Below are 72089 nucleotides of genomic sequence, written 5' to 3'. Positions count from 1 at the left end.
CAACATACTTTATCATTGCTTTTGATTCTTTCAATCTTTTCCTTATGCAAAGGATATGCAAGTTTGGAAGCGGCCAGAAGAGCGGAGAGTGCAATTTGAGACGGCATAAAATCAACAAAAGTGTGCTCTGCAGAATAAGAAATCATATTATATTGTTATATGTTATGTGAGTTTTTTTTTATATGTTATGTGAGATTTTCTTACCTCCTTGAGCTTGAACTATGATCTCATTAATGCTACGGCGATTAAAACCACCGAAATCTTTGAAGCAAGGGTAATAGGAGTTTAGAAAACAGTCGGGAGTCACGGGTTTCATTCTCCATTTAAGTGCTTGGAGAATGACAAGCTCCGTTTTCATAACCATAACACTCTTTATTCCAAGATTTTTCATGACCCTCTGTGCAACAAATAAGTACATTTTGTGAATTTAAAAACTAGAAAATTGACATTATTAAATAGTTATACAAATATTATCAACATTTAGCCTTCTGCTTAGGGATTAAAAACACTTTAATTTTATGAAAAAAAAATGACACTCACTTGAAGAAACCAACAACAGTATTCAAACGAGTCTACTCTCATCTTGGCAGATATGGTGAAACAAGATATAGCAATCAGATTAACTTTTTCTGTCATGGTCTGGCCTTCCACGTACTAGTAAAAATCAAAGAATTTTTAGTTTCAACAGAAAAGCATTCAAATAAAATGAAACTTAACAAAGCGATCAAAGTAGTTACCTTCATGCCGAAATGGGACACGAAGCGATCAAAGTAGTTCATTGCAATATACGGAACATAAGCATCCGGATCAAACCAGTCCATGAATTCCTTAGTTGTGAGCTGAGTTTAAGTTGAGCATGAATAAGTTTTCACAGTGAGATGCAAAACAATTCGGAAAGTAAATTGAAATTGAACTAATTAATGAAGCTAACCAATGAAAGAGGTTAAGAATCGATCATCAATTTTATTTTTCATATAGTGAAGAATCCAACGAAGCTTGAAATAACGACTTACCTTGGCGATCATCGAAACAGCATTTCTTCGAATTAGAATGTTTTGATCGTCATTGTAGAAGTTTGCTTTTGGCATAAACTCAACTTCGGCGTCTAAGTAGCATTTTATGACTTCAAAATCCTTCGCAGTAGGATAAGGAAATTCTCTATAGAAATCCATTGATGAACAATGGTTGAAGTGAAATGAGAAAATGAGAGAAATAGATGGAAAGTTTGAGAAGAAGAAGAAGAAGTGATTTGGTGGTTATTTGACGGTTATTTGAAACGGAGGGAAAACCCGCGAGTTTTTTAACTTTGCTTTAAATTACTAAACGACGCCGTTTCAAGGACACGGATCTGCATATATCACAGCCCTTAAATCAATCTAATGGCTAAAGTTATACTGGTTAGAAAAAACAACAAAAACAGTATAGCTTGCTTATTTCGCATGTGCATGACATCATTATTTCTAAAGAATTACTATTATAATAATTTTATTTTGGCTTAATTGCATATTTTAGTTTTTAGTTTTTATTTTTATTTTAAATTTTAAGTTGGTCATCTATGTTTTAAAAATTTCAATTTGATTTTTTATGTTATTGATTTTCACATAAGTTTGTTTTTTTTTTATTAAATTTTGTGTTAATTTTTTATAACTTATGTTAAATTTTGAGTTAATTTCATCTAAAACTTCAATGTGACATCCCCAAATAAATTAACTGTTAACTCCAACAATCTTATGAATACGTCACTATTCAATGTGCGACAAACATTCATATATCCATTAGTAGTACTCTTAAACAAAGATGAATTAATTGTTGTCCAAAAAATATTCTCAACGTCATACATAAGTTTCCCCAAAATATATTTTCCATACACAAATCAAAATCTCATAGATATATTAAAAGCACAAATACTTTAAAACTACAAACACAATGCTAACTAAAATATTCTAACAAACTAATTATGAACACTAGTTAAGGAACCAAAAATGGTAATATAATCTGAAAAATAGTACATGAAATTTTTATAAAGAATCTTTGCCTTGGAGGCACCGTATAGTATGACCCTTAAGAAAATTAACTAACTATCTGGTAGTATTAAAACAGGTGCGACTAGAGCAAAACAAGGGCGGTCCTTAGAAATTTGAATTCCAAAAACAATTTTTTTTCGAGCACAAACGATTTTGAGTAGTATACCCCTCGGAAATTTACAGATTCAACAGTTGTACATTTGAGTTGTTAACTCGTCGGAAATGACAATGTTTCTCTGTTGAAGAAGGTTCAGGATTTGTGAAAGTTTCTCTTCAAGCTTATCAACCTTCTCAGCACTCTGCAACAGCCTTTCATATTTTGCTTTGGTCAGAATGACCACTTCATCGTCATTAGGTGCAGAAGAAGTTGAGGCTCCATCAGCCTGTTTCGTCTTGATGACTGCTCCATCTGTTTCTCGGTTGACCTCATTTGCCAAACTCTTCTGATGTTTCTGCAACACAACCTGGTTTAAGTTGTTTCTTGTGGCCTTCTTATATTCAAACTCTCTCAGCTTCTGATAATACTCAGAGTCTTCATCCTTTATCAACCAATTCATCAGTCTGCAGACCTTTGTCCTCTTGGCTTCAAATGTACATTGATAACTGCCGTTATGAATGTTCATCTCATTATTCTCTTTCACATTTCTTTCTGTCGAGAAAGCTGTTGAACTTCCATTCTGCTGATGACTAATTGGATCACAAACATTTTTGTTGGAATCTGGAAAGCTAGAAGATAGAGAGAATCCTAGTTTATCTGATCCTTTACCTCCTGAAGAATTCTCAACGATGCGCCTTTCCTCTGCCTTGGCACAGGCAGTCAATCTCCTCCTTTTAATCGGAACAGCTACATGGTTAGAATGACCTGTTCTTACCCTCCGATTGAAATGATATTTTATGATCCTTTTCAGTCGGTTATCGTCTAACACGTTGACTTGTTGACATTTCTTGATTTCAACCTTCTTGTTTGCATAATTTCTAGATACACTCCTGCAACCATCAGTTCCACTGATTTTCTTTTTGCTACATCTCAGCATCTTAGCTTCCACCATCCTTGGCAAATCATCAGTTGAAAATCCACTCTTACACTCTCTCAGAAGATCAGAGGCCTTCGTAGAAGCATCTCCAAATTCAACGGGCGGATATCTCAGTTGTTTAACGCTCCTAGACGTATCCTTGCTATGCCCTACTTTCCTCGTATATATTTTCCCTTTATATCTTTTACCATCAGCATATACCTCAAGTTTCGACACTGAATTAGGCACAGATTCCAACTCCCTTAGATTAGATAGCTTTCCGCCATGCACCAAACTGGTATCAATAACCATGAATTTGGTATGATTTTTTTTGTAAGGAGAAGATCGGGGCTTGAGGTAACATTGACGATGATCATCAGATAAATCACCTTCATTTGATCCCTTCTCTTCATTAAAGCTACCATCTTTAGCTTCTTCGTCTTCAAGCTCAAGAATATTTGGTTCAGCTACTACTTTGCTCAAGACATCACTAACTGAATCAAAGTAATGATCCCCTTTAACAAGTTTTCTCGTCGAGAACTTCTCAACACCGGGAATAAGAAAAACCAGATAATCTTCCGAAGTAACATAGCCTCGATTCTTCGGTTTTTCGCAGTGCCAACCTCTTGCCAGTAAGCGGGGCCAAACAGCTTCCCAGAAGAGTTCAGTACTTTTGGTTTTGCTAAGCTGATATCCTCCTGTTAAAGACTGTATTATATCACTCGGTCTAAGAGAAGACAAAGCTTTTCTGGTTGGAGCTGAAGACGCTCGACTGTTCTTCCCATGTTCCACGCCAAGCCTAGTAAGGTCTCTCTTCTCATTGCCAATACCTACTGCTTCAACAAGAACACCAATTCCAACCATAGACTTCAAAGAAGATATGTATTCTTCTAGAGAAATTATTCCCTCCACATATGACTTAGAAACCTGAGTATAAATATAAGCAAAGTGAGGACTGTTACAAACGATATATATAAAAAGGTAATGGTATGGGCATAGAGGTTCAAATTACCATGGCACATCACAGTAAAATAATATTTCGCTCGGCTATTCAATCATAATTGTCATTTTATCAAATGCACAGCATGTAATACTTTCATGGAGATGAGATGACAAAGTTGAATACCTGTAACAAAGCAACTTGAGATTCTGTACCGACACGACAAATCAAGCGAGATAACAGTTCGCGTTGCCTTGGTCCAGTAAACAGTCTCTGTCCTATGATGCAGTTTCTCCCTTTTATCTTCCTGCACTCTGACCATCTACGATATCCATCACTTTTGTAAAACTTTCCATAGTAAAATGAAAGTATTTCCCCCATCCCTTTATTGTCTAAAAATCTTCTGATCTGAACGAAGTTCTTCCCGAAAATAAACAAACCAATTAGAAAACTTTTTGTATCAGCATCACTCCATGCAACTTAGATGGGCAAACCAATTTCAAGGGAACATGATTTATCATGCACAGATTCTGAATTAGCAGGATTCATTCGAAGTTGCTCTGATTTCTTAATCACAAAAGAAATTTCCGCCTGGTACTCAGGACCTATTCGATGACTCAAATCATGGACTCCATAAGATGCATCCTCCATGATAATATCATTATCATTCTCCTCAAAGGACCCCATCTGCGAGAAATATAGGAAAACAAACCTGATAATTATATACTCAAATCAAGGTTTAAGAAGAAAGTTCAACATAAATACACCATACAATGACCAATGGATAAAATCATATAAAATAAAACTCTTCATATAAAGATAAAGAATTTTGATTACCAAGAAACTATATAATCAGCCCCTGATCCACTTGTATGCTAGTTCACAATCTACACTGATCCAGATTAATACATGATAACAAAACCAATTAGAATGTGCAATCGATGAAGAGTAAAATAAAAACCAGATGATACCAAACAAGTACATTGATTAACAACAAGAAGATTGAGTACACCAACATTACAATCAAATATTGTAAACAATTAATCAAAATATTAAATACCGGAAAATGTTCCAAGTATCTTTCTCCCTGTGTTATCAGACACATAACAGTAGCATGAGCACAAACGGTGAACACATTAAATGTTAAAGCTTTCTGTCAGTGACTTAGTTTTTATTCTTTATTTCCTTTGACATATTAAGAAATCCTCCTTGTATTCCAAAGCATGTTTTGCTATTCTTTAATCAAAGAGGTGTGTTAGGAGTCTCGCATCGGATGAGATATGGGATGAACATGTGTTTATAACCGTTTTGTAAGGGTTAAGTTGGGGGGCCAGCCCAATTCTAAGAAATTTATTCTAGATGTTGGTTCATCAACCAGCACCTCCCAACCCTTACAAAACTATAATATAATTGGACAATTTTAGACCTCTCCCGCGCTTACTCATGACCAGTGTTGTCAATCCTGGATTGCAGAAAACAGCTGTTCATTCAAATTTCGCTGTGCAACAGTGTTATAGTGCCGCTATAGCCGTTATTTGACAGCATTTTGTACTAAACAACGTATAATGGAACAATAGCAATTTGTTCAAATTCCGCCATATTAATAACTATAACAGTGATGCTGAAGACATAAATCAGCTGTTGTAGAAGCACCCTCTAATTCAACTGACGGACATTTCAATGGTTTCACTTTCAGCTTCAATAGTTTTCCTTCGGAAAGTCTATTGGTATCAATAACTGTCAACTTTGTCGAATTTTGTATTATGCTTTTAGAGGTATCCTTGCTACGGTTTACTTTCCTCATATATTTTTGTCCTTTATAATTTTTACCAGCAGCATCTACCTCAACTTTACCCACTGCATTGACAGGAACAGGTTTCAATTTCCTTAAATCAGATGGTTTTCCGCCATGCACCAAAATGGTATCAATAGCCATGAATTTGATATGATCTTTTTTGTAAGTAGAAGATCGGGGCTTGAGGTAACATTGACGATGATCATCGGATAAATCATCTTCATTTGATCCCTTTTCTGTGTCTTCCTCATTGAAGCTACCAACATTAGCTGCTGCTTCTTCTTCTTCAAGCTCAAGAATATTCGGTTCAGCTACTACTTTGCTCAAGACATCGCTAACAGAATCAAAGTAATGATCACCTTTCACAAGTTTTCTCCTCGAAAACTTCTCAACTCCCGGAACAAGAAAAACCAGATAATCTTTGGAGGTCACATAGCCTCGATACTTTGGTTGCTCAGAGTGCCAACCTCTTGCCAGTAAGCGGGGCCAAACAGCTTCCCAAAAGAGTTCAGTACTTTTGGTTTTGCTAAGCCGATATCCTCCTGTTAAAGACTGTATTATATCACTCGGTCCAAGAGAAGACAAAGCTTTGCTGGTTGGAGCTGAAGACGCCCGACTGTTCTTCCCATGTTCCACGCCAAGCCTAGTAAGGTCTCCCTTCTCATTGCCAATACCTACTACTTCAACAAAAACACCAATTCCAACCATAGACTTCAAAGAAGATATGTATTCTTCTAGAGAAGTTGTGCCCTCCACATATGACTTAGAAACCTAAGTATAAACATAAGCAAAATGAGACTGAAACAAATGATATATTTTACTGTAGTAATTTAAAGTAAACATGTACTGGTATGGACATAATAACATAGAGGCTCAGATAATCATGATATGTCGCGATAAAATTTTAATCGACTCAGCTATTCAATCGCAATTACCATTGTATGTAAAGCACATAGCATGTAATATTAAAGAAATAGGATGCTCCATAAATTAGTGAAGCTTTAACTTTGTAACAGCAAATGGACTAGGATAAACAATCTAAGCATTGTTGTTTGAAGCTCATGAATAAAAGGTACTTCCAAAAGATATGGAGTCCATTAAGCAAATAAGATGCTCCATAAATTAGTGAAGCCACCATTTTGCAACATCAAATTTACTAGAAGAAACAATCTAAGCATCGTTTGAAGCTCATGCATAAATAGTTATTTCCAATTGATACAAAGTCCTTATTCCTAAGTTCCTAACAACTTCTATTCTTCTACATGGTTAGTGAATCTATAAAATAGGGATAGATAGCCATTAAGCATGTAGTGCACCATGAGGCATGAACAATACCTGTAACAAAGTATCTTGAGATTCTTCCGAGACATGAGGAATCAAGCGGGACAACAGTTCATGCTGCCTCGGACCAGTAAAAAGTTTATGGCCTATCATACATTTTCTCCCTTTTTTCTTCCTGCACTCTGACCATCTACGATATCCATCAGTTTTGTAAAACTTTCCATAGTAAAATGAAAGTATTTCTCCCATCTCTTTGTTGTCTAAGAATCTTTTGATCTGAACAAAGTTCTTCCCGAAAATAAACAAACCAAGTAGAAAACTTTTTGTATCAGCATCACTCCAGGAGCTACTCAATATGCCAGGAGCCAATTGACATGAGTTGATGTCTCCATGATATCGCAACTCTTCATGTCCACTATCCTCCGTTTCATTGTGTATCCATGTGACTGGGATGGGCAAACCAATTGCAAAGGAAAGTGATTTATCATGCACAGCTAATGAATCAGCAAGATTCATTCGAAGTGAACACCGCTCTGATTTCTTAATAACGGAAGGAATTTTCGCCTGGTATTCAGGACCTATACGAGAACTCGAATCAAGGCCTTCATGAGACGCATGCTCCATGAAAATATCATTATCATTCTCCTGAAAAAGTACCATCTGTCGAGAAATATAGAAAAACAAAACCTCATAAGTATAAACTCAAACCATGCCTTAAGAATAAATGTCATAAAGAAAATATAGATTAGATAACATCATCAAGAAACGTACTTCAAACATCGATTGTAAATGTAACTAGGCATAAAAGTAATATACAGTGTTGTTGCTCATCACCCATTCATATCTACCAGGCCACTGGTTTTTCGATCACAACATGATAGTTATTGAAGGAATTCAGATTTCATAAACACTTTTAACATATTAGTTACTGTATCTAACAAAATGTTTTCACTTTAATAACTATCAATGAACTCATGATCATAATAGAATACAAGTAACATGAGCAACTTTCATTACCAAAAATCACTTTAATAAAGCATATTTTTTTCTGTACCAAAAATAAAACAAAGCTAAGACTAAAACATTTCCAATACAATGTAAACATTAGATGTGAGATAGCCTGAACATGAGTTTATAAGTAGAGACAATCTTCACCTTACAGACCAGTTTTGTAGGGTTGAGTTAAGCTCGACTTCTAATTCTAAGATTTTCTTATGAATAAACCAAAATTTGTCAACTTATTTTTCTTCTTAAATACGCATTTCTCGACACAACTTCAAAATGAATACACCATATAGAGAATGACCAAAGGAAAACATATAAAACAAAAACCCTTTATATAAAGGTGAAGAATTTTGATTGACTAGAAACATGACAATGAACCCCAGAAAGAACAGATCCACTTGTATGTATGCAAGTTCACAATCAAACACAAACAATCAAAACTGTTGCACATTAATACACAATAATAAAATAAAGTAAAACAAACAAATCATGAAAACCAAAAGATAACAAACAAACACATTGATGAACAACAACACGAAGATTGAACACACAGCTACATTACAACAAACTATTAATCGAAAAATACATATGTTATTATCACACACATAACATAATAACATAACATAAAAGAAACACGATGAAGAAGTTAAGGATTGTTGATAAGATAGAAAATGAATGAATATTTGTTTGTTAAGCTTTGAGAAGCTAGCAAGTATTTATTATCAAAGGGTAAGCAAAAGCATATTCAAGACTCAAGAGCAAGTATACACATAATCAAATAAATGGGTGATCGAAGATATATATATATATATTTGAAGATGATGATTATACATTAACATAGAACTGTAGAAGGAGAAGAAAGGGAAAAGAAAAAGAACCTTTGTTGGTTTTGTTGAAAGAGGTGAATTTGCGAGGAATGAACAAAGCAACATAATCAACTCATTTTTGTACTTACTTTTAAAAACGGGCCGAGTTAGAACGTGACTCGGCTGAGTTCGTCACACTCGAGTTAAGTTGACGTCGTGTTTTTTTTCATTTTTTTTATTTAAGAAAATAAGTCCTTGTTTCCAAAAATAAAAATAAAAAATAAAAGCAAGTTGAAACTTCAAAATGATATTTTTTTATTATTAAGTCTTATTCTTATTAAGGGAAATGATTTGATAATCTAAAGTTCAATGGTGAAGTAAGTAAATTATGATAAGAATTATTTTCAGAAATGAAATTGAGTTTTTTTAAACAATTCATTAACTTATTAACTATTTGAGTCCAATATATTGGTTAATGAGTTTTTCTTTTACGCAATGTCGTTAATGAGTTGTAAATATGTAGTTAATTTCGTTTACTAAAGAATTAATGAACTGCAAATTATTTTTTATTGAATTAATTAATTTTTTTTGGTGATATATTTTTTAACAACTTGCTAAAAAATTACATGGTAAATGACAGTAAAGCTTACCCCATCACTTATAATTTAGGGGTATTTATCTAAAATATTAGTACACTTTTTAATTATTTTACTCTATTTTAAATCATATTGTACCAATCTCAATCCATATTTTTCAATTATTGTCTATTTTGAATTTTGCGTATAAATCTCACGGTTTTGTCTTTAAAAAAATTATCTCGATGGATTAAAGAATGCGAGTGTTGTTTAAGAATCACCCTTAACATTGTTTCACAAGCAACATGAAAATAAATATTAGAATATAAAACTCACCGAACAAGAAAAAATCATAAAAAAAAAAGAGATTGACACTCGCTACTCTAAGTAGCGAGTGTTAATATTTTATCCTCGGATGCAAACTGATGAATGAAAAAATCATGAGAAAAAAAAAAAAGAGTTGATGCGAATTGAGTTCGCATTCTAGGATGCGAACTCTTTTTTTTCATGATTTTTTCATTTATGGGGGTGCCGGCGTTCAATTTGAGTATAAAATATTAACACTCGCTACTTAGGGTGCGAACGGAGACATAGTTCGCTACTTAGAGAGCGAAAAAAAATTGATCGAAGATGAGAGAAGGGTGTAGAGGCCAAAAAAAAAAAATTATAAGGTTCGCCCCAATTTTTGCTATTTACACACTCGCATCCTAAGTAGCGAGGGGATAAATTGGATATGTCAGGGGTGCGTGTGAGACTTGGGGGTGCAAAAAGAAACTCTCTGATTACTTTATATAGGGTCACTGGGCCCATAAAAAGGTGTCATTTGGCATAACATTTTTTAAAATACAATTTCAATCGCTGTATCAAATTCATCTCGAAGCATTGAGAAAGAGATTCACATCGTGATTGGTGGGTCAATCACTTATTTGACCCCATCATAAATTGTCTGATTGTTAGGTTAGCGTGTTCCGACTATATATTGGATGTACTATCGCAATAAAGTTCATTCTGTTTGGGTCTTGGTTTAGTCTGAAACAGTTGTCCTTCAAGTCTTTAGGTCATGATGACGAGATGATGGCTTGTGAAACATGGGAATATTGTCGAGGTAGTTTGTTGAAGATGATAAAATTTACGATCTAATCTGGAATACTCCATTTGAGGACCTCAAAATTAGGTATGTTTTATTTATTGTCAACTTGTTTTTTAGTACACCGAATAAAATAATCTAAATTTATTTCCGTTGTTAGGGTCTAGGGCTTGTTTAGTATTGTTTAAGTTTATAGGCTGAGATCAAATCTTGTTGTTGTTGTTGTATCCCTTTTAGATTTGTCGAGATCTCGAAGATAGATTTTCTTTGATAATATGCCTCATTGTTGAGGACCGTAGGAGACATTTTGAATTTCGAAATTGACAGGTTGTTTTGGGATGGAACGCTAATAACACTATTATTCAGTATATGTGATGTAAGGTGACTTTTCAATTCTCCATTAAGTAGTACGTGTGGTCTACACAATAGCATAGAGGGCCGTAACCCGAAAGGGAAAATTACATTGAAATTAAACAAGAGATCGTTATCCTCATTATATCAACTAGACACCATGCCCGTGCATTCGCACGGGTCACATAATAATTTACATATATGTGACATATGGTTAATATAAAAAACTTCTTTATAAACAACATTTTCAGTTTCATCCGTATCTTTTTTTTTTGCCGGTTATTAACATTTTCAAGTCTTTCCTTGAAGTTACTCTTGACATTACAACATATAGTTGACCATGAGAGAAAATTTAATGTGGAAGATATACCTCAACATGTTTAAGTGACTGACTCTGACTCTTGTTGATCGTCATAGCAAAGGAAACAACCACTGGAAACTGTCTACGTTGAAATTTGAATGGAATTCTTTTATCTGAAGAAGTCAATGATAACCTAGAAATAAAAGCTTTTTCACCAATATTGCTGTCAGATATCACTTTACCTTCAATGACATATGTTCCCAATTTTGCAACTATCTGATAAGTGCCTAAAAGTAGTAATTCTTGTAATATATTAACGCATTTATTAACTTGTTTTGTAAGAAATCTTTGTGAAAACCCCAAAATCATGTAAATATATGCTTTTTAGTTAAATTTACTTAGTTTGTCTAAATCCCAACCATTTTGTAGGAAATTCAGGCCAAAGACAGGATTGGAACAAAGAAACAAAGAGTTGAAATTTCAAAAGCTCGCCCAAGCTCGCCCGGCGAGACCTGGCGAATCAACATCCAGCAGGAAATGAAAAAGTGGGCGAGGTCTGGCGAAGGTCAGCGAGCTAGGCTCGCCCAAGCTCGCCCGGCGAGGTCCAGCGACCTGAGGCGGTCAAAGAGGTCAGTGGGACACGTGTCAGCAAACCCACAGAGGAAGTAATGTAGTTCGCCCGGCGAAGGGTAGCTCGCCCGGCGAGTTTAGCAGAACCTGAATGTTATAAATAGAAATTTAGATCAGAAAAATGAGATATCTCTTTGGTTCTTTTTCTGTAACACCCATAACCAACCCTAAAGCTAGTTTTAAGAGTTCTTGAAGGTGGATTGTGCAAGTTTGTTGAGGAATCAACTCATTATGTTGGATCACTTCAATTCTCTTCATCTTTGTAAGAATATGATGGGTAACTAAACATCTTATTTGTTGGGATTAGATGTAGATTACTCTATTAATATGTATTTCTCTTGATCTTGATCCTATATATGGTTTTGGTGATTTAATCAATCTTGATATTATTCTTGCTTTCTTTGTTTATCCTTTTGATTTGAAATAGTATAGGAATATATGTTTTGAATCATTGAACTAGAATAATATCTATTAAATCTAAATTCTAGGGATAGATTTGGGTTTACTATTCACATAAGTATTAGGTTTTAAAGGATATTGTATTGATTAATTACCCGAGGGATCGGGGATTAATAGGTGCAATAGTTTCTCGTCGTTATTTGGGAACGAAAACGTACGAAGAGTAATACGTGATAAAGTTGATTGTTGATGTTTTGGGTGTTGGCTTAATTTTTGTGAAAACAAACTTAAGACAAATGTTGGACCACGATGTTACAACATGTGGGCACAACATCCTGCACCCTGTAACGTGCGTCTGCAAGTTATTCATTTGTGCATAATCTTTGATTAAAAGATTTGATTAAAGAATATATTGCACCGACTTGCATCTGGAAGGCGTACGATGTGTGAAGAATCTTCAGGAAGCTACTGGAAGCTAGGTTACTTGATTCACAAGGAGATTAAAATATTTTATAATCAAAAAGTTTTGATTTTAAAATATAGAATCAAAAGATTTGATTTTAGAATATAACCACTGAAGATTAATTGGAGCGGAAGATTATTATTAAAAATATATTTAGGAACAACAAATATATTTTTATAATCTTGGAAGAAAGATTTGATGGAAAAATATATTCAAGAAGGAAGATTTGATAAAAATATATATTTGTGAAGAATATATTCTTCTGGAAGTTTGCTCATCAAGTCAGCCCTTGCCTATATAAAGGAAGGCTCAGACTTTGTTCTACTCACCGAAACCGGAATCAAATACCAAATATCAAAGATGTAGTCTTTTAGGGTTTTCGTGTCTATGTACGCCGTTCTTGTTATCGATTTGATAATAGAATTGGTGTGTGTTACCTGGGTAGTACTCTTAAAGCTTTTAAGCACAAGAGCTAGGCTAGGGTTATTGTTTTGGAGAGTGTCTCCGTTTTTGGGTATTGTTGAATGTGTTAAACAACACAGGGGCTGTGTTGTCAAATCCTTGCAGTGGTTGTAAGGTTGAGGGGAAGTGAGCGGAGGTTCTCATATCTAGGAGTTCCTAGGTAGAATTAGCACGGGTAGTGATTAAGTGAGAGGTTGTAAACGGGCGAGTTTAGCTTTGAATTGATACTACCATAGTGGATTCCTTCCTGGATTGGTATCCCCCAGAGTAGGGCAAGTTTGCGCCGAACTGGGTTAACAATTCCCTGTGTTCTTTACCTTCTGCTGTTTATTGTTGTTTTTATCCTTCTTATGTTTCAGTAACCAGATGTTGTAACATTGCACTTCAACATCATACGATTCTAAGTGCTATAGCATTTGGGTTCAACATCTGACTACTGTGTGCCAGGAATTTCATTGATTAATAGCTAAAACCTGTATAACTGATTAAAGAAATATATATATGAATGAGTAGTTGAAAACTAATCCCAGCAATTTCATTTCTCTGATAATTTCAATCATCTTTTATCGCAATTTCGTCTTTACATGTTCGATAGTTTTCGTAACAAAACAATCTTGAAATCCTTACTTAAAATCATGGTTATTGTTGAATGGTCTCTAATATCACACTAGTCCCTGAGGAGACGATAATTCTAAACTTACTTTTGTACTGTAACAAAATGGCGCCGTTGCCGGGGACTGGCGTTTGATATTAGTTGCATTTTTACAATTTCTATTGTTTTAAGCATTTTTGCACCTTTAAATTTTGTTTTACTTTATTCCCATCGTGCACGCTAACTTGTGTGGTTAGGTTGTTAAGTTTTTTTATGCGAAGACAGGTTTCGGCTGAACAATTACTTTTTGATCCTGAGATTGAAAGAACAGCTCGAAAAAATAATAGTCAGAGAAAGAAAAGGAAGCAACTAGCCAAACAAAAGAAGCAGCAAGAGGGAACTTCTGTTTCTATTTCTTCAACATCTTCTATTGCCGAAGAAACAATGGCAGAACCTCCACCACCTACTCCGGGGCCGTGCCATAATAGCCCAAGACGCTTGGCTCATTTGGCAAGACCACAAGCTGGAGCCAGACAGACTGAGCTGAAAACAGGATACCTCCAATTGTTATATGCTAACCCTTTTTCAGGTTTACCTCATGAGGATCCTTATAATCACCTTGTCAAGTTCTATGAGATCGCTGGTTCGCTTGGAACTACTGCAGCAGAGGAAGAAGCGGCATTCTTAAGAGGGTTTCCACATTCATTGATCGGCAAAGCTAAGGAATGGTACTTAGACCAGCCTACTGAAGTCATGACTAATTGGAACACTCTTGAAGAAAAATTTCTTGAAAGGTTCTTTCCTCACCACAAGTTCATGGAGGCCAAAACATCTATTGCTGTGTTTTCTCAAGGTTCTAATGAGACACTCTGTGAAGCTTGGGAGAGATACAAGTCTATGTTAAGGAAATGTCCTAGTCATGGTTTTGATGAACTTACTCAGATTCATATCTTCCGCAACGGACTGCTTCAACAATCAAAACTCTTGCTAGATGCTACAGCTGGTGGATCCTTATTGTCACTTAGTGCCGCCGATGCAACCGCAATTATTGAAAAAATGGCACTTAGTGATCATCAAGGTGAATATAGCAGGAATCCGTCTCAAAGGAAACCAGGAGTTATTGAGCTTGGTACAGGTGATGCAGTGTTGGCTCAAAACAAATTGATCTCACAATCTTTAGAAGAAATCACAAAGCAATTATCAAAGCTCCCACAACAAATGAAGGAGATGCAGGAAGGATCAAGCAAACCAAAGCAAGTTGCGTATTGTCAGCTTTGTACGGGAGACCATCCAACTGGTCATTGTCCTCCAGCGGATGAAGAGGTGAATTACATGGGTAACCAACAAAGACAAGCACCGTATCAGAACAACTCAGGTTATCAAAGAGGTGGTAACTCAAACCATGGTCAAGGTTGGAGACAGGATGTTGGCACATCAAACAGGCAAAAACAATATGAAAGCTACAATCAGCCACCTCCTCAGCAAAATCAAAACTCAAACCTGGAAGAGACAATGAATAAGTTCATGGAAATGACTATGAAACAAAACCAGCAAATGCAGCAACAATTGCAACAATACCAGCAGCAACAACAACAACATCAGCAAGAAAACCAAGTTTATCAAAGAAGCAATGATGCAGTGTTAAGAAACTTGGAAACTTAGATTGGTCAGATAGCGAAGCAAATGACAAGCAACAATAATCAAGGAGGATCTTTCACCGCAAACACTGAACCAAATCCGAAAGAACACTGCAAGTCCATCAAAACTAGAAGTGGAATAGAGATTGGCAAAGGTATTGGTGACAATCTTGAGGTGGAAAGGACTGTTGTTGAAGCAAGAGAAAAAGAAGAAGAGAAGATTGAAGGAAGTGAGAAAGAGGCAGAAGCAAAAAATAAAGAGGGAGTGTTAGTTGAAAATGAAAAAAATCAAAAAAATAGAACAAACAATGAAGAAAAGCTTGAGGGAGAGGTGAGTAATGAGAGGAAGACCAAGAATCAAAAGGTGAGAGATGAAAAGCATATTCAGAAAAGTCCTCCAGCTCAACACTTGCCATATCCACATGCTCAATCGAAGAAAGACAAAGAAAGGCAATACGCTAGGTTTCTGGATATTTTCAAGAGATTACAGATCAATATTCCGTTCTCTGAAGCCTTGGAACAGATGCCTACATATGCAAAGTTCATGAAAGAAATTCTAACCAAGAAGAGAAAATTCAACGATGATGAAGTCATTCAGTTAGATGCGAGTTGTAGTGCAATCATTCAGAGAACCTTACCAACAAAGGAGAAAGACCCTGGAAGAGTTACACTGCCTGTCACCATAGGGAATGTAAATGTCGGAAAGGCGCTCATTGATTTGGGTTCAAGCATCAATCTTATTCCTTTGTCAATTATCGAAAGGATTGGTGGTCTTGATATCACACGCACAAGGATGACATTACAATTGGCTGATAAATCCATCACACGTCCTTCGGGGATGGCTGAAGATGTTTTGGTTAAAGTCGACAAGTTCATGTTTCCAATCGACTTTGTGGTGATGGATATCGAAGAGGATGATGATGTGCCATTAATTCTAGGAAGACCTTTTATGAAGACGGCACGAATGATGATTGATATAGATGATGGGATCATGAAAGTTAGAGTTCAAGATGAAGAGGTTAGCTTTAATTTGTGGGAAGCAATGAAGCATCCCAAAGACACAGGTGCTTGTTTTAAATTAGATGCCACTGAAGAAGCTATCATTGATGTAAGAAAGCAACTACACAGACCTTCATCTCTTGAACAGGTTCTAACAGATGCATTCAATGAACTTGATCCTGACAAAGAACAAGAAATTGAAGATTTTTTGAAAAAACTTGATGAGTTAGAAGAAGTGTCTCCTCTTGAATCAAATGTTGAAGAGTTGAAAGATAAGTCGAAGCCGATTGAGCCAAAACCTGAGTTAAAAACATTGCCCCCACATTTGAAATATGCTTTCCTGGAAGAAGGTGATAACAAGCCGGTTATAATAAGCAGTTCATTGTCAATTCATGAGGAGAATAGCCTTATTCAAGTTCTGAAAGCAAACAAAGGAGCGATAGGATGGACGTTATCCGATTTGAAAGGTATTAGTCCATCTTATTGTATGCATCATATCATGATGGAAGATGAATACAAGCCTGTAGCACAGCCTCAACGTCGGTTAAATCCTACAATGAAAGAGGTAGTGAGGAAAGAAGTGGTGAAGTTGTTAGAAGCAGGTATGATTTATCCGATCTCAGACAGTTCCTGGGTGAGTCCAGTCCAGGTGGTTCCAAAGAAAGGAGGAATGACGGTTATCACAAATGACAAGAATGAGTTAATTCCGTCAAGGACAGTTACGGGATGGAGAATGTGCATTGATTACCGGAGACTCAACAAAGCCACCAGAAAAGATCATTTTCCATTACCATTCATGGATCAGATGCTCGAGAGGTTATCAGGACAAGAATTCTATTGCTTTTTGGATGGTTATTCGGGATACAATCAGATTACAGTCAATCCCGAAGACCATGAGAAAACCGCATTCACATGTCCTTTTGGTGTCTTTGCTTATAGACGGATGCCATTTGGATTATGTAATGCGCCAGCAACTTTTCAGCGGTGTATGCAAGCTATTTTCTCGGATTTGATTGAGAAGTGCATTGAAGTGTTCATGGATGATTTCTCGGTATTTGGCTCTTCTTTTGATTGTTGTCTGGCAAATTTGGACACCGTACTGAAGCGGTGTGTTGAAACTAATCTGGTTCTGAATTGGGAGAAGTGTCATTTCATGGTGACGGAAGGCATAGTACTTGGTCACAAGATCTCTTCCAAAGGCATTGAGGTTGATAAGGCCAAGGTTGAAGTCATTGAAAAACTTCCACCTCCAATAAATATCAAAGGAATCAGAAGCTTTCTTGGTCATGCAGGATTCTATAGGAGATTCATTAAAGATTTCTCCAAAATCGCCAAGCCGTTAAGCAACCTGCTTAACAAAGATAAGCCATTTAATTTTGATAAGTCTTGTTTGATTGCCTTTAATGATTTGAAAGAAAGATTGACAACTGCACCCATAATCACAGCACCTGATTGGTCACTTGATTTTGAACTCATGTGTGATGCTAGTGATTATGCGGTTGGTGCAGTTCTTGGACAAAGAAAGAACAAATTTTTTCATGCAATACACTATGCGAGCAAAGTATTGAATGATGCTCAAATCAATTATGCAACAACTGAAAAAGAGTTGCTTGCCATAGTGTATGCACTTGAAAAATTTCGTTCTTATTTGATTGGTTCAAAGATTATTGTTTATACTGACCATGCAGCTATCAAGTACTTGATAACAAAGTCTGATTCAAAGCAAAGACTCATTAGATGGATGCTCTTGTTACAAGAGTTTGATCTTGAAATCAAAGACAAAAAAGGAACAGAAAATTTGGTAGCTGATCACTTGTCCAGATTGGTGAATAAAGGGGTGACTGAACAAGAGCGGGAAGTTCTTGAGGAATTTCCTGATGAGAAGTTGCTTATGGTGCAAGAAAGGCCATGGTTTGCTGACATGGCTAATTACAAAGCATCTGGATTAATACCAGATGATTTCAACTGGCACCAGAAAAAGAGGTTTCTCCGTATAGCAAATCAGTTTGTGTGGGATGATCCTTATTTGTTCAAACTTGGAGCAGATAATCTGTTGAGAAGATGTGTTACAAAGGAGGAGGCCACAAGCATACTATGGCACTGTCACAACTCGCCATATGGTGGTCATTACAACGGAGAAAGAACTGCGGCAAAGATTCTTCAAGCTGGATTTTTCTGCCCAACCGTGTTCAAAGACTCTTATGAATATGTACAAAGCTGTGACAATTGTCAAAGAACCGGGGGAATTTCCAGGCGTAATGAGATGCCTCTACAAAGCATACTTGAAGTTGAAGTTTTTGACTGTTGGGGAATAGATTTTGTTGGACCATTTCCATCATCACTTTCAAATGAGTACATTTTGGTTGCAGTTGATTATGTGTCCAAGTGGGTGGAAGCTATTGCATCACCAAAGGCTGACGGCAAAACGGTGATCAAATTCTTAAAGAGAAATATTTTCACTCGCTTTGGAACTCCAAGGGTGCTTATAAGTGATGGGGGGTCACATTTTTGCAATTCACAATTAGCAAAGGCCCTAGAGCATTATGGAGTTAAACACAAGATTGCATCGCCATACCATCCACAGACCAATGGACAAGCTGAGGTTTCGAATAGAGAAATAAAGAAGATTCTTGAGAAAACCGTGTCCACATCACGGAAAGATTGGTCTTTGAAATTAGATGAGGCTCTGTGGGCGTATCGGACAGCTTTTAAATCACCAATTGGTCTCACACCTTTTCAAATGATATATGGTAAGGCATGTCATCTTCCGGTGGAGCTGGAACATAAGGCATTTTGGGCCTTAAAGTTCTTGAACTTTGATGAAAATCAAGCAGGAGAGAAAAGGAAGTTTCAATTACATGAGTTAGAAGAAATGCGGTTTCATGCCTACGAATCTTCCAAGCTCTACAAGCAAAAAGTCAAGAGCTATCATGATAAGCAGATTGTCAAACGAGATTTTCAACCGGGGAAAAAAGTTTTATTGTTCAATTCAAGGCTAAAGCTATTTCCCGGAAAATTAAAATCCAAGTGGTCCGGTCCGTTCATAATCAAAGAGGTCAAACCCTATGGTGCAGTAGAAATTGAAGATGTGGAAATGAGTCGCAGCTGGACCGTGAATGGCCAAAGGTTAAAACCCTACTTTGGTGGCGAGATTGATCGGCTTGCCACAAAGGTTTCACTTTCCGATCCTTAAATTCAAAGAAAAGGCGTCGAGCTAATGACGTTAAACAAGCGCTTGTTGGGAGGCAACCCAATTTTGTAAGTATTTTCTGTTATTTTAATGTTCATCATGCATTTCTGAATTGGGAAGAAAGGATAGAGGTTGGACCAGCTGTGCAGAACCAGTTCTGCAGAGAAATTTGTTTTTTCTGGTTTTCTCGCCCGGCGAGCCCCTACTCGCCCGGCGAGGTCTGCGAATTCTGCAGTCATTGGTCAAAATTACAGCTGTCCCCAATTAATCAAAAATTAATTACTTTCACCTACCCACCCGATCCAACCTCGTTTTAACCCAGTCAAACCCTAAAACACCCTAAAAAAGAAAACAAAAGGCACTCTTTTTCTTCTTTCATCCTCTCTCTCTCAAAACAATTCATACCCACCTCACCCATCTCTCTCAAAGTGCAAACTAGGACCAAATTCAAGCAATTCATCCACTTTTTCATCACAATTTCGTGCATCCAACTTGTCAAAGGTATGCAATTCTAACTTTAACATGCTTTGAGTAAGTGTGAAATTGAAATCCTTCAAGTGTTGAATTTTGAGTTCTATTTGTGTTCATGTGAAAATTTCTTTTTCTTTCAAGTAAACAAAATCACTTGTATTTAATTTATTGAGAATCCAATGCATATTCATTCAATTTTGTTCTTCTTTTTAGGTTTTTGCCAACTTTGTAAAATATTGTAAATAAAAATAAAACATGTTTTGTGTAAGAAAAAAATTGAATGAATGTGTATTTGATGTTGTTTAGTGATTACATGCCAAGCTTGAACAAAATTTCGAAATGGGTATGAGTTAAAATTGGAAAATTATGTTGTTGCACTGTACTCTGTTTTCTCAACCCTGAGCCCGTGCAGCTCGCCGGCTCTCGCTGGCACTCGCCCAGGCGAGCTGAGCTCGCCAGCACTCACCAAGGCTGGCCGGGCGAAAATTGAAAATTTTTGCTTGTTTATTTGGGTTCTGTGCTGCACATATCTGGTTTAATTTGGTTTATACTGATGCTAATTATCAAATTGAGTGTTAATTGCAGACATGGCACCAAAGAAAGCAACGGGATCAAAAAAGCAAAAAACGGGCTCAAGTGCAAGTGCACCCGTGGATGTTCCACCCAATGTGGAAGGTCGATTCGTAGGACCTCCACAATTTGCCAAATTTCAGGAGCTGCAATTAAGGAAGTTGTGGTATGAAAAAGAGTTCCCTATTTCACCAACCGGACCGCACCGAAGCTTCATTGAAGCAATTCAGGCTTTAGGATGGGGAAAATTACTTGAACCTGAGATTTATATCAATGATGAAGTGGTGAGGGAGTTTTATGCTAATGCATTTCCCACAGACCTTACTCAACCCTTCCCATTCATCACCACCGTCCGTGGACGACCCGTTCGATTTGATCGGGATGCCATCAACAAATTCCTGGGCAAACCGTACACACGGGAGAGTGAGGAGGATATGTGTGACTATGCAGTGACCTTGGCAAAGGGGAATTGGGATGCTCCAGGCATAACAGAACTACTTCTCTTACCGGGCCACAACCTTACCTACAACGACAAAGGGCTACCGCTTAGAGTGAAAGCTGAGAATCTAACTCCAGTAGCTAGGTTGGGACTCCTATTCATCCTTCACAATGTCATACCTTGGAGCCACATATCAGATGCTACAATGCCAATAGTGGGGTTCCTATATTTTCTTTTCAAGAAAACACCGGTGGATGTGGCCCAAGTCATTGCTAATGAGTTGAAAGAAGTGGTTTTGAGTGGAGTTTTTGATCGAACGAGAGCTAATTGTTTGTTACCTTTTCCTGCACTTATCATGGGATTAATCGAAAAAGCGCGGATCATTGTTCCCGCAAATTTCCGGAGTAAAATTGGAAAAATAGATGACAAACACATTGAGAGGTGGTGCACTCCAAAAACACCTATTCAAACTCAACCACCAGCCTCCACCCAAGCTCCTCCTCAATTCACTCCTCCTCCTCACCCTCAGTTTTCTGATCAGCAACTTCTATACCACATCATGGATCAAAATGCGGCCAATCATCGAGCTGACGCTTATCTTTATCAGGCCATGTATCAGATGAGCCTGAACCAGCCTTTGTATGACCCATCTCAATTTTATTCTCATGTTGCTTGGCCCGGGGACAGGCCACAGTTTGGTGAGGGGGCTGGTGCATCTGGTGCTGGTGCATCTGGTGCTGGGGCCAATGTTGGTGATGATGATGACCCGATTGATGAAAGAGCTGCTGATGCGTTCGTATCTGATGAAGGAGATGGAGATGATGACACCATGGAGGATTGAAGAAGTGTAGAATTGACTGAAAAGCTCACCATTACTGAGTGATATTTTACAAGCTTTCAGTCATTTCTATTTCATTTATGCTTTAGTTATTTTACTGGTGTATTTTGTTTTCTGATGAACATGTGTAACTTCTGGTAGTTTGCGTATTTTGGGTTCTTTTGTGAACATGTTATGTATGTGGTATGTTTTGAACAATGTTGTTTCAATAACATTAATGTTAGTATTTTAATTATGTTTTGGTTTATCAGTTTAATTAGTAGTTAAAAATTTGTGAAATATTTCTTTTGAAGACAAGCATGGCTTTCAAGATCTGAGGACAGGTTTGTGATAAATCAATGACTTAGCATGATCAATGTCTTGTAAAGCTAAATGTCAATTTGTGATTAGTTTTTGAAACATGCTTAGGAATTCAACATGCCTATGAAATCTGTTGTTTGTCCTAAGATGATTGTCATTATTTTTCTTGAACATGAAGAAGCTTGTGTTATCCAACCTAGCCGGGTGAGATTGTGTGAACTTTCCATGTTATACATACATATATTTGAGTGCCGGCAATGATGTTTTACTCAATTGATTTTAACTGAACCCTGCTATTATTGAATGTGTTTGATTCATGGACATGATCAAGGCCATCTTTCTTATTGGAGTATAACCACTTGGCCAAATAAGCTTACCCTGTGAGAAGTGATCCCTAGACAAACCCTTTGAGCCTATTGTATTTTTTTTCTTGAAAAGTAAGAACCCAAAACCTTGAAAAGAAAAACAAATTCATGTCCCCTTGTCCTAGAATAAGAGAGCATTTATTTGAAAATTTGGTTTGATTCAAGTTGGGGAGAAAGGAGTCACATGAAAAAGAGGTCAAGTATAATGGTGGTGAAGAGAAAATAAAAAGAAAAGAAATCAAAGAAACTACCTTGGCAACATAATTGATGTTTAATCTTGGAAAAAAAAAAAAAAAAAAAAATGCCAAGTAAATGAGAATGTTGCCAAGAGTAGTAAGTCACCAAGGATTGTTTATGAAAAGAAAAGAGAGTGTTCGGTTTGAAAGTAGTGTGTATAACAATAAAGTGCTCTCTTAAGCCTAGGCCCTTTGAATTCCAAGAAAAACAAAGATTGTTTGTAGCCTAGCCCCATTACAACATTTAAAAAGACCTTAGTGATCCATGATTGATGACATGTTTGATGTTTTTGCTTGGGTGTATGTTTGAATCGACTTGATATGATCATATTGCCCGGATTGAGTTTAAACACTTACCCTTGAGTGATATAATTGTGAGGAATTTGAGATAACACATGTTTTTAATTGTTTGCTAAGAATGATGAGAATTTTCCTTAGGCATAGCAACCCTTTTCATAATCATGCTTTGTTTCTTTGAATGTTTTGAGAATTGATCATTAGTTGATGATTGCTTTGCTTATGCTAGAATAAGTTGGTTTAAAACCTTGATTGATTACAAACCAAGTCTTTAGAAGGTAACTTTTTAACTTGTCTTTTATTCCTCTTGCCTTTACTTTTGTTTGAGGACAAACAAAATCCTAAGTTGGGGAGAGTTGATAAGTGCCTAAAAGTAGTAATTCTTGTAATATATTAACGCACTTATTAACTTGTTTTGTAAGAAATCTTTGTGAAAACCCCAAAATCATGTAAATATATGCTTTTTAGTTAAATTTACTTAGTTTGTCTAAATCCCAACCATTTTGTAGGAAATTCAGGCCAAAGACAGGATTGGAACAAAGAAACAAAGAGTTGAAATTTCAAAAGCTCGCCCAAGCTCGCCCGGCGAGACCTGGCGAATCAACATCCAACAGGAAATGAAAAAGTGGGCGAGGTCTGGCGAAGGTCAGCGAGCTAGGCTCGCCCAAGCTCGCCCGGCGAGGTCCAGCGACCTGAGGCGGTCAAAGAGGTCAGTGGGACACGTGTCAGCAAACCCACAGAGGAAGTAATGTAGTTCGCCCGGCGAAGGGTAGCTCGCCCGGCGAGTTTAGCAGAACCTGAATGTTATAAATAGAAATTTAGATCAGAAAAATGAGATATCTCTTTGGTTCTTTTTCTGTAACACCCATAACCAACCCTAAAGCTAGTTTTAAGAGTTCTTGAAGGTGGATTGTGCAAGTTTGTTGAGGAATCAACTCATTATGTTGGATCACTTCAATTCTCTTCATCTTTGTAAGAATATGATGGGTAACTAAACATCTTATTTGTTGGGATTAGATGTAGATTACTCTATTAATATGTATTTCTCTTGATCTTGATCCTATATATGGTTTTGGTGATTTAATCAATCTTGATATTATTCTTGCTTTCTTTGTTTATCCTTTTGATTTGAAATAGTATAGGAATATATGTTTTGAATCATTGAACTAGAATAATATCTATTAAATCTAAATTCTAGGGATAGATTTGGGTTTACTATTCACATAAGTATTAGGTTTTAAAGGATATTGTATTGATTAATTACCCGAGGGATCGGGGATTAATAGGTGCAATAGTTTCTCGTCGTTATTTGGGAACGAAAACGTACTGAAATTCTGGTATAGCAGAACCAGATGTTGTACAAAATGTCGAGACATCTGGTCTGACATGAATAACACGGCAAGGCATATAACATTAAAACGGATACTGAGGAATAATGTTTGATCAGATGTTCCAACATTCAACTTAAAGAGAATGTCATACTTAATGTTGGAACATCTTACGAAACATAATAAAATCAACAAGTAAATAAACTGCACAGGAAATTGTTAACCCAGTTCAGCCAACCTGCCTACTCTGGGGGATACCAATCCAGGAAGGAAATCCACTAATAGATCTAGTCACTAAGACCTCCAGCAAATCCTAGGTTTACGCCTTATGACCTCGACACTACTCATGCAACTTCTGCCTAGGAACTTCCTAGACATGAGATCCCATCTCACTTCCACACAGCCAACACAACCTGTGTTGTTCATATAATGTTGAATAAAATGTGGCGACAATCACCGTGACATATTTTACTCTTGCTTAAAAGCTTCGAGTAAATCACACACAGTTAACTCCGTACTTCAAAGCTTAGGAGTAACCTTAAAACATTACAACTCAATAAAACACAGTCCTACTCAAGTATCAAATCAATACGTGAGAGGCTCACAAACACTATCTCCTTGCTTAAAAGCTTCGGAGATATTACAATACTCTACTCATTACCTAAAGGTTTTTGAGTGAGGACATAGTGACCATCTCACAACCCGAGTGGTTCACTTACACCAACTCTCCTAGAGAGTGGCTTAAAGACACGAAACCCTAAAGACTACATCTTTGATAAACAATGGTTTCGGTTCAAAAAATCTTGGTCTTGAGTCTTCTTTATATAGACAGAGCTAGCACACTCCTGATCATCCAAGATAAGCTTCAGAACACAGCTGGTCTTTGAGTCACGTCCAGCTAAGCAAATCAGACCTTAATAAAAACTTTCCTAAAATGGTTGATCCTCTTTAGGAAATAAATAATGTGTTGAATCATTCCATTAAGTCTTGATAAGAACATATCTGCACTAATAACGTCTTGATCAGATCAAATCTTGATATACACGTTTGTATAGTGGATTTCCATATATAGCAGATACGTGTAATAAATGCGCGAGATTTGGGCAATCTGATTGTCGTACCCAAACATGTTACAACATTTGGTCCAACATCTTTTGTACCTAACATGTTGAAACATTTGGTCCAACATCTTGCTTGTATATTTGTTTTAGCAAAATGAGGCCAACACACAAATATCCAACAATCTCCCCCTTTGGCAATTTTTGGCTAAAACAACTTCAGCCCATTAATAAGCACAGAGAGATTTAAAAACCATACAATCCTTCAAGTCAACGTGAGCACACAAATATGAAGGAAGGTAGAACATCTTCTATGTTACTTCCAAAAGATTTCCTCAAATGAAAATAACGCACAGGGTAAAGAAATAAACTTTACCATAAACCATCAGAGGCATACACAGCAGCGGAATCATAACATACTTAGCTTCATCCTTCAGTAGAGAGAAATAAAGAAATAAACTTTACCATAAACTCTCACAAGCACACTTGGGAAAAATAAATTCCCACATCAGCATCAAGATGTTTCAACATTTTGTAGCGCATCATAACACCCATACATTAAGCACACATAGACAGAGAACTTGATATTGCATTACTCCCCCTTAATATCATATCAGAGAAAAAACATACTTTTGCTCCCCCTGAATACATTAGCTCGTGCATCTCATCAGGCCATCAGAAACAAACGGTTCTTACTCCCCCTGAATTCATGCATGTCACAACACACACTACTACTACTTCTTCATAGACAGGCTACAACATTATAAAGTAGCAGAAAAACACAAACAAACATACTACTCCCCCTTTTTAGCCACAAAATATGCCAACCAAAAACTTCGTGCATTAAGAGCAATAGTAATGAACATCACAGAAATCCATAGTGCAGAATATCAGAGCATAACAGATCCATATATTAGTATCTAGCAATCCATGGTCTTGAAATAGCAGAAGCATTACATCACGTACCAACAGAAAAAGACAAATGTCCTCCACATCATATAATCATCAGATACCATACATCACATACTGCTACCGCACACAAAACACATCACAGATCACAACTCCTTAAGCAAACCACAAAATAGCAGTTGGGAAGAGTAGATTCCCACAAAGCTGAGAAAAATAAGTTCTCATGCATCCAGGATGTTCCAACACATGGCAGGACATCATCCAGAGCAAACAAATAGAGCTTTGCACAACAGAATAGTAACTTCTTAGTGCATTATGCTACTTCCCCTCAAAATCAGAATCAGAGCAAAAATTAATTTTACTCCCTCCAAATACATTGACACATGCTTATCAGAATGATCATCAGAAAACAATTCTTACTCCCCCTCAATTTTATCATCCATATCAGCACATAAGCATACAGCAGCACATATTCAATACTACACCACTCAAGATTAGTAGATGTCTAAGCATCAGACACCACATCATATAGTAGAACACATTCAACCACTAAAAGAGCATGCATATGTTTCAACATCAGGTAGCACAACAGACATTAGCAGCAAAACATATCATGCCTACCAACTACTAAACTACTTCTCTTTTTAGTTAGAAGTTTAGACAAAATAGGGTCTTCATGCATTAATCAAAGAGTACAATAGTATAGATATCCAGGAACATAGTGCACAGAGCTACTACAAACGAAGACAACACCATGGGATACATACCTCATCAGATATAAATCAGCAGTGGAGTCATCATCAAATAGCCTAAAACAGATCACACTTCATCAGCACAAAATTTTCAACATGATGGCCAAGATGTTTCACCATCTAGTACCACATCAGATAGCACAGGTTCCTCCGGTATGATATCAGAGCATTGATAACAAAGATGTTTCAACACATGTTAGCACAACACATAGCATATGTTAGAAAAGATGTTTCAACATATTTATCTAGCGTGGTATCAGAGTGAATAGGAGCAATCACAATATACGTCACATGTTAGCAAAGATGTTGCAACATATGGTAGCACAGCTTCTAGCACAAGTTCTTCCAGCATGGTATCAAAGGACGTGGTCTTCCAATCAGGGCATGAAGCATCCATCTAGCAAAAACTCCTCCTGTACACATGATCCCATCTTTGTGCAAAGGAAGCACGATGAAAGGAAACATTGCCACAGAGAGCAACAAGCACATTCTGAGGGATCTTTTTCCCACCAGACTTTTTCTTTGAGGCAGAGGGTGTGATGTCTGGTACATCCTCCTCAACATTATACTCAGAGTTACTTGAAGGTGTTTCCTTTCTGCTCATACTCTATCTCTTCTTACTAGCAAGCACAATAACCTCATACATGTTCTTCAACCACTTCTTCACTAAGTGGCACAGTTTGATGCCTTTCTTTAGAATGAGAGACCCTTCTTCAACCTCAGTAGAATTCTCTTCATCAGACCCTGTTTCTTCATCAGATGAGTCAGATGGGTCAACAGATGTCCCAACATCTTTCACCACAGCAGTTTCTTGAACAGGTTAATAGTAACATCAGCCTTAGGTTGGTCCACAGATGTGTCAACGTCTGTCACAACATCCTTTTCAGGAACAGTTTGTTTTGATTTATCAACAACAGAACCAATAGCATCTTTTGTCTGAGATACATCAGCAACAAGAACATCTATAATTGTGTTTGTGGAATCAACAACATTCACACCAGCAGAGATAATAATGTCAGGAGCTAGTAATACTTCTCATAGCTTCTTTCTCCTTTAAAGCACAAAGGGAGAAATAAACTCCCATATACAGAGGAAAATGAATTCTCACACATCAGAGAAAAATAAATTCTCAAAAATCAGATCAGGATGTGTAGACATCATGGATGACATCATAGCATAACATATAACATGAGAACATAAAGCTAGAGGTTTCAGAAGCAGATATGAAACTATCACACATAGTAGTAGTAATCACATTTAAGTATCACATATCTGAGCATTATCACATCTGATTACAACACATCTGAACACATATAGTACTTCTCAACAGAATGCACATCCACACAAACAGTCATAGCATGACAAGTTCTCTTTTAGTCATACTTTGAGCAATAGCTTGGTCTCATGGAAGATCATCAAGATCAGTTTCTTCCACCACAGTCTAAACTTCAATACTCCAAACCACCATCAGGTTTATGACTCTCAGAACCATATTAGCATTAGTTTGGGGAATTGTAGAACAGGTTTCAACAACACGAACAGGTTGGTCCAAGATGTTTCAACATCTGATGTGACATCAGACTCAGGTGAGGTTTCTTTGGGGAACACAACCACAACTTTATTGGGGAATAACAAAGTGACAGAATCAACAACTTTGAAAGATGACACATGAAAATTTTTTTAAAAAAAATGTCATCAACAACCACAACATTCATACTAGACTGACCTATGGTTTTAAGAGATCTTGGTTTATCTAGAATTACAATTTCAGAGACAGATCTCACAGATGTTTCAACACTACCCACAACATTTGAACTGACAAAAAAAACTTTTAACAGATGTAACAACATTTGACTCAACATTATGGGGTGACAACTGAATCAATGAGGTTATCAAAACGAGTTTGGTAGGTTTATTAACATCATCAACAAACATAGATAGGCTTTTCTAGGATCTTTTGAGAGATAAGATTAACCTGGATAATGGATTTAGAAATAGGTTTCCTAGATGATGCACATTTTGTTGACCAAGCAGAATAGAAGTAAATTCAGATGGATTCAAAGTATTCACAGACCTTTTATGCATTCCCTTCTGACACGAGGTTGATCACACTGTCCATTTCACTTCCTTGTTGATCTTACAGGAAACATGTCTCGAATAATGTTCTAGCATTCAGTCAGACATTGTCGTCTTTTACTTGCATTTATCAACACATCTTCAAACATACTGTTTTCCACTTGATTCGAAGTGTTCTCCTTTCACTTAGACTTAGTGACACATACCAAGACATATGAATATCACATTTGTGACATCTCTCAATAATGAAGACTCTTGGAAAGTCCTTCCAAAAAAAATCTGTAGAGAAAAATAAATTCTCCCAGACTCAACCATTTAATCACTCGAGAGATATATAACTGATATAATTATTCAGCTTTACATGATTAGAATCAACCATGCCTTGTTAATAATTTCATAATGTCACAGCATGTTGTCTGACATCATATTCTCATATGAGGCATAAGATCTCCACAAGCTTGTACAACACTCTAGGCAATATATATGTACCAATGCAATCCACAGATAAACACATGACTCTACCTATCATAGATAATCAGGGCTCCAGCTGAAGATGAAAACTCGAGCACTAAATGAAAACATGCGAAAGACTTCATGCTTTCATGTTGAAGGGCAACACCAACTCCCTCAGTAGAGTCGATTCTGAGTCAGATACTCTCACTTCTTGAGAATACATCCAAGCATTCTGACCTCTTCAGTTAACAAGGACACATCTGATCAATGTCATAGCAGAACCACACTATGTATCATGACCTTTTGAATAGGCAGGATGTCATGCATACAAGGTGTAAAGTCACGCACAAAGTCCAAAACATCTTAGTTTGCTTAAAAGCTTGACTAAGATCCTGATTATCAACCCTTTTCTAGAGTGACTTGCAACAGAAGAAAACCAAAGACAATTATCAAACCTCAGTATTTGACAATATTCTTCTGCCCTTACATTCACTAGTAGTTGTTGATACTAGTGGAATAAATAGTCATGCATTGCTAGAGCATACTATTAAAACAAGATCAGAACCTCCACATTCTGATTCACATAATCAGAAACACGTCTTCTGACCACATAGCTTGAGCACTCCCATGCAAAGTCTCAGGCACCTTCCACAGAACAACCCTCAGTAAATATGATGTTACAACATCATTTGGGACATCAGCTTCTGATTTTGGAACCCAATTACATTGGTTCATAAATCATCATTCAAAAGGACTCATTGTGCATAGACATCCTTCAAGAAGCTCCCAATAGAGTACCATCAATGCAGATCATCCAGGTTTTTCAAAACACCTGAATACCATGAAGAGAAATATACTCTCCGAACAATAAAGTTCAGACTACATAATTGCACAGCTCTTCAGACAAATATATCAGTTTTATGCATAACTTCAACAAAGGATATACATATACTTAGCTCCCATTAAAGTATTTATCATTTGTCAGATAGGATTACCTTCTCACACAAGGTAGGACATTAGATCTGACATCATTCTTCTGCACATATATGGCACCAACAGATAACATCCACTCATGACAATTATTCTTACAAAAAGTCATTCCAGATTAGGTCAGTTGCTTGACCTTGTACTCCACCCTGAGTAGAACCAGCTTCCTTGGCTGAAGAAGCAGATGTTGGAGAAGATGTTTCAACATTAATTCTGACATCAATCTCAATCCCATCGGTTTCATCCTGAACTATGGTCTGAAGATACCATAGTAGTCCATAACTCTTCCAAGGGGACACAGGAGAATCAACCATCAGTAGTTGATCAACCTTCAATATCAAATCATCTACACATGCAGGGACGTGCATATTTTACATCTCAAAAACTTCTTCTAATGTTCCAACCCCTTGTCTTACTTTGAGATGTTTGATGCCATTCTTCTGAACCTATAGAGGAGATTCCCTCTAACAGGTATCTGGAACACTTTGATCCAACATAATATCAGGTACCACAGATGTGACAGTACTTAGCACAACATCAGTCTTAGATGCCAAAGATGTACCAACATTCGACACAACATCATTTTCAGAGCAGATCCTTTGAGAGACTCATCAACAAACTCACTTGTGACCTTAGTGGAAGCATTAAATACATCAGATGGATTTCCCTTGATTAGTGTGCACCAGACAATGGAGAGAGGGATGCAACATATACTTCCTTTCACTTCAACACAAACACACATCTTGAAGGGAAGTAAAAACTTCGTCAATCTTAATTCAAAAGATATCTTTAACGCATAAGGTAAAGAATTAACTTCACCGAAAATACCAGAGAACCATAATCCTTTGGTCCCAAAAAAAATAAATCCTCCTTGTTTAATCATGCATTCATATAACTAGATATTATCACAAGAATATAACATGCATGGTTAAAACATCATATAACACATCAACATTGCACACAACTTCAACTACCACTTACTTGGATCAGACATGAACTAACCCAAGAGGTCAACCATATGTTGATCATGTCCCAACAAACTTATCTAAGATATGTTTCTAGCGTAGAAACCATCTCAGACACAGATGCCTCCTCTTCCAGGTCAGGAGAAGGTTCCAAACATATGTAACCAACACACACTTTGTTTAGCACCCAAGCATCTGCCATGCCCTACTGTCATCCAACAAGATTCTGCAGAATCTGCTCGTCAGATGTTCCGTCAGATGTTCCAACATCTGGTAAGACATCAATTCCCTTCTAACGAAACACACCATGAAATCCTTTATCAAAGACACTGGACGTTGACTTTTCAGAGTTTAAAGCAAAAATAAATTGCTCATAACTTCCTTCAGACCCCTTTTCAACAAACTCATACATGAGTGCCTTTATGAGTGGACTTGAGATCACCCCCAAGTATCTTTGGCATCTCTAACAAGTTAATTAAAAAACTCTCCTCGAGCATCACCACACCAGGGCTTACATCATAGAACAGAGTGGTGCATCCTCAACAAACAAAACCACCAGGAGTTTTCCATCAGATATATATGCAGCGGAATTCAAACCACAAAACTCCTCAACAAACTTCAGGCACACTACAATAACACACGTTTGAAAATAAATCAAACCATACAACAACTCATCACAAGATCTACACGCCTGAACAACAAAAGATAGGTCTAATACACACCCTATCATGAATAGTCCATCCTCCACTTCTAGGGACCATTCAATCAATGTGAACTTCTCCAAGTTCAAACAAATTTTCAGTATTCCTTACTTGCCCATAACCAGAAAGTATCTTCCTTAAGATCTCATCCAGAAAACAGAACAGGATGCCTGCTCTGATACCAATTGAAATTCTGGTATAGCAGAACCAGATGTTGTACAAAATGTCGAGACATCTGGTCTGACATGAATAACACGGCAAGGCATATAACATTAAAACGGATACTGAGGAATAATGTTTGATCAGATGTTCCAACATTCAACTTAAAGAGAATGTCATACTTAATGTTGGAACATCTTACGAAACATAATAAAATCAACAAGTAAATAAACTGCACAGGAAATTGTTAACCCAGTTCAGCCAACCTGCCTACTCTGGGGGATACCAATCCAGGAAGGAAATCCACTAATAGATCTAGTCACTAAGACCTCCAGCAAATCCTAGGTTTACGCCTTATGACCTCGACACTACTCATGCAACTTCTGCCTAGGAACTTCCTAGACATGAGATCCCATCTCACTTCCACACAGCCAACACAACCTGTGTTGTTCATATAATGTTGAATAAAATGTGGCGACAATCACCGTGACATATTTTACTCTTGCTTAAAAGCTTCGAGTAAATCACACACAGTTAACTCCGTACTTCAAAGCTTAGGAGTAACCTTAAAACATTACAACTCAATAAAACACAGTCCTACTCAAGTATCAAATCAATACGTGAGAGGCTCACAAACACTATCTCCTTGCTTAAAAGCTTCGGAGATATTACAATACTCTACTCATTACCTAAAGGTTTTTGAGTGAGGACATAGTGACCATCTCACAACCCGAGTGGTTCACTTACACCAACTCTCCTAGAGAGTGGCTTAAAGACACGAAACCCTAAAGACTACATCTTTGATAAACAATGGTTTCGGTTCAAAAAATCTTGGTCTTGAGTCTTCTTTATATAGACAGAGCTAGCACACTCCTGATCATCCAAGATAAGCTTCAGAACACAGCTGGTCTTTGAGTCACGTCCAGCTAAGCAAATCAGACCTTAATAAAAACTTTCCTAAAATGGTTGATCCTCTTTAGGAAATAAATAATGTGTTGAATCATTCCATTAAGTCTTGATAAGAACATATCTGCACTAATAACGTCTTGATCAGATCAAATCTTGATATACACGTTTGTATAGTGGATTTCCATATATAGCAGATACGTGTAATAAATGCGCGAGATTTGGGCAATCTGATTGTCGTACCCAAACATGTTACAACATTTGGTCCAACATCTTTTGTACCTAACATGTTGAAACATTTGGTCCAACATCTTGCTTGTATATTTGTTTTAGCAAAATGAGGCCAACACACAAATATCCAACACGTACGAAGAGTAATACGTGATAAAGTTGATTAATAGCTAAAACCTGTATAACTGATTAAAGAAATATATATATGAATGAGTAGTTGAAAACTAATCCCAGCAATTTCATTTCTCTGATAATTTCAATCATCTTTTATCGCAATTTCGTCTTTACATGTTCGATAGTTTTCGTAACAAAACAATCTTGAAATCCTTACTTAAAATCATGGTTATTGTTGAATGGTCTCTAATATCACACTAGTCCCTGAGGAGACGATAATTCTAAACTTACTTTTGTACTGTAACACTATCGACCGGGTACCATTGCATAATCTCAAAGATTGTTCAATGTTTCTGAGCAACATTATCAATACTCCAACTTTTAATCTTAACTTATGATTCAGAACTTCATATGGAATGGTGGTGTTTAAGAATTCAGATGTATGAATATCATCTGATGTGTCAAGATTCGATTTGACTTGACATGGAGAATCATAACTCAAATATGTTTTTTTTTCTTCTCCAGCAATTAAATTCAAAGCATAATCATTTATTGCATTTTTATGAGCTAATATAGCATTAATTAGTTATTTTATAAAGAATTTTAAAAAGTTTCATATAAAAACTCATTGAATTTTATAAGCAATGAAGTAAATTGAATTTATAGTATAAAAAGAAAAGTCGAGGATATATATGATAATAAAATGGCAATGCCACAAAAAAATTTCAAAAAAAAGAAAAAAAAAAAAGGAAATACAATATCGTTCGTCACAACCAAAATATTTAAAAAATGTAGTTCAGGTACATCAAACAACAATAATTATATTAAAAAAAAGATTGAAAGTGCGATGAAAAATAAAATGTAGTTGATGCATTGAAAGCCATAGTTATTAGACGGTGTTACCAGCATATTTCAAATGAATTTAAGTGGCTTAGTGGCTAAATAATAAAATTGTATAGAGAAAAATTTCAAAAATAAGAAAAAAAAATACAATATTGTTCGTCACAATCAAAATATTTAAAAAATGTAGTTCGGGTACATCAAACAACAATAATTGGATTAAAAAAAAGATTGAAAGTGCGATGAAAAATAAAATGTAGTTGATGCATCGAAAGTCATAGTTATTAGGTGGTATTTCCAACATATTTTAAATGAATTCAAGTGGCTTAGTGGTTAAATAATATAACTGTATAGAGAGGTCATGGGTTCAAATCTTGCTGAAGTAGCTTTTTAATATTATTTTAGTTTTGACTAAGCAATTCCCTCCAAAATAGCAAATATGTTTAGGGTTTAGATAGTAGCATCTTATTAGTATTAGATATATAAAGATAAAGATAAAGATAAAGATTAACCACACTAAACAACACTCGGAAGAACAAGATTCGTAATACACTAAATGATCTACACAACTTTTTAAATAATTTTCACTAGGCTTAAATGCAGTTTTACCCCCATATTTTGAATAAATCGGAATTTTACCCCCCTATTTCGCTAAAACGACAATTAATCTTTCTATGTAACTCCAAATTTAGTAGAATTTGATTATGTGGAAAGTTAACTCGATTACGGTCATTTTGGTACCAGTTTGGTGAATTATTGATCAAAATTGAGTTATCAAAATTGAGGTATCAGTTTGCTTCTGAGCCTCAACTTCAAAGTTTATCTCAGTTTTTTATTTTTTTATTTTTTTTATAGAATCACCTCCTTTAAATTGAAAGTGATTTTTTATTTTCAATTTTTGCAAATTAAATGTTAATTTTTAACATGTTAAAAACTGTATTTGACTACACAGACCCTATTTAACTTGGATCAAAATCTTTGATTGGATCAAGACACAGACCCTATTTAATTGATTAAAAAAAACTCTATTAATTTAACTAAAAAGATTATATTACGAGTCAACAAAAAAAGTTTTATATACCTATTTAAATAAATATAAATATTATTTTTACTACTATTATTATTTTGGGAATCGTTAACGTACTCCAACCTAAAAATCTATATCCATATTATAATTATTTGTCTTGCTCAAAACAAAAAGTACATTTCACATCATCACATTTCTTCTCAAGGAGAAAATGCACAAATGACATTTTTTAAAATAAATTAATCCAACGTGACATTTACGTGTATTCTCTTTAGAACATAAAAGGACACGGTTCGATTTCCGGTAACAACCAAATATTTTAATTTCAATTTAACTAGTATGTTAGCATGTGCAATGTACAAATTTTTTTTTAAAAATATATTATTTAAGTGTTTATTTTAAAATACTATTTGAGAAATTTGGTTTAAAATTATAAGATGAAATTAAGATGATTTTTGCATCATATATGTTTGACGATGTTACACGGTAGAGCGAGATATAGAGTATTCATTAGCTTCTCGTTCTACACTATTCACTACAAGAATTCCTTGCATTTCCGACAAACATTTCCTACCAAAATTGTATTTGTAGGTGAACAGTACCGGTTCTGAACATTTTCCTAAGTGGCACGCCTTTTGAGGAACGTTTCCTACGACCATTTTTGTAGGAAATGTCTTTGACCGTTGAATAAACGTTTCCTACAAACGTTTTCGTCGGAATTGTTTTATTTTATATAGAAATTAAAATCGAAAAACATTTCCTACCAACATTTCGTCGGAAATGTTTTATTTTAAAAAGAAATTAAATTGGCAGAACATTTCCTACCAACATTTCGTCGGAAATGTTTTATTTTAAAATAAAATAAAATTCCAACGCAACACAATCATCATCAATGATGCTCCAACCACCCTTTACCAATAATATTGAATTGTGCAACGGGAGAGTACATCATTTCTTTCTTCTTCACCAAATTTCAACAAACACACCATTTCTTTCTTCTTCACTTCCATCTCATATTTTTTTTCTTTAAATTTTATATCTATGTACTATTCTCTAATTTTGTGTGCACCGACATCTATTTTGCAATGAGATTATTATACGGTTCGTTTTGTCTTTTTTTTGTGCATATTTTTTTTGGTACATGTTTTGTCAATTTATTTTATTTACATAGTTAGTTATTATATAATGTTGTATATTATTTTTATTAATCTTAATTTAATTTATTCTTTTTTTTGTAGTGTGATTGTTGTTGTGTTGCTGCTGTTGTTGTTGCTTTTTGTCATCATATTACATTATTTGAGGTTAGTTTGTCTAATTTATTTGAAATTGTTAGGATAAAAAAAAAATTATCATTATTCATAAAAATATTAGTTGATAAAGAAGTGGAGTTAAAAAAAATTAATATAAATGTTTTTTTATTATAAAAAAATTAATATAAATGTTATTATACTATATATAGTTTTGGATAAAAAAAAATATTAGTGAGAGATGATATACGCCGGAGATGTTTAGTAAAAAAAATTATGATTATTAAAAAATATTAGTAAAAATATTAGTTTTGGATAAAAAAAAATATTAGTAAAAAATATCATCATTATTGTTTGATGTTTAGTAAAAAATATTATCATTATTGTTTTGAATTAATGTCAATGATATACGCAGGAGATTGATCAATATATGTCTCATCGGAGTTGGATGTATGATAGAAAATATCCGGGTGGTAGGATAGTTAAAGCGCGTTTTAAGGATGGAGTTGAAGAATTTGTTACTTACGCGATGTCGCAAGATATTGTTAAAAGTGAGGGAGGGATAAGATGTCCGTGTATTAAATGTATGTGTGGGTCGATTGAGAGCGCAGAAAATGTCAAAGCTCATTTAGAGAAGGTCGGCTTTATGAATGATTATTATGTGTGGAAACATCATGGTGAACGAGAGCCGATGAATATTAATATTGAGTTTGATGTTAATACGGACGTGTCGAGTAGTGGAGCGCAAGCGGAGTGTGGAAATTTTGGTCGGATGCAAGAAATGGTCGGTGACGCTCTCGGGGTGAACATGTCCTACGAAGGGGGAGGCCAAGAGGAAATAATCCCGAACAACAAAGCGCTGAAGTTTTATGCAATGATGGAGGAAGTAAACAAACCGTTGTATGAAGGGGCGTCTGACTCGAAGTTATCCATGTGTGTGAGACTCTTAGCTGCCAAGTCAAATTGGAATGTACCGGAAGATTGCTTGGAGTTCTTCTAAAAAATGATGTTGGATGCGACTCCTGTAAAAGACAACATGCCGACAAGTTATTACGATGCGAGTAGGTTGGTGTCGAAGTTAGGGTTGCAAGTTAAAAAGATTGATTGTTGTGTTAATGGGTGCATGTTGTTTTATGACAATGAGTTCGGTACAAATGATGGCGCGTTGGAGGAGTGTAAATTTTGCAATGCACCGAGGTATCAAGTCCGCAACAGTGACATTCATCGCAAACAAAAAAGGGTCTCAGTCAAATCAATGTTTTATCTGCCAATCATACCCAGGCTGCAGAGATTGTTTGCATCGATGAAGACCGCCAGCCAAATGACGTGGCATTATTACAATTAAATGTTGGTGACATATTTACATATTTTCCAAAATGGTTTAAGGATCAATTGGAAAAAGTTGTATCGTCTCCACAAATTGACCATTTGAGAGCATTAGCTAATGGTCCTCGTAGGATGGCCAAAGAATGGCACACATATGTTGTCAACAGATATAAATTTCATACTCAATCATGGACGATGGGTAAGAAAACAATCAATAGTGGTGTTTATGTCAAAGGAGTCAGTGATGGAGGTGAAGATGACTTCTATGGTGTGATTAAACACATTTTTGAATTGAGTTACCGATACGATAACAACGTTGTGTTATTTTATTGTGAGTGGTTTGACCCAACTAATAATGGAACAAAAATTGATCCAAAACACAAAAATGTTGATATACAAATGGATAGACGATATAACTCATTGATCCGTTCATCTTGGCAAGTAAATGTTCTCAAGTGTATTATGTACCTTATCCTTCTCATCACCGAGCTAAACGAGGGTGGTGTTATGCTATCAAGACAAAACCAAGAGGTCAAATTGAAACAGAAGTTCCGGATATTGAAGTGCCTTACCAAGATGATGAAATGTCACATGTTCCGGATGTGATTAAAGTAGATCCGATTACAAATTTGGTTGATAAAGATGTTGATGGTCCTCAAATTGATGCTCAAGTGTTAATAGAATTGTTAAACAACAATGAGGATGATGCAAATAACTCCGAAGACAATGAGGAAGATAGACATATAGACGAAAAAGACAATGAAGATGGTATATTTTGTAGTGATGAATAAGACTTGATGTAACTATTTTAGTGAAATGCTTAAATTTAGATTTCATTAAATCCATTGCACTCTTTTTCTCTTTTATAATTTTTATGTTGTTTTTTTTTAATAATATTTTTATCTAATTTTTTTCCCACATTCATTTTCACAATTCCCTCACTTTTTTTTATGGCCAAAAACAATTCCCTCACTTTTACTTAAAAAAATTTCATTTGTTCCATATTTCCCTCACTTTCACCGTATAATCCAAAAGGGGAACAAAAAAACCCTAACCTAATTTACTCCAATCTCTCTCAACTCACTCTCCGTCTCTCTCAACTCACTCTCGGTGATCTCTCTCAACTCACTCTCGGTGATCTCTCTCAACTCTCGATCTCTTCTCGGTCTCTCTGAACTCTCGATCTCTCTCAACTCACTCTCGGTCTCTCCCAACTCAATCCGTCGAAGGTTCTTGAATCGGTAAGGTTCTTGAAGATTTATGTTCTATATTTATAGGATTGTGTTTTTTTTTTTTTTTTATGGTTTGTGAAGATTTGTGGTTTATGTTCTATATTTGTGGTTTCTCTTTTATAATTTGTGTTTATTCTAATTAGGATTTGATTCAGGATTTGGGAATGTATTTTGTCAGTATGTAATTTGATGAAATTACCTAGATTTGAATGTGTTTTTCCATTAGATTTGATTTTGTCAGTATGCTTCATTTACAGGATAATTTATATTGGTGAGTTGAATCACTTGGTTTTAGATGAATGTTTAATGCTTGTAGATGCCTCAATGAGAGGGTGCATGAGCAAACACATTGCACACTTCGATTTCAAAGTGAGGCAGTTTAGAAGCACTTTCATTTTTAAAGATGAAAGTGAAGTGAATTGGCTATGACTCACCCTTTTTTTTATAGTAGTTAGAGTCTGAATCAGTTATGACTGCATGTAAATAATGAAGTCTCTCCAATGAATCTTTATTCAATAGCTTTGAAAATTGTACTACTCTTTGATTGAACAATTCAAGGTCTTCATTGTCATCACATTGAGGCAATGTAACATTTTCTTCTTTTGCTTGATTCTCCTCAAAAGTTTTGAGCTCTAAGTGAAGTTTTTCAGCAACATTAGAATGTGTCATCACCATATATATAGCCCATGATAGAGTTGTTGCAGTTGTGTCTCTTCCAGCAATCACAAAATTCAAAACAACATCTCTTAAACTTTTGTCACTTGCATTGTCTTCTCCCAATTCTATGAATCTTGATAATATATCATTTTTTATCTGTTTTCAATAAGATATGAGTTATATGTTAATATGTATGCAAATGCAGCTACGGTAAGCTACTCAATCTCTTTCCATTTGATGTGTCTGTGGGCTGGCCTTGAGTAATAATCAGCATATAGTCTACTAAAGTGTAGTGTTATTCTTGTTACTTTAGTTGGTAGAACACAAATTCTGGTGCTCACAATATGGCCTCTTTGACTAGTATTATAGGTAATAGAATTTGGGTAATAGTATTATGGGTACAATTTGGCCTCTTTCTGTTTCTGTAGTTGTTTGCTGTTCCGTGTAACATTAATGGCTGTGTTTCAGCTTGTTCTTAATGAATTATGTTTAACCTCAAAAAAATGTTGTGTATCATATTGCTACTTTGGTATATTGCTACTTTGGTTGATTATATTGTTTTGGGATGCAATGGTTTTGTAATTGGCTTAATAATGAATTATGTGAGGGTATAAAATAAATGAATTTTCAGGTTTAAAGGGATTGTGGATATTTTTGACGAGGTAAAAGTTATCTCGTGGAAGTGGAGTGTGGAGAGATTGCAAATAGCCCCGTGTCTTTTTTACGAATGGTTGTGGGAGCCCGGTATTTGTTTCAATAGTGGTTAGTGTTTCAGTTTTGGAGTGGGGCGCTGTTTTTGCTTTCCGTGTTTCCGTGTTTCTGTTTTTTAGTTCCTTTGCTGGGCTGTTTGTTTCTTTTTTTTTTTTCTGGTTTGGCAGGCTGCCTCCCTTTTGGTTTTGAGGTGGGTGCTTTAGTTCTCCTTGAGGTGAAGCCCCTCCTCTGCTTGTACTTCTTGCTTGTTCTCTTTAGTTCTCCTTTAGTTCCTCCTGCTGTATCTGTTAGTAATTGGAATTGGAGTTAGTTTTCAGCAGAGAAAATCTGAGTTTGTAATTGGCTGCCCTCATGAGTTAATTTTTAGGTATTGTGCAAAGGCTTAATTTTTAGTTTCTTTGTAATTTGACTTGTTGTGTAGTGGATTTTGCACACCTTGTGCTCAATTCACTCCTTATGTAGACCTTTGTAATTAATTTGATACCTTGTGTAGTGGATTTATACAAAATGAAATTTTGGGCGCCAAAATATTTCTTAATGAAGCAGAGCGAAAGTTCGAATTTTCAGTTTTTGAAAATTTGTATTTTTGGAGCCAAATTTGAATTTATTTGGCGCAAAATTCAAATTTAGTTTTGGTGCAGTTTTTAAAACCTAATTTTAATTCAATTTAAAAAAACCTGAAGCTATTTTTTTTTAAATATTAAATACAGTACCTACCAGATTTTCGTAGGTAATGTTCTGATTGAAAAGTTTTGACGAAAATACATTTCCTACCAAATTTTGTAGGTAATGTTCTGACGAAAGTGGTCCCCTTACACAAATACATTTCCTACCAAATTTCGTAGGTAATGTTCTGACTGAAAGTGGTCCCCTGACACAAATACATTTCCTACAAAGTTCGTAGGAAATGTTGTCGGAATAGTCAGCTTTTTCCCTACAAATCTGTTGGTAGGAAATGTCGTCGGAAATGCTACAATTCCTACGAAAATTGGCACTATTCCCACGAAAATTTTTGTAGGAAAGGCAGAGGATTCTTGTAGTGATTAGGGGATTATTTCTCTCATCTTCATTCCTGAGACTATATAGAAACTCTATAAATATAAAATAATTATAACTCTATTATATTTCGAATAAATATATGTCAATATATTTTAACTCTTGTTTCGATTTTCAAATGAAAATACGATTTAAGGATGGTACATGAGCATAGTGCGGTGGGAAGTACTCCCTAGTTCAACAACATTAAGGGACTCTCTATATGTTTTTTTAAAATGTTGTCTATGTCCTTTTTTATTTTATATTATTTAAAAGGTTGTCTATGTTTTTTTAATTTATTTAAGGATTGTACGTGGACATAATGGGGTGGGAAGTACTCCCCCGAATGAGTAGAACTTTAGCTAAATATTAAGCTCGTTAATTAAATGAGTCGGGGCTTCCATTCAACCCACCATCAAACATGCTTCTTTGTAGTCACGCAAGTATTTGGCTCTGTTCTTTAGTTGAAATATATTGTGTCATGCATGCTTTGATTTAAACAAATTGTCTTGTTAAGTTTTCTACTTAACAAACTATCTGTTGCTACATTATTTCATTAATTTATATAATTGAAGAACCATTGGTCAATATAATGCATGGGTAATAACAAATAATGTTATGAAACAAATAGTGAAAAAAAATCACCCTCAATTACAATTCTTATTGAATTTAATATTCATTTAATAAGGCATTTTTTCTCCCCTGTTTAGAGATCTTCTTGCCTGGAAGGAAGACATCACATCTTAAATAAAACAATAAGTAAAGTGTATCAATACAAAGCCCCCTTAATATGGTTTAATTATTCTACTTCATTGTAAGTTTATATCCATACATGCTTTTGAAAAGATTAAAGTGCTGCTTAGGTTAGATGATGTGTAGGTTACATGAAAAGATTAAAATTAAAATTATCTAAAGATTTTTAGCATTCCCCCTTCTAGTCAATAACCTGAGTCGTATAAATACTTAAACTGCAATGAAACATGCAGTCTTCTAGCCCTAGGCCTGGATATGGTGGAAGCTTTCACCTTATATCAATAAAAATATACTTTGTTAGTTTATCAGAATTAGTCAATACAAATACATCACGCTTATGACATGTTAATCTATTAACATTATTTTTTTCTGCATAAATTATTTATATTCATATGAATAATGATTCCATTATCTATTGCCAAAAGATACAAATTAAAGAAATTACTGTATTGAATCAATCCAATATTTGAATAGCATAGCATCTTTTCTTAGAAAACAAACCAAAGTATATATATATATTATATTACCTCTTTATTTGTTTATTCTGTGCTTCATTTCCTTGTCTCCAAAATCAAATATACAAACTCTAGATTGTTTCTCTTGTGTCTTTCACTTTGATTGTTTGAATCTGGAAATCAACCTGTAGCATAAATTGAAAATTTTAGTATTATGTCATGTTTTATCTTCTCTTGTGTAGAGAAGAAGATGCTAAGAAATTGGATGGATACATAAAATTCCTGCAACTTGTACACTGCTGCAACAGGATAACTCTTCGATATCAGTTGATTCAAAATAAAAAAAATAATGCTTAGCAAGAAAATTTGTTGTGTGAAATACTTTTGCAACCAGCAGTATTTATTGACAATGGGCGAGCAAAGAAACTTGGGGGAGAAGTATTACATCTATTCAGTATAGTATATACATATTACTACATGACAAACAAATTAATGCCTTTGATTGGGAAATGGATTAAATGCAGTCAGTTGTGATGCAGTCAAGGTGCAGTCAAAGATTAAAATCAGACGGGTCATATTAAAAGGCAGTATTAATTATTTAAAATATTTAAAATTCTGATGTTAAATCTAAGCTGTCTGATCTTCATCAAATGATCTTGATTCTACTGAATGCATGCAGTCAAGGGTGCTGACTGCACCCAATCCAGATCCCTCATCTTTTCCCTTTCACAGGTAGCTGTCTCCATCTCAAACCTCCGCACCAACTCTTTCCCAGGTCGTTCCGGTCGCCACTGAGATGGATCGAGGGTTAGTTTGATGTTAATTGGAATTTTGTCTGCTCGTTTTCCCCGGCCACGATGCTTCCCTCTTCTCCTTCAGTTACCGTTTTGTGAAAGCACAGAGTTAAACGTTCTCCGTCTTGTTGTTTTTCTTCGAGGGTTAGTCTTAATCTTGCTTACTTTGCTCTTTGTACTTAAAAATTGAAAAGCCCCAATTTTTTTTAAAACGCTAACCCTCTTCTCTCTCCCTAATCCGAAAATTAGATTATATCTGACATAGATTATGTTAATTTTGATTTTGGTTATCTCTAATTTGATTTTTTATTTGTTGTTTGAGTATTATTGTGTTCTGTCAAAATAGATTTTTGGTTTGGTCTGTTATGTATTTTTATTGTGATTTTCACTTTTTTTTTTTTTTTTCTTTTGGTCTAATAGCCTAGTGATTCTCACATTTTATTTGTTAAACAATCAATGTTGGAAACCAAATGCAGGCTTGCTTAAATTAATGGAACTTTGTGATTTCAATAACACGATACAATTCTTAGAGTGATACTCATTTGAGTTAGAGCACCAACATATTTTAGTTATAACATATTTTAGTTATAACATATTTGTTAAACATATTTTAGAGTGATCAAAGAAAGCCATGGTTAATTATACTTCATCCAATATACTTACTATTAATCTTTTTTCGTATATTATATTATTATTATTATTATTAAATAGCTCTTTGTGCAGACTGATATGGATATTACCAATATCTATGCCTACATTTCAACCATTGCTCTAATTGTCTGCATATATACCACCAGCCTTAATTGTGAGTCAATTAACATTTCATATTTCCCCTAGATTAATACTTAATTGTATTAATAGTCCTCTGTTAACAATTGCATATACTAGTTTCCTTTTGAATGAGTAATTAGTTAAGAGTTTTTAGAATTTTAAAATCTTTTACGATTCAATGAACTTATATGAGTTTGTGTTATCTTGCTTTTGGATGAATTGAAGAAAGTGTAATGGACAAATTGAAAGTGATGCATCAATAACTTGTGTAATTCAACCTACCAAATTATTTAAAAATTGTAAGGGCCTGTTTGAAATGGTTTTCAAAAACTGTTTTTTGGTTTTTAAAAATTTAAAAATAGAAAACTTGTTTGGTAGACTTGTTTCTTAAAACTGTTTTTAAAAACTGTTTTTAAATTTTTAGTTTTAAAAACTAAAAAACTGAAACAGCCAAAACATGTTTTGATTTTTAAAAACAGTTTTTAAAAACAGATTTATAAAACAAGTTTTCAAAACTAAAAAACAAAAGTGATTCAAACAAGCCCTAAGGGCTTATCATTGAATCTAACACTGTTTTTTCCCCAACCTTAATGCAGTTGTGTATGGGAGTAACTGTTGGAGCAGGGTTTACATTCTTACCTTATTTCCTATAAGTTTTCATGTGTACAGACCTCAAAATCTGTCATACTTCCTTCACAATTGCCGACTTAAAACCATGAATTGGAAACAAATTTAAAATGAAATTGCATCAACTTGACCTGCTACATTTGTAAATTAGATAGGTTTACAATATAAGTCTCAGACTGATCAGTAGGCAATAGAGTGATTTTAAGAGTAAGTTGATTAAGTTAAATTATGTTAGTTACTCATTTTTAATAGAGAATGAGTAAGTTGATTCCGTCGTAGCCTCTATTTGACAACACAATTATGATTTTCTTGGTGATGGCATGAGGAATTATTGACTCAATTATTTATTTGAAATAGATAGATAAAGATGGAGCAAATCCAGATTGAGTTATGCAAGAGCTTTCTTCAATTGGTTTGATACCAGAAGACTGGGGTGGTGACATCCCGATGGTTCAGGTTTATATTTCTCATTGTCTTGTTCATCATCATATTTTGTTTCTACTTCTGTAACTTATAGGAAGTTATATTTTACTTTCTTTCTCTCTCATCAACAGATAAGTGCTCTTCAAGGGCAGAATGTAGGTGATCTTTTGGAAACAATTATGGTAATTTGTTAGCTTAACCCCCATCGATGGATAATTTTCTGTTTTGCCTTGACCTGGGTAGTTTGTAGCAGGATAAGGTGGAGTGTTGTTGTATCATTTGGAGGGAAAAGGCTTGTGTGACTTTTGAGAGGGAAAGGCAGCCTGCCTTTTGCCCAATTACAACCGTCAGATCAATCGAATGTTGTAGACTGTGCCACGTGTTACTTAATTTTTAAAAATTTTAAAAAAATTCAGAATAAATGTTTACATTTCACCGCTACACACCGATTCTCACCTCACGTGACCCATTTCCAACATCATCTTCCGCCGCGTCCTCAAATCTTCTCTCCGCCGTCGTTCGTCGCCGTTATGCATATCAAAATTCTGCATAGTTACTATGCATATCCTACTATGGATCCTTGGCTAAAATGTCAAAATGCATAAATTAGAAACAAAAGTTCATCAAATCTCACAAGCAATAGTCACTATGATACAGACTATGGTAACAACCAAGAACTAATTTCCTGCACAAACACACACCTGCAAGCCTAAACATGACAAGAACATAAAAAAAAAAAAACCAGCCCAAACTAAACTAGTAACAGTACCAATCGAAATCCTGCAACAAGGAAAAAACAAACAAATCAACAAATAGAATTGATAACCTTCAAGAAAATTAATTGCCCAAATTAACATCATTCCAATAGCTATTATTCTTTTCCAAATTAATTTCCAAGAATTGTGATTCTCAGATCTGTTTGCAGAGTTAAAAGAGAATTATAATAGGAAGACAGTGGTAACAGTGGTTATCGGAACAGTGACGAACACCGACGTTGGCAAGCAGGACGGCGGCAGAGGAGAGGACGACGGCGGAAGACGATGGCGGAAATGGGTCATGTTTGAGAATGGTCGTGTTTCTAGCGGGGAAAAGTATACATATTTTCTGATTTTTTTAAGAAATTAAAAGTGGTTGACACGTGGCATATTATTGATCTTGTGATTGATCGAACGACTGAAGTTGAGCCAAAGGCAGGCTGCCTTTCCCGCCCAAAAGTCACACAAGCCTTTTCCTCATTTGGAGAAGCCTTAAGTGAGTTCCCTCATTCATAGGACACTAGCATTAGGAAACCCAAGACTTTGCTTGTTTCTTACTAGTGTACTGTTAGTTTGTTTCTTACCCAAAGTTGATAAGAAGAAGAAAGCTGTTTTGGGGAAAGGAACTAGTTCGATTTTGGCTCTGATTAAGGATAGGTTGCAGAGTGAAAAAAATAGCGGCGCAGAGAATTTGTGGCTATTGGAGACTTGGGTGGCTGATTTTCTATCGTTTTTAGATTTGGCGAAACCTGAATTCAATGAATTTTTATTGAAAGTAAAGGATGTTGTAGAAAGCAGATGATTGCCGAAGATTCCTAAGGTAATTTTATTGGACTCTTTTATGGATAAGAGTAACCGTGTTACTTAGGTTTGATATGCATGTTATAGTTCTCTTAACTTTATCACTTTTTTGTAGACAAATTGAAACTTTGTTCGAACATTTTAATTGATTTTATATCTATTGAATGCATTTAAGCACTGCTGTGAGCATTCAAACAACCTTTAATAAAAAACTCTGCCCAGTCGTTTTGTTGTTGAATAGTTGCATCCTTGCACTGATCTATGAAATATTTAAGTTTGATTAATATAAGCTTAAGCATTGTATCATCATACTTTATTATTATGGTTTGCTCAATTATAAAGTCAGAAGGTAGAAAATCTATTACCTTCATGCTAAATTTCTACTTTTAGGTAGCTTAACACGCGCCCTTAGGGCACACGCTAACATTCCCCTTTGGCCCTTTTTTTTTTTAATATAATTGTGTATTAGGAAGTAGACTTTTATGAGTCGAGTCTTCGGAAGCTCCATCAAGTTTACATAGATTTTCGAGTTTGGCAACCTTGGTAGAGTTATAATCTGATCCGATAGAGACACAGGTGATAGTTTTCATTGTTAAATTATATTTCAAGGAATCTTGTATGAGCTGTTACTTTTAATCATATGTAATCCAATTCTTACCACATGTAATGTGGAACTGGTTCTCCTTTTGAACATCTATTTTGAAAGCATTTAATTTAATGGTGTTGCCCATAGATAATGAAATTGTTTTTTGTTTACTTCTGTACCTGGCTGGGATGCTATTGTTGGTAGTCTTACATTTGAGTATCACAATGTGACATCAGGGGACTCGTGATTTTGCTAAAGAACAAATGACAATTAGAAAGAATGCATTCTCAGTAATAGAACGAGTTTTTGAGAGGCATGGTGCCACAGCCTTGGATACACCTGTCTTTGAATTGCGAGAAACTCTCATGGGAAAATATGGTGAAGACTCAAAGTTGATTTATGATCTTGCTGATCAGGTACATATGTTTATTGCTTGTTCACTTCTTGACTAGTTGAGTTGACTGCATGACAAAACCTTTTTCTTTTCTCCAGATAAAAATATTCTACGGAAAAAAACTTACAGCCATCAAAGTAGATTTTTTTATTTATATTTTTACTGTAAAAATTTCGTTCTGATATTTCTGATCGTTTTCATGCATCTAGACTTCTGTTTTTTAAGCCAGACTGCCATTAAGGTTCTCATCTAGATTAGTTCCCACCAAATCCATAGATAAAGTTGAATTTCATTTCATGTTAACTGGTAATCAACTTGTTTGACAGGGTGGGGAGCTCTGTTCTTTGAGGTATGACTTGACAGTTCCATTCGCTAGGTTTATAGCTATGAATGGTCTGACATCTTTGAAAAGTTACCAAATAGCCAAGGTCTACAGAAGAGACAACCCATCAAAAGGAAGATACCGTGAATTCTATCAATGTGACTTTGATATTGCTGGTCCATCTGAAAAAATGGCTCCAGATTTTGAGGTTGTTAGAATTTTGACTGAATTGCTTGAGGAGCTGGAGATTGGGGATTTTGAGGTAAATTTTTTATAAGATTCCTCCTACAAAAAATATTGGTTTCTGAATTTGTAGATCTATTTAGACTGTTTACCGAGCCTATGATTTGATATTTCTAGAACCATTACTTTGAATGGTCTGTCTATACGTATTTTTGGTGGCCGATTATTGGCACAGCACAATATCAGAAATGTACTAGTATATATGCTGGGCTTATAAGTTTCATTGTACATTTTGAATGATATTATATGCTGGGCTTATAATATCTTTCGTTTAGATGTGCCTGTTGATTGAATTTTGTTTTGACTTTTGAGGGCACTCATGATCTTGTTAAATGTGGCTAGTTTACTCATCCCAGCTTATTGGATATAATTTAAACCTTATAATATCATTCATTTGAATGTGTCTGGTGATTAACTGTGGTTTTCTAATTTAGTGGTTAAATTTCATATTCAATGATGTCTTCTAATTATATTATGTGTGTTTCCTTATGACCTTTCTGTTGTAATTTTCTTTTTGTTTCACAGGTAAAGTTGAATCATAGAAAATTATTGGATGGCATGATGCAAATATGTGGAGTACCTCCTGAAAAGTTTAGGACTATATGTTCAAGTATTGACAAGTTGGACAAACAACCATTTGAACAGATAAGAAAAGAAATGGTGAGGACATATGTTGTTTGTTTATATTTCCTTTATAATAATTATTTTTATTATGATTGAGCGTACCAATTTTGTTGTGCTTAAACTGTTCTTCGTGTTTCACATTTTGAAAGACGTAGGCTTTTATTTTATATTCAATTTCTAAATGTTTTATATTTCATGCTTTATCAATGGGAAATAGTTTGGTTTATGGATGTAATTCAAGTTGGTACCATTGCATTATTTTGGTAAATATTGTTTTGCCTAATTTATTGACGGATTCTTTTGATAAATATTGTTTTGGATGCTTTATCAATGGGAAATAGTTAGGCTTCTCTATTGCTGTTTCTTCATTTATGAGCAATGTTTGCATCGCATTATTTTGTATTTTGCATCCATTTTCGATTCTGCTGTTACTGGTAACATTTACGATTTCAAATGTTGGACTCGATTAGATGAAAAAGATTCATTGAATACGTAAGACTGTGTGTTTATCTTTCAAAACCAGTATTATTGTTTTTTCTTTTATAGAAATATATGATAAAACTTTTTTATTTTACTTGGAGGATCACTTACTGATATGTGCTGGACTGAGTTTAACAAATATTGTCCGAGTGATGTGATTGAAGATATTGTTTACATTTTTTTTGCATAAATAAAAAAGAAGTTGCATTCCTAATTTAAATGTCAGTAGAACTATCCAAGTATATTTGCATAACATTGGCTTAAGATTTTGAGACATTCAATAGTTGTTGCCCTTTATCATAATTTACATTTTGAGACATTCAATTTCTAAACTGTTCCTCGTGTGTCACATTTTGAAAGACATTCAATAGTTGTTTCACAATTCTTTGCAACATTACTATTTTCTTTAAACTGTTAGCATCAGGAAGCTATTTTATTTTTTTTTTGTAATGCCATGACTTCCTATGTTTAGTAATGTGGTTTTTACTGACTTCCATGTTGTAGGTGGAAGAGAAAGGATTAACTGCTGAGACAGCTGACAGAATTGTAACTTTTGTTAAAGAAAAAGGACATCCTCTAACATTATTATCTAAACTTAAACAAGAAGGCAGTGCTTTCTTAGAAAATGCTGGATCTGTTGATGCATTGAATGACCTGGAAATTTTATTTAATGCTCTGGATAAATCAAAACGCCTTGATAAGGTGGTTTTTGACTTTAGCCTTGCCAGAGGTCTTGATTATTATACTGGAGTTATATTTGAAGCTGTTTTTAAAGGAGGTTCTCAGGTAATTCTCGTGTCTTTTGTCTTCTCTCCACATTCTGAAATGTTTCTTCTTTAGTTCTCTCGTCCTTTGAGGAGCACAATGCCAGGTGTCTTAAATCTGCTCAGACTAAAATCTGTTTTTTATTTTCTGTTCGAAAATAATTTTGGCGGTTTCTATGTTTTTACCCCTTGATTTTTGAAGATGAGTATATTGCGCCGCCGAAGAAATTGGAGTGTTTTTGAAATCATGGTTTTGTCTATTCTCTCATCTCTGTTTTATCTTTTGCAGCTGTAGGAGTATTTCTTACCCTTCTTTGTACTCCTTTTACTGAATGAAGTATTTTTTGGTAAAAAAACAAAATTTTGATTAATTAGATGATCATTTCATCCATGAGAGAATCACATGATCAAGAAAGATCAATGTTGCTACAAATTTATTTTTTTTACCAAATCTATTTTCTTTGATAGCTCGACTTGTCACTTACATGAGATTTCTAGTCAAACTCTTGCAACGTGGTTATCCTAACAAGAGGTCCAAATTAAATAACCAACCACATTTAAAATAAATAATGCAAAAATTTCAAGAAGTCTTTTAGCAGTGGCATTGCAGTTCTGTTCCTTCTATATTGAAGAAAAAGTTCAGTGATCAGCTCCAAACTTAATTTGAAATTGTAATTTGAAAATGGTCTCAACATGATTTTTTTCATCATTTTTCTGCAATTATTCTTATTTGGAAAGCATATGGATGATCTATGTAGAAGTAAAATTGAAATCCCTGATTCTTGAGAGTGGCTTACCGTTTATGATAGTCATATTTTTGCATAAACCTTTTCTGTCTGTGTTTCATTTAGAGTTTTTATTGAAAACTTTTGCTTATATTTAGCGATGGATTTATCGTTTATACATTGGTTGGTTCAGTTGCTGCTGGTGGCCAATATGATAACCTGATAGGGATGTTTGGTTCAAAGCAAGTTCCAGCAGTTGGTGTTAGTCTGGGAATTTAAAGAGTATTTGTCATAAAGGAGCAAAAAATGATGGAAAAGAACCAGGTGATCATAATACTTTATTATTAACTTTTATAGTCGTTTATGTCAAAACAAATTAATATTCCTTGATTATTTTGGGCATAAAATCCCATTTGAACACAGAAGGTATTTTTTTTATTAAATTTGAACACAAGTTATTTTCTAATGGTAATTGTCATTACATAATTCTGTCACTATTTCCTAAACATAGCTGCCACCAGACAGATACTGCCACTGTTTCTTATGCTGACTCTTGCATATTTCCTTTCCTCTTCTTTTTGTTGCTGTTTTGATGTGGAAATGAATGATAATACTGATCTTGGTTGTTTCTTTTTTATTATAATTTTCACAGAATATTGTGTCATTATCAAGTTGTGAATGAATGTCCGGGTTAAAATTATCCCCTAGATAGAAACCCACTGTTTTCGTATTAATAGTTTGGTGTTTTTGTTAGATGGCCCGACCAACCGAGACAGAAGTCCTAGTGAGCATATTAGGGAATGACGTAACACTAGCCAGAGAGCTAGCTGGTGAGCTCTGGGATGCTGGGGTGAAAGCAGAGTTCTTGGTCAACAAAAGATTACCGAAGCACTTTGACTATGCAAAAGAATCAAGGATCCCTTGGATGATACTTGTTGGCGAGCAGGAAATAAAAGAAGGCACACTGCAATTGAAACATTTTGAGGCTGGTAGTGTTGTAAACATAAACATCCCTAGAGAAAATTTTGTAGAGGAACTTTGGAAACGGTTAAACCCGTAAGGCCTTGTGTTTGCAGAATCCTACTTAGCATGTGTTGGGAGTAGGCGTTTTCACAGTGATATTGTGCGGCAGCATAAGTTACATGAGTCGGTGGTTCCATCACACTCCCACTGTGGATTCAAAACTGCATTTTGCATTTTATTTGTGTACGTTTGAGTTGAAAGAGTATAGGTTTTGTAAATCGTAACATTTGATGTTTCATATTCATTTATCTAATTTAGTTGAAAGAATAACTTATGGAGATATTGGGTTTGTTTTTTGTCAAAAAAGATATTTTGTTGTGGAGTAGATTGATCGAAACTTTGGCACTGAAGGTAAGTAAGGAAAAAAACAGTTCCATTATCTTTTATCATTGAAACATTTAGGGTTTGCTCTTCTTTTTTTTTTCAACTAGACTCTGACCCCGTGCGATGCACGGGCACAAATTTTTTTTTTTTTTTTTTTTTTTTGGTACATAGAAGAATTGGCAAAGTAAATGTAAGAAATTCTCACACAAGTGAGAGAGCCGGGGTTCGAACCCCGATCAAGACGTCCATGCCTAGCAATTTCGGCAAATCTTTGCCAGTTGAGCTAGGACTTATGGGACCGGGCACAAATATTTTAATATTATAATAAAATTTTAGTTTTAGTAAACATAACAATACATTCAAAAAATATTATGTAAATATATATTGTCAATATTATTTATTACTCCATAAATTACTAAAAATGTTATAAATCACAACTCGGAAGTTATATTAGTACAACATGAATTTAAATAGTACTTATTCTTTAGACAATATTTACTTATTCTATTCTATTGGACGCATATCTTGTAAAAAAACCCACAAATTCGGTTGTTATATGTTTTTCAAGTATATCTTTATTGTTTTCATAAAAATAATAATTGTATTGTTGATTCTCAAACCCTATTCATAAGGAAATACATATCTATTACTAATTATTTGTACCTATTTTTAATTGAAATAAACTCCTCATGATTATTAATTTGATCCACAACAAATGGTACCTATTTTTAAGCTAACTTTTATTATTTTAGTGGCCGCACATCTTGTACAAAAAGAAAAAGCACAATAATACTGCCCTTAATTTATGCATAAAAATAGAAACAAAAGAAAACCCAATAACTGTTTTTACAAAAAAGATAAATACACGCATAATATATTAAAAGAAACTACTACTAAAAAAACCTAATTTGTCCTCGTCTATTTTACTAATATTTCAAATCTTCTGCCCTTAAATACAATTTTACCTGTAAATGTAAAAAAATAGAAAACATAAAAATAGGAGAGAGAAAAAAATTAGTTAGAAGAAATCTATGTATTGACCACTATTTGGATTAGCATAAAAGGATAATGATTATTAAACACATAATTAGTGAAAAAATACTATAATTATACTAAGAATATAAACAAAAAGAGAAAATAAAAATCAAATCAAATCAAAACATATAAAAAAGAGAAAAATAAATCATTAAGTAGAGGAGTGTAACAAAAAAATATAAATAAACAAATAAATAAAGCTGCATAGAGTTTTAAACTTACTCGATAATAACAATTTCATGATGATGGAGGTTGTGTAACAATAGCGACTTCATGGTGATAGAACCATAACAAAATCTCTAGATTACCAATAATACTGTAACAAAACGAACCAAAATAAAAAATCTGCAAATCAAACATAGACAAACGATTTTAGATTTGTCACTTACAAATTAGAAATTCAAAATAAATATAGAATCAATAAACTATAAACTGTATGAAAACAAATATATAAATTACAAACAAAAAACATAGTGAGAGAAAAATACTTTGAGGGTGCTTGTATTTATAACCCTCAATTAAGTGGAAAATATACAAACAAAAAACATAGTGAGAGAAAAATACTTTGAGGGTGCTTGTATTTATAACCCTCAATTAAGTGGAAAATATACATAATTTTCGGAACTGATTATTAGTTTTTTTTTGTTTTATTAATGTTTATCCCTTTTCTCTTTTTTTGACAGATATCAATTTTTTTTGTTTTTTTTTAATGTTTATCTCATTTTTTTTTATCGTAGCCGTTGATCTTATTTTTTTTTTTTCACATGTCAAAATCTAGACCAATAAAATTAAATATTGCTAAATATTGATTATTTAAGTTTTTATTGTAGCCATTGATTTTATTTTTTCCACATGTTAAAATCTAGACCATTCATATTAGGGTTAGGGTTAAAGATACCTTTAGTTTTTCTCGTTTTATTATAACTAGACGATTGACCCGTGCGTTGCACGGTGTAACGTGGATCGTCAGATATACAATTTAAATTGGTTTAATTAAAATGACAATTTTAAAATAAAATGAAATAAAAATATAAATAGATTCAAACTAAATGTTTACAGCATTCGAAATAAATATTGATGAAATCATTACATAATAGTAAATAATAAAATTAGATAGAAATCACATAAAATAGTGAATAGTCTAACGATTACTGAACATTATAAAAAATTTCTTTGTAAACCACATAAAATCATTACCACATCATTGCGCCACAATCTCCACATATGTTGGCCAACATTAAAATACTCAGACTTTAAAGTTTATGTAAAAAAATAAAAATAAACGATTAGATGTCCAAATATGTTAAAAAAATCATTAGACGATTATATTTAATGAAATATAAACAATGATGTTTTTTTAAAAGAAACACAAAAAAATTAATACTGAAATTAGCAATATCATCTAATTCTATATCAACTCCGATGAAGTTTTCTACATAGATACCACTTAAATGATAAGTTATAAATTTGATTGTATTAGAACCCCAAATACGCCTGTTCAAAAAAAAAAAAACCCAAATATTAATTAATAAAATTTCTTAGAAGTGTACTATGTAAAAAAACACCTGAATATATCTAATTCTTCAGCATTAATTGTGCATATAATTTGATTTTTGTCTTGATGATCAATCAATGTAATATTAACATTTGCACAATAACATTATTATTGTGAATGAAAAGAGAATACATAGTAAAATATAGCGCAATTAGAAACAGGACACTAAATTAGACTACCTGAGTTAGAGGGTATAGTTGATTATGTACCAACTTATATGAAGTTGTCTACATGGATATCACTCCCTAAAATAATAAGAAGTTATAAATTTGATTGTATTAGAATAAAAAATATAAATTAAAATAAAAAATAAAAAAAATTCTTAAACAATTGTGAACTTTGTTTGCTACCGTGACGTTAGTAATATCATTAAAAGGAATTCTGTTCGCTGATCCAATAATGTCACCATGCATGCTCTCCTTGTATGTCATTTATACTTAGGTACCTTCTAACTCTTGATAGATTGTCAGTTTTCATTATCTTCAGCCATGTTCTCATTAGTCCTTTGGAAGAATGGTTGTAGATATTATTTTTTGGTGAAGGAAGTTGTTGATATTGTGTCAATACTACTTGATAAATAGACTCTGTTTGGTAACACAAATAAGCTAGCTTATAGCTTATTATATGAGCTTATAAGCTTGTTTCAAAAAATTAGAGGTGTTTGGTAACAAGTTTTTTGTACTAGCTTATAGCTTTTTTCAGATGCTATTTCAAGTAGCATTTGAGCTTATAGCTTATAGCTTTTTACACTTTATTCCATTTTTAGCCTTTAATTTAATAACTATCCACTCTAAAAAATAAACTACCCACTATCAATTATGTAATTTTATATTTAATAACCACTTTAAAAGCTAATTTTACCAAACACTTTAATTTCAATAAGCTAGTTTTTCAGCTATCAGCTATAAGCTAGCTTTTCAGCTATCAGCTAGCTTATCAGCTATCAGCTAGCTTATAGCTTATTTTTACCAAACAGACCCATAAAGCTTTCATATACACAAAGTATTGAGAAAAAAACCAAGCCAGTAAATCATTAAATATTTTAGTTGCTCGCTCACACAATATAATTGCACTACACATAATTGTAGCACAAATATCTATTAGATGAGGTTTACTAATTATGTCAGTGGATCAAAACTCACACAATATATATACATAATTAATGATAAAACAAAAATCTATTAGATGTAGTTATTAAATTTATTATAACTAACTAATGATGGTATATTTTAAGTTACAAAGTGAAAAAAAATTGAGCACCTTCAAATATTCAGTGTTTCGACTCCAACTATATAAAAAAAAATTGAAGAAAAAAAATAGTTAAAAATTAAAATTAACAATTAAAAATTAAAAAAAGTGGGTGTTATATAAATATAATGCAGCTTTCAAATACAGTACATAAAATATGTACCTGATCAATAAAAAACATTTGAATGGTTCCATCTTTAGCAGATCTCATACACGAACCCTAACTTCAAAATCAATTTTTCCTGGCACAATTGCAGAGATCGGAGTGCAAGGTAACATCAGGACATATCTGTAAAAAAACAAAAACGGGTTTGAGTAACTATCTTTATATATATACACCCAATATCTTTGAAAGAAGGGAGAAAAAAGATTAGACTTCTTGTAGCCATTCTTAAGGCAAGGAAAGACAATATTGTTGAATATTTGAGCAAATGTTGTATATGAAAGATGAATAATGAGAAGCATCTATTATATATATATATATATATATATATAGAGAGAGAAAAAAAAAAACAAATCATAGTTATCCAGGATTTTACAGATTAGTACTCTAATTATTAAAGTATATCCGGTTAAGAAATTGATCTAATTTTAAAAAATAAGCAAATCAATAGCAGATGCTATATATAAGGAATATAACAGATTAACTTAAAATAATAATAATATTCCGGAATACATAAAAAAATAAATAACAAACCTTGTAAACAGATTACTATTGATTGTTAAAGTATATATCGTATCCGTTGATTTTATTTTTTTCCAAATGTCAAAATCTAGACCAATAAAATTAAATATGATTAAAAATTGATTATTTAAGTTTTTATCATAGCCGTTGATTTTATTTTTATCCACATGTTAAAATCTAGACCATTCATATTAGGGTTAGGGTTAAAGGTGCCTTTAGTTTTTCTCGTTTTATTATAACTAGACTCTTGACCCGTGCGATGCACGGGTTATGTAGAATATTATAATTATATGTATTGTTTAATTTCTTGTAGTAAAAATTGGAAATAAAAAATTTAAGAAAATTTAGATAAATTGGAACTTAAATTATGCAGTACCTACAGAACAACAATGAATAATTAAAATCATATATAAAAATAATGATAAAATTACATAAAAAACAGATAAAGTGATCTTTATAATAATTCATCGTTAACTACTGAACATTATGGAACACATCTTTGTAAACCACATTTTCAGTTGTATTTGAATCTTCACCTTGTAATTGTTGACAAAACATCTCGACAATTTTCCTTTGGGCTACATATCAAAGAAAGAAGTATGTTTTACAATTTAAAATTCAAAGAGTATAAATTCATTTTTTTTTTCTTTTTTATCACATAATAGACTACATCTTATTTCTTTTTCTTAGAATTGTTATGTGTTTTAGGTAATTGCTACGTATATACTGTCTCAGTGTAGCTTTATTTGATTGCACATAAAAAAAAATACTAAAAGGATTACCCAAAAAAAAAATATACAAAAAGGTTAAGTAGAAATAAAATTTGTGAAAATATTAGGTGAAATAAAATCAATAAAATTATGGTCAATCAATGGTTTAAAAAGATAAATTTGTTTAAAAACTGAAAAATTGAGTAAGAATAAAACAAAAGTTGTTTCACACTCTCTACCTTTGTGCATGGTTGGGTTCAACAAATTGAATAAAGCATTCTATTTAACTTCAAAACTATCGAGGATTCTATATTGGTTTCAACAATCATGTTTAATGTCTGCAATCAACGAATTTATGGACAAAAACATATAAAGATTAAACTGATAAATAAGAACAAAACACAACAAATAATATGAGATACATTCAAACTTTTTTCCTCTCAAATAAGAAACGTGTTAACTTTTATATTCTTTAAGGAAAAAAAATATCCCAAATTTTGACCATGAAATTAAATTGAAAATATGAAAGGAACAATAGAAAAAACATGAAATAATAACCGAATTGATACATAACACAACAAACAAACAAACAAAAATCAGAATTCAAACACCTAAAAATATTCATAGGAGTACATACCTTTATAGAACCCCAAAGCAAAACCTGCATCCAATAGAAAATATATGAAACTTAAGAAAAATAAAACTCAATTTTTTTTCTTAAATGGAAGAATCAGAAGTAATATGAAACACTACAAAAAAAGATGCAATTCATACCTATTGAAATACAAATCAAATTAAAAAAGAATAGAGAATTAATATGGAACACTACAAACTATAATCAAAATTTAAACACCTAAAATAACTATAGCAATCCATACCTTTATAGAATTCCTTAGTATTTGGGGATAATCTTGTAACAAAAAAAAAATCTGCATCAAATATACCTTAAATATGATCTTCTTAAATAAAAATTGTGAAAGAAGTGAAAATAGATAAGTATATATATAATCATGTAACCAAAAAAAAATCTGCATCAAATAAAAAAATATATAAATACGTGAGAAAAAGTGAAAATAGATGCATAATTTAAGGCTATAATTAATATGAAAGATACACTCTTTGGAATGTGAAAGATACACTATTGGGAGAAAGAAATAAAAGGATTTCTATTTATCGTAAAAGACGCATAATTTAAGGCTATAACTAAAATAGATTGCATAGAGTATATCCAATCATCAAATGAAAGCATATAATTAGGGATTAGTAGGTACCAAAATTAGGGATTGGTGTAAAATTATTTTATACACATATCCAATCATATATTGACACATCATGTATTGTGTTTTTAAACACATGACGTTTCACATTCATTAATTGATGTGGCAACATAATATTCAAGTTTTTATCGTAGCCATTGATATAATATTTTTTTCTTCCACATATTAAAATCTAAACCATTCATATTAGGGTTAGGTTAAAGGTACCTTTAATTTTTTTCGTTTTATCTATAACATTAATAAAGGGAAAACACTTTTTTTGGTGTAGCCTTTTTTTAAAATACCATAAATACCCTTCCCTTAGTATTTTTTTTTCACACCATAACGTCCAAAACCAACTTTTTATTTTTTAAACTCTTTTTAACTTCCAAACCATCCATTTATTCCATTCATTTTATTTACACATCTTCATTCTTCCTATTTTTCTTCAAGATTATTAAAAATGATATCTCTACGTGCCCACTATTCGGAGAGGTTAGGGCGATGTTGGCAAATGATGAAAGACATATATGCACATGAAAGTTAATGCAAAGAATGGTGAAATGTTTATCTTATGTATATGTATATATGTATGGCAACGACAATTGTAAATTGTGTAAACTTGATTATTAAAAAAAATTACATGAAGTATAACCACCACACCCACATTCGGTTATTCAAAAAGATAAAGGGGAAGAGGAATTGGTTATTTTGTAATGCTCTCATATCTATGAGAGAAATCTCACAATGATAGAAGAAAGGTATGACTTTCAACTCTCATCATGACTAATTGCAAGGACTTTACTATTTTTTTTTTTCCTCACTCTCTCATTTCTTCTATCTGTGTCTTCTTCTATCTTTGGTTTCTCCATATTTGTCTCTCATTTCATTTATTTATTTTTTGTTAATTCAATTCCTTTAAATGACTAACAAAAGAAATATTTACTTCCACAAGGACATAGAAAATGTCATAATTGTAGACAGAAAAGATGTATGACATTATTTCTTTTTCTTTGTGATATTGTTGTTCTAATTCAATCATTTTCTTCATTAGAGTAAATTTCAAATTTAAATCTTCCACCATGCTATTTCTAAACTTTCATATTTATATATGTCTATGAGTGATGTTTGTTTATATTTATATCGGGTATACATTGGAATGGTGGGAAGAGAAATTGAAAATTATATTAAAATATAATTAGATATTTCAATTATAATGCAATCATTTCATTCATTTTTTTACTTTTAATTATAAAGAACTCATTATATTGAACTATTCATTTGTTTTTCTCAACGTTGTTATTTTGTTTTTCTTACCATAACTTTTCTTTCTTTTGCAAAAAATAAAAATCAGTAGTGTTCTTTTTATTCAAATTCTTTTCATTGAATTTTGATTTGAATCTTGATGTAAACCGTATTTGGGATGACCTTTTTATTTTACTTTAAATGTTTTGGTGTGAACAATTTTTTTTCTCCCGAATTTAAAGTTTGAGAGTTGAGTATGTGGTATCAAACATTGAAATTTATATTAGATTATTATTGGTTAAGTTTTCATTTTTAATTTTCATGTTGAATTGATTGACATGTGTATATTTTTTTCTTTAGTCAAACCTGACAGAACGTTAATTTCTTTTGATATTATAAAAGGAAATTTTGAGACTAATGGTGCATGAAAAACAAAGGTAATTAAAGAGAAAAGTAATAATTAACTACCATAAAAGAGATGACTCAGGAGAGACAATTGAAGGGTTGGAATGAAGACGACGGGTGGAGGCAACAAATACAAAGATATAGACAAAGAGCGAGAGTGGGAGATAAAAAAGTAGTCTTCTATAATGATGTGAAAGATGTACATGTTTTTCTTTGTATTTTTCGATTGGTTTAATGAGTTTCTTATGTTGTCTTATTGTTTGTCTTTCTTTTAGTACTACTTAATTTTTAGTTAATTTTCCTATTCAATAAATATTTTTTTGATTTTTTTTTTGTTGAGTAAATCTAATGTTCAAAAAGTATAATATTTCTTGATTTTATAAAGTTTATCATGCATAGGAGGAATTTTTTTAGGTTGTGTACGTGAAAGTTGATTACTTGATAAAATGTTAGCCCTTTTCCTTTTAAATATTTTAACAATCAACTTTGAAATAATTTATCAAATCAACACTATAGGTTGTTGTTTTCTTTAAATATAAGTTCAATAGGAAATTGCAGTCTCAAATCACTCACAATGAAGATGGTGAAGAAAATAATGGCGTGAACAAACAAATGTTATGAGTATGCATATTTTAAATTAACATGTGCATTTTTTTATAGGGTCAAACAAGTGCATTTTCTTAGTAGTATATTATTTGTAATTTTTTGCCTTTATGACATGTTAAATCATTCCTTTATGTCATGGTTTGATGAAAAATATAAGAGTATTCATCTCTTGAATTACCTCATGATTAAAGTTGTATATAAGAATATCAAGTCCTTACATTTTAGTGATGTTTTGTTAACTCTTGATTGAATTTATGTTCAACCTTCATGTTAAGTAGCATTGTCGATGACAAAAAAAAAGGAGTAAATGTGAACGTTTATTTTTGTATAATGCAATTTTCTATCCAAAGTTTCATTTAAGTATGGATAATGTGAATGTTTGTCTTCACAAATTAATGTATGATCATGGGATCAACAAACATATACGTGGAGCAAGTGCTTTCTATTGGAGTATTTGGGAAAAAGAATAAAATTTTTGTTTTCTTTTCTCTTTCAATTTATGCTACAATGTTTATATTTTTCAAGTGGTTTAATAGCTTCTTCTTTGGTTTCTATCGCTAACATGTTTGTTTTTTAAGTTTTTTTGTATTACTTATGGTGCTGAATTTTTTTTGTCTTATTTCTACTCAATGTGTGTATTTTTCAAATGATTTTTGTCCACACATAATAGCAAAATATATACACATTAGCGGAATAAAAAATACGGATCACACAAACGGGCACGGAACGTGCCCGTTTGGCCACTAGTTATAATAAAGATAAAGATAAAGATAAAGATAAAGATACTCTTTGGTTTACACCTTTTTTTTTTATTTTTTAATTTAACCAAATTTGAAATAAGTTTATCACCTTATTGGTGATGAATCTTTCATGTGCCTTCTGTTTTTTTTTTAGAAATTACTTTGAATTTAACCAAATTTGAAGCAAGTTTATCACCTTGTTGGTGATGGATCTTTCATATCGGTGTGTACTTAGAAAGATACTACGATGTATGAGTGTCTTATAGGTGTCGGACACCGATTTAAGGAGTGTCGAACTAAAGGAAAAAATGTTTTTTTTGGATACCTATCCGACACGTATCATACGAGTGTCGGAAACTAATACGTGTTGAACACCACAACACACCTGGTCATAAAGGTGTTCGTGCTTCATAGTTCACGGGGATCAATTGTTATTATTAATATTAAAAAAAATAGTAGTGTATGATAAATTGTTTTTTTTGAACAGGCTGTATGATAAAACACGAATAACATACCATACTTATTTTAAAACAACACTTAACGTTAAGGACGAAAACATGGATTTGCACATTCAAGGATTCTTTTATAACAAAAAAAGATACATGGACAAAAACTAAAAACTCGTAAACTTACAGGGACTAATTGGTTATTTATGCCTTAAAAAATGAAGAATACACGAATAACATACCATACTTATTTTTTGAATATTAGATTAACACAATTTATTTTCACTCATTTTCATGAGTTGCACATGACTCTTGAAGTAATACATATTAATCATCAAGAGCACCACCAACCAATTACATGCATGACACCACCAACCAATATGATGTTTAAATTAAAAAAATAAAATTTTAATATTAACAAATCATACACAATTCTCTCTTTTCCATGTATTAAATATGACTCTTAGAGTCATGCATATCAATTACAAAAAATACACACAATAAGTTTTTACATTCATAACACCATAAATATATTAAAATCCATTTTCTCCTTAATATTTCATGTAATAGATGCATCATTATTTTTATGGTCTCCTATTTCTTTTCATAATTTTCTCTTTTCTTTCATTTTATCTTTTTTGTGCATACATTCACAAAAATAAAAAATAATTGTCCAAACTTACAAATTACATTGATACAACAAAAACAAAAATATATATTGTTAATATTTTTTTTTTGTTTACTATATATTAATGAGGATCGAATCTATGACCTCTTACATAATATCAAATTTCTCACCATTAGGTCAAACCTAGTGGCTTAATACAAATATATATATTATCTTGTAACTATCTACAATACAATCAAAATAAACTTATATTCATCGAGTGTTTATGTAAATTGGCCATCTTGAACCGTCCTCAGGCCTAAAGTCTAATAAATACTATATCCGTTCCTTTTTAAGTGTCCAAAAACATCGGATTTAGCGTTTTTATTTAACTGTCCATTTGGTGTTTTAAGGGTACGATTTGTCAATTGTACCCTTTGTCAATTACTCATATATTTTTCAATAAAACTAATTAATACTATATATTTGGAAAACTATTTTTTTATTCTTTATTTTGGTACATAACATATTAATTATTTTTTTTGTACATAATATATTAAAATTATTGGAAAAAGAAAGTTTGTGAAAAAAAAAAATAGGAATATTAAAATAAGGGTATAATAGGAAGATAAGGTGCAAAAACACACTTTCTTAATTTAATGTTATTATTTTAAAAGGACACTTAAAAAGAAACATAGGTAGTAATAATTTTTTTAGAAATCTAACTTGGAGCAACGCGGGGAAAAAATCATATAACAAATTTAAGTCCTCATTCATATAGCTCATAACTTATCAACGTGTTCAATTACACGAAGATAGAAGCAATATATCTCATCATAACAAATGTTGATTCACATACAAGAGTCTACTAATTTCCTCAGACAGCCCAACAATCTGAAAAAGACATTCAAATGAATATACAACAAAGCAAAATAGGCTATGGAAGGCAATCAAATTCACAAATGGAAGAAAAATATATATATAGCTTTGGATACATGCTAGAACATAATTTCTTAGTGACAAATTGTATAGGTATTCACACAATACACCTGACAACTAGAATAGAATTTCTTTGTGAAGATTTCCGACAAATTGTATAAGTATTCACACAAGAATTTCTTTGTGAAGATTTCCGACAAATTGTATAGGCTTAACTACACATTTGGTTCCTTACGTTTATTTTAGGTTTCAATTTGGTCCCTTACGTTTAAAAAGTATCAATTTGGTCCCTTACGTTTATTTTAAGTTTCAAGTTAGTCCTTTCCGTTAGTTTTGTCACTAACACCGTTTGAACAGTACACGTGTCAGCGTGTCCAAGTGCCACGTGTCAGTCCACGTATGCAAATTGACTGCCACATGTGACAAAATTGACGGAAAGGACCAACTTGAAACCTAAAATAAACGTAAGGGACCAAATTGATACTTTTTAAACGTAAGGGACCAAATTGAAACCTAAAATAAACGTAAGAGACCAAATGTATAGTTAAGCCAATTGTATAAGTATTCACACAATAATACATGTGGTAACAAATTCGAACACGACTCCACAAAAACCTCAAAGAAATAAAAATAATCATTCAAGTACATTTTGTTTTAAAAAAGTAATAATAATTAATAATTGCACATGAGTGAAAAGTTAATGGACAACAAATATATATATATATATATATATATATATATATATATATATATATATATATATATATATATATAGGGGTTTTCTAACTTAGACCCTAATTAGGTCTAAGTTAGCAAAGTGCACCTTTTCAATTGGACCAAAATACCCATTCTTTTTAATTAATTAACCAAAATACCCATGAATAGACGCGGATCCAGTGTCGCGCGCGTACTGAAGGACCATGGTTACAGACCGTTGATTTCCATCAGACAGCCAAGATCTGATCTCATCAAGACTATCTGATCAATCCGACAGCCCAGATCATCCGGATCCATCAGATTCAAGCGCGTGCGCCACACTGGATTACACCTTGGAGAGAGAAAAATTTGCTTTTTAAAAGTAGGACACGTGTCACACAATGGTTGGCTGGACGTGATTTTTGTTCATTTAATACTTTGAACTCAATTATTTCGTTGTAAATTAATTTTTTATTTTTTTATTTTTATACCAAAATTCATAATTTTTTTTTTCTACAAATAGAGACTTGGTTCGTTTGATTTGGACACCGAAAAAAAAATGCAATTTTTCACTACCTTAATCTCATTTTTTGTCTACTAAATACGTTACTTGTGTGTTGTAATTTAACACGCACCACTCAACCAACTCACTGAAACCATTATACCAGGAAAATAGTAGATAATATTCTGGAACTTTTGGTATATTTTATGAAATTTTTGGAGACCTGAAACTATTTTTAGTTAATTAAATGAGATAAAACGGTAATTAAAAACTAATGTTTGCTTCTGAAACTATTTTACTGGTAGAATGGTTGCACATAGTTGTATTCTGAAACCATTTTACTGGTAGAATGGTTTCAATGAGTAATTTATTAATTGTGTTTGCTTCTGAAACCATTTATCTAGTACAATGGTTTCAGAGAGTTGTAATCTGAAACCATTTTGCTGGTAGAATGGTTTCAGTAAGTTGATTATTAGTTATTTGCTTCTGAAACCATTTAGCTTGTAGAATGGTTGCACATAGTTGTACTCTGAAACTATTTTACTGGTAGAATGGTTTCAGTGAGTAATTTATTAATTGTGTTTGCTTCTGAAACAATTTTGCTGGTAGAATGGTTTCAGTAAGTTGATTCTTAGTTATTTGCTTCTGAAACCATTTAGCTGGTAGAATGGTTTCAGAGATTTGTACTATGAAACCATTTTCCTGGTAGAATGGTTTCAGTGAGTTGATGTAAGGTAGTGAAAAATGAGATTAAGGTAGTGAAAAATTGGGTTTTTTTTTTTGTGTCCAAATCAAACGAACCAAGTCTCTATTTGTAGAGAAAAAAAAATTATGAATTTTGGTATAAAAATAAAAAATAAAAAATTAATTTACAACGAAATAATTGAGTTCAAAGTATTAAATGGAAAAAAATCACGCCCAGCCAATCAGACAGCGACACGTGTCCTGCTTTTAAAAAGTAGATTCTTCTCTCTCCAGGGTGTAATCCAGTGTGTTGCATGCGCTGGAATCTGATGGATTCGGATGATCTGGGCTGTCTGATTGATCAGACAGTCTTGATGAGATCAAAGCTTGGCTGTCTGATGGAAATCAACGGCCTGTAACCATGGTCCTGCGGTACGCGCGCGACACTGGATCCGCGTCCATTGATGGTAATTTGGTTAATTAATTAAAAAGAATGGGTATTTTGGTCCAACTGAAAAGGTGCACCTTGCTAACTTAGACCCAACTGGGTCTAAGTTAGCAGCCCTCATATATATATATATATATATATATATATATATGTTTTTTGGATTGTAAAATAATACACACGCGGTCATATAGAAAAATTGCTTTTAGCAACCAATTTAGAGACGAAGATATTTTGGTCGCTTTAGCAACCGATTTAGAGACTTATTTTTTAGCGTCAAAGTAAAAAAATAATTGGTCGCTATATTAGTCGCTAATGTATTATAGAGACCGATAATCAACGACCAATATTTTGATCGCTTTAGAGACCGAATTAGCGACTGTTATTTTTGTAGCGTGAATTTCAAAAACATTTCGGTCGCTAAATCAGTCGCGAGACCGAATTGAAGACCGGTAAATAGCGATAAAATATTCGACGCAAATGTTTTTTTTTTTCCCAACAGTTCTCTGTAACATTTCAATAAAAGATAGAAATATCAAACTCAAACATAATGTAGAAATACAATAGCTACATTGTTTATGCTTCCTACATTGTTTAAGGGTAAATAGTGCTTTTCGCCTCTGTAAAATTGTCGAATTTAAGTTTTAATCCCTTTCAAAAAGAGTTCACTCGTTTTACCATTGTAAAATTTAAACTCAGATTTTAGTCCCTCATTTAATCTTTCAACCAAAAAATCATTAAGTGGCATGAGTTTAATGATGTGGCAAATGTCCCGTTGGGTGAAAAGACAAAAATGCCCAGGAATATTCAATCTCTTTCTTCACATTGATGTTGTCTTTCAATCCTTTCCAATCTAAAAAATTCAATTGCAATTCTACTTGATTCTCTTAAGCTACTTGCATGGCTCAACAATCTAAAGAATGAGAAGAAATTAATCTTCCTACACCCACATATTGGGCTCGACCAGTTTAAGAAAAACACTACTAGAAAATTCGCTTTTAGAGACCGATTTAGCGACCAAAATAATTTGGTCGCTATAGAGACCGAATTAGAGACCGAAATTTCGAGCATCAAAGTCAAAAAATATTCGGTCGCTAAATCGGTCGCTACGTAATTATAGAGACTGAATTAGAGACCGGTAATTAGCGACCAATATTGCGGTCGCTGTAGAGACCGAATTAGAGACCAAAATTTTGAGTGTAAAAGTCAAAAAATATTCGGTCGCTAAATCAGTCGCTATGTGATTATAGAGACCGAATTGGAGACCGATTATTAGCGACCAGCAGATCCGACGCAAATAATTTTTTTTTTTTTTTGAAAAATACTAATTATCTGTAATTTTTTATTTTTTAAAAATTTTTAGATATTAATAAACCTTAACAATTAACATTAACAATATGAATTACAAACCTTACCAAAAATAAAAATAATATGAACTACAAACAAATAAATAAACATAAACATTGATATATTTTAAGAACTCAAATTTAAAAGGGGAACAAGAAAATAAAACCCTAAGCTCAAATGAACATCTCTGAAGATCATCTTTTCCACTCGATCTCTCTCAACTCAAGTAATTCCTAACCTATCGACTTTCAATCGTGAACGCATCTTTCGCTGATTCTTCAAGCTATTCGCCCTGCTCAATCGTTCTCTTCGTTTCTGCATTGACTCGGTACCTTTATCTTTCTCTCTCAAATCCCTCGTTCTTATTTTCTTCTGCTATGATTTCTTATCTTTCTTTTTTGGGTTTTTTGTTTCTGTTCTTTATTTTTTAGGGTTTGTGAGAATTTTTTAGAATTTGTGGTTTGTGAAGATCTTTGAATCTTTGATTTTTTTTTCTGGTGTGATGTTTGGTTGGTCTGTTAGACCGGTTCGATTCCTTGCTAATTGTTTCCTTGAGATTTTTGAATCACATCTAACCTTTTCAAGTATTTTGGTTGTCTTCTACTAGTGCTCTGATTTGTTCGCCCAGTAGTGCCCTTTATTGATGCTTATTCTTATAGTAGTAACTATCCAAATATTATAGCATTGAGCCACTAACTACCAACACGTTTCCATAACCTCTCATTCACCTATTATATCCAAATACCAGTGCTGATGCTACTATAAATTATGTTTACTTATATTTAAAAGATGTGAGATTCAAGCTAAAAGCTAAAAGAAAGCTATACAAAATAGTGTTAAATAGACAAAAGACCAATAGAAAAGGAACAAAATCAAACAAAACCTTATGACTTTAGAAATATGAAAGTCATTTTGTACCATATCTAATGAATTGTGATTCTAATTTTCATAACTGAATGCATGAGGAAAAATTGATTTGTAGGGCTGCAACAATTAATGAAAACATTAAACATAAGTTAGAACATGTCACTATATATAATAGCTGAAAATAAGCATGATAAATATAAAGAAAGAGTTAGTTTATTTACAGGATTTAGCAGTTACTTGTAGGGAGTCATCCAAAAGCAATGTGTTTGACTCATTATAATATTCATTCTCCCAAGGAAGATTAGGATTATATACTTTGTCCTAAATTTTCCTCAAATCCTTCAAAACGTACAAGTGGTTTGTGCTTGTTTTCAATAGTACTGTCAAGAATGTTTTACAAAAGAGACCAATCATGCTAAAAACTTGCAAGTATCAGTCAATAAAGAATTAACATATAGTACAGAGAAATGGATTGAGAACGGTCGACATTTCTTGCAGTAGTAATCTCGGCCATACTTTGAGATTGGATGGTAATGATTTTAAGTTGTATTGTAATCTCCTGCCCCAACAGTTACTCTCATACACATAACTGCATTAAGGATGGGATGAAAAAAAAGCAGAGTTAGATTCAATGATGCAGAAAAGAACAAGTTAAATCATTTGGTAGATTGAATAACACAAGTTATTGATGCATCACTTTCGTAAGGTATTTATTGCATACTTCTATTCACCATTTCCATGAATTTTTCCATTATGTGATTGTTTGTAAATTCACTGCAATTTAGAAGTTGATCTGTTTTTTGGTATTTTGTGTTTGCTTTCAGCCTGCTATCTTCCAAATGGTGTGCTATTATTCAATTTTCTAATTAGTACATATGCAAATCATATACACATAATAAATAATATATACACAATAAAATCTCTGTACATTTTCACCATTCCTTATCTTTTTTCAAAGAATCTCATGTATTACTCAATGGTCATTCCTTAATTTATAGCTAGAGTTTGTACATTGATTGAATGCATACCAATAAAAGAGGAATAAATTTAATTGGAAGTGGCTAAAGAATTATGTATAATTAGGATTAATAAACTTTCACATTTGACTTTTACTTATGAAGCTTATTCAAGGACAGAACTTTGAGTTGTAGATATCTAACAAGTACCAATTCATGGGTGGCATTCTAATCTGTTTGTGAGTTGTGTCTGTTATTTGAGGCTTTTGTAGAGTCTTAATTGTGTTACTTTAATTATATGGTTTTGGAGTTTGGCTGGTGTTGCTAGGGTATCACTTCTTTATTGAGTGTGATAGTTTCATATCTCTTGTGTGCCTTAAATTCTAGCCATTGGTTGCTGCTTACATGTGCTCTGCTGCACTTTTTATTTCTATTGCTCTATCTTATCTCTTTGTTGTTTTTTTTTTTTGACACAATCTTATCTCTTGTTGAAACTATGTATTTTGAACATGCCATCTTAATTGGGTAGTTGAAATTAGAAGTTACTTGGATATTATTTTTTTATTCAATTCAATGTTAAGATTTGAAGGATTTTGTATGTTCTCTTTCTTCACTTTGCTGCCACAACATACCTTTGGATCAGTTGCAAGGGGATGATAGAAACATCTTGACGCACCACATGACTGAATTTTTATTGTATGTTTGTTATTGATTTTCAGAAGTTACCCTCAATTTAATTAACTCGCTCCCTTTAAGTTTGTTTGTCCTATTAGCTTTTTCAACTTCATGCTAATTACATAAACAAGACTTATCAAGTTCTTCTAATCTAATTATCATTGCTTCTCTGGTAGTAAAATATTCAGTTCTTGTTCAAATCTCTCTTGTGATATCAGTAAGACGCTACTTTCCACTTCAATTTCTGAAACCAAGTATAATAATATTTTGTTGATCTAGAAAACGGATTTGGAATCTGATACTGAATTGTGGTAGGCCACGCTAGGTACTTCCCCTTTAGATGTAGATTTGACACAGATGCCTTATAACCAAAAAGAATTGGCACTTTTCAACTCTAGAAATCTAATGATTTTTTATTTCTTCCAATGATTAATATACCAACATGTTATAGGTGATTTTACACAAGTTCAGACATTCTTATGTTGTTTTCTCAGGTCAATATCATACATAAAAGATGATTACGTACTGTGTAGAATTCTTCATTTATATGGCATCTCAGGTATAGATGTCTTCGTTGATGAGTTTTATCAGTAATGGTCCATTTCCATGTTAAAGCCAAAATGAAGACTATAGCGTCTAGAGGAAGTAATGCTAATGCACATAATGAAACAATTGTTATGACTTTCTCTCCCTTCGAGGTATTTAATTTTTACATACTCTTGTTCATGTGTTGTCTCTGCTACAAGTTTATATGTTACTATTTTTACTCTATTCTATCTTTTGGTTTATTGCAGATTCAGAAAGGAGTTACAAATTTTCTGAAAATATGTGTTTACTTTATTCTATCTTCTGGCATGACGTGTGTTGGGACGGAGCTTGTTAAAGATGCTGCCAAAATTCCTAAAGGTAATACCGTGAACCATCAAACGGTATGTGAAATTAAAGTTTTTTTTTTCCTTTATCTGTCATTTAATTAGTTTTATATCTCTTCTCTTAGCAATTGGGAGAAATTGTTTTTTTGCTTATGTATTGTGTTACTAAAACAGAAAGATGATGATATGATAAGTGAAGAACAAGAACAGGGTAACAGAAAACTGTTTAAATTTTTATTCTATTAGAATCAAGTATTATTTGTTGAGAGCTATTTAATAATACTATTGAGCTGTTTAAAAAAAAGAAGCTACAGGAGATATGTTAACCTAAGCTTCCACTTAATATTGATTTGCATAGGAAATTAGCGTGATATTTTTTTTATTTGTTTTGTATTGGAAAGTTCTTGCTCATAAGTGGCAGTAATAAAGTCAAACAACTTTCAAGGGATCTAAAGTCATTCGATAGGAAGGTACCATTCAATAATGAAGGTGGTTTTATTACCCTTTATCATAAGAAAAGTTCATTCTCTTACATTCAAGTGTCATGGGTAGGAACCAATTTGTATTGTTATTGATTAAAATATAACTTGTTGAATGACTTAACTTTTTTGCAGGTAAGTGCAGTCATGGTACCAAGAATGTATATCATGGAGCATGTGGATTACAGCCTCTAGAACGATCAATACATATATTTATAGGAGATTTATTTGTAATACCGACTATAGACAAAAAAAAATAATTAGTTAAGCATAAAGTGCTTAATATTATGCTAAGTTAGTCTAGGTATGGATTTAATGTAATAATAGATTCTTTTTATGTATCATAAATTTTTATTTATGATATTTATATTATGTTCATATTGTTGTGTGCATTTTAATTGTTTGGTGTGTATGAAATAGTTCTAGAGATATTAAATTCAAATCC

General features: G+C 33.4%; 5 protein-coding genes, 2 long non-coding RNA genes, 1 other non-coding gene and 1 pseudogene across 18 annotated transcripts in view; 3 read left to right on the top strand and 6 right to left on the bottom strand.

Annotated features, from left to right (window-relative positions):
• The window catches only part of LOC123886211 (putative cyclin-D6-1), a 1677-nt gene extending 505 nt beyond the window's left edge, over nt 1-1172 (bottom strand). Inside the window, exons 1-5 of the mRNA XM_045935545.1 lie at nt 1014-1172; nt 738-839; nt 541-654; nt 205-397; nt 9-127 (exon numbers count right to left, since the gene is read on the bottom strand). Coding sequence (XP_045791501.1) covers nt 9-127; nt 205-397; nt 541-654; nt 738-839; nt 1014-1172 — 687 coding nt within the window. The remainder of the gene's footprint in view (nt 1-8; nt 128-204; nt 398-540; nt 655-737; nt 840-1013) is intronic.
• Nucleotides 1173-1878: 706 nt separating this feature from the next.
• Nucleotides 1879-5928, bottom strand: LOC123884065. Of its 2 annotated transcripts, XM_045933065.1 has the most exons (4): nt 5038-5928; nt 4815-4869; nt 4164-4664; nt 1879-3964 (listed from the first exon to the last, which is right to left on the bottom strand). In XM_045933065.1, exons 3-4 carry the CDS (start codon nt 4356-4358, stop codon nt 2210-2212), a joined length of 1950 nt encoding a protein of 649 aa, XP_045789021.1. In that variant the 5' UTR covers nt 4359-4664; nt 4815-4869; nt 5038-5928; the 3' UTR covers nt 1879-2209. The 2 variants fall into 2 exon arrangements, with proteins under 2 accessions (XP_045789021.1, XP_045789020.1); XM_045933064.1 differs by having other exon boundaries at nt 4815-5895.
• LOC123886210 lies at nt 4458-11547 on the bottom strand. Its single transcript, XM_045935544.1, has 4 exons — nt 11248-11547; nt 7108-7698; nt 5821-6543; nt 4458-4664 (listed from the first exon to the last, which is right to left on the bottom strand). The coding sequence occupies exons 1-4, from the start codon at nt 11545-11547 to the stop codon at nt 4458-4460; spliced, it is 1821 nt and encodes a 606-aa protein (XP_045791500.1).
• Nucleotides 11548-13997: 2450 nt separating this feature from the next.
• LOC123886209 lies at nt 13998-15386 on the top strand. The gene has a single exon (XM_045935542.1). The coding sequence runs from the start codon at nt 13998-14000 to the stop codon at nt 15384-15386; it is 1389 nt and encodes a 462-aa protein (XP_045791498.1).
• Nucleotides 14545-14650, bottom strand: LOC123887773. Its single transcript, XR_006801771.1, has one exon. It is a non-coding gene; the product is annotated as a small nucleolar RNA R71 (small nucleolar RNA).
• A 26982-nt stretch (nt 15387-42368) lies between the features above and the next one.
• LOC123884064 lies at nt 42369-43340 on the bottom strand. The gene is made up of 3 exons (XR_006800650.1): nt 43262-43340; nt 43061-43173; nt 42369-42805 (listed from the first exon to the last, which is right to left on the bottom strand). It is a non-coding gene; the product is annotated as an uncharacterized LOC123884064 (long non-coding RNA).
• A 3303-nt stretch (nt 43341-46643) lies between these two features.
• On the top strand, nt 46644-52741 carry LOC123886208 (annotated as a pseudogene).
• Nucleotides 52742-53514: 773 nt separating this feature from the next.
• LOC123884063 lies at nt 53515-54217 on the bottom strand. Its single transcript, XR_006800649.1, has 3 exons — nt 54168-54217; nt 53902-54024; nt 53515-53609 (listed from the first exon to the last, which is right to left on the bottom strand). It is a non-coding gene; the product is annotated as an uncharacterized LOC123884063 (long non-coding RNA).
• A 13695-nt stretch (nt 54218-67912) lies between these two features.
• LOC123884061 lies at nt 67913-71975 on the top strand. 10 transcript variants are annotated; one of them, XR_006800646.1, is made up of 5 exons: nt 67913-69368; nt 70788-70991; nt 71088-71199; nt 71567-71635; nt 71780-71975. XR_006800646.1 is itself a non-coding variant. In XM_045933060.1 (5 exons), coding segments are annotated over exons 1-5 (387 nt in total). In that variant the 5' UTR covers nt 69379-70633; the 3' UTR covers nt 71905-71975. The 10 variants fall into 10 exon arrangements, 4 of the variants coding, with proteins under 4 accessions (XP_045789018.1, XP_045789017.1, XP_045789016.1 ...); XM_045933060.1 differs by lacking the exons at nt 67913-69368; nt 71567-71635 and adding an exon at nt 69379-70635 and having other exon boundaries at nt 70788-70852; nt 70909-70991; XM_045933063.1 differs by lacking the exons at nt 67913-69368; nt 71780-71975 and adding an exon at nt 69379-70635 and having other exon boundaries at nt 70788-70852; nt 70909-70991; nt 71567-71773.
• The last annotated feature ends 114 nt before the right edge of the window (nt 71976-72089 follow it).

The sequence above is a fragment of the Trifolium pratense genome, linkage group LG5 (genome assembly GCF_020283565.1).
Source record: "Trifolium pratense cultivar HEN17-A07 linkage group LG5, ARS_RC_1.1, whole genome shotgun sequence".
NCBI lineage: Eukaryota > Viridiplantae > Streptophyta > Magnoliopsida > Fabales > Fabaceae > Trifolium > Trifolium pratense.
This window is presented reverse-complemented; position numbering and strand designations above follow the sequence as displayed.

Coding starts and splice junctions, on each gene's coding strand:
- LOC123884061 (XM_045933060.1), top strand. Junction 70,853..70,908: donor TCATTTATATGGCATCTCAG/GTATAGATGTCT, acceptor TCCATGTTAAAG/CCAAAATGAAGACTATAGCG. Junction 71,200..71,779: donor TGCTGCCAAAATTCCTAAAG/GTAATACCGTGA, acceptor ACTTTTTTGCAG/GTAAGTGCAGTCATGGTACC.
- LOC123886209 (XM_045935542.1), top strand. CDS start 13,998: ATGCGAAGACAGGTTTCGGCTGAACAATTACTTTTTGATCCTGAGATT.
- LOC123884065 (XM_045933065.1), bottom strand. CDS start 4,358: ATGGGGGAAATACTTTCATTTTACTATGGAAAGTTTTACAAAAGTGAT. Junction 3,965..4,163: donor CTCAAGTTGCTTTGTTACAG/GTATTCAACTTT, acceptor ATTTATACTCAG/GTTTCTAAGTCATATGTGGA.
- LOC123886210 (XM_045935544.1), bottom strand. CDS start 11,547: ATGATTTTGGGGTTTTCACAAAGATTTCTTACAAAACAAGTTAATAAA. Junction 7,699..11,247: donor AGTCACTTAAACATGTTGAG/GTATATCTTCCA, acceptor GTACTTTTTCAG/GAGAATGATAATGATATTTT. Junction 6,544..7,107: donor CTCAAGATACTTTGTTACAG/GTATTGTTCATG, acceptor GTTTATACTTAG/GTTTCTAAGTCATATGTGGA.